General features: G+C 47.6%; 1 long non-coding RNA gene across 2 annotated transcripts; it reads right to left on the bottom strand.

Annotated features, from left to right (window-relative positions):
• Positions 1-25634: 25634 nt before the first annotated feature.
• Positions 25635-71798, bottom strand: LOC146798926 (uncharacterized). Of its 2 annotated transcripts, XR_014968804.1 has the most exons (4): positions 71673-71798; positions 57554-57617; positions 38747-38870; positions 25635-25646 (listed from the first exon to the last, which is right to left on the bottom strand). It is a non-coding gene; the product is annotated as an uncharacterized LOC146798926 (long non-coding RNA). The 2 variants fall into 2 exon arrangements; XR_014968803.1 differs by lacking the exon at positions 25635-25646 and having other exon boundaries at positions 38743-38870.
• Between the last annotated feature and the right edge of the window lie 291 nt (positions 71799-72089).

Genomic DNA, 72089 nt, shown 5'->3' with positions numbered 1-72089 from the left:
GTTAAAAACACTTTGACAAATTTTCCTAGAAAGACAAGTCAGAGAATGACCTTGCAAACCAGTATGTTTTCTCACTCTGCAAGGGTCTAGTCCTTGCAACAGCTTAATCTTTTGTTTTACACTTTTTTTAGTATAGGCTCGTAAAAAACTACACAATTTTTCAATATATTCCTGTTGTACACTGCAAAACCTACTGCAATCCCAAGTGTACACAGGGTTTTTAGCACGTCTCCCTAATCAGCTATCACTTCTTTCGCATTTCTTTCAACCATTTTCTCTTTCTCAATTGGACAACCGTCGCTAACCACATAACCTCTACCACTGGTGTCAACTGCATACAATAATTTTTCGCTCAGTGAATAACTCTCTTCGTTAAAAAAAGGCTCTGAACTGGAACTGTGTTTCCATTCTCCCAAAAAAAATCACACATTTGTTTTTTTATTAATAACTCTTTTCCTCCTACTTTTGGCCTTCATTACATGGATTGGTTTATCTAGTGATAGAATTCTGTTCAATACTAAAATAAACAGTTTCTTTTTTACTTCAAAAGCCTTCGACAATGTTTTCAATATGCTTCTTCTTTTTATATAATAAAGCTCTCTTTTTATATTTCTGCACATCTTTCAGCAAATTATGCACTACTCTCTTGTAAAATATTTTTGGGCGCAATTCCTTATACTGATTTTGCTTTCTTTTACCATACTTTATCTCCTTTGACTGACCATTTGCTTTTTTACTTTTCCTCTTATTTTGAATGTTTTTCTTACTTGAAGAATTCTCAGTAGTTCCAGCATTATCTACATTCTGGTTGCTCCTACAAACATTTTTAATAAATTGCTTTGTGATCTTACCAGAAGATTTTTTCCTTTTAGCCACATTATCTTGTACATTCAATACTTGTAGTTGATGTTTCTTCAAATAATCCTCCTGTCTCTGTTCTTTTCTTTTTCTTTTTTTTCTGGCATGATTTCTCTATTTTAACGTTGAAAAACAGTATCTGTAAAAAAGAATCACAAATAAATGTATATTAATAACTTTCAAATTTATACTATTCCATTACTGTGCTGGCACCAGTCGCTGCTTTTCTCAGAAAGCAATCCCTAGAAGTGTTCCCATACTTGGACGACTAGCTCGTCAAGGCTCCATCGCTCAAGGCAACTTCTCAAGCCGTTTCAACTTGCATTCAATTGTTCGCCCACTTGGGTCTTCAGCTCAACAAGTCCAAGTCGGTGCTGATACCCTCCAGGTCGCAAAGGTTCCTTGGAGCTATTCTGTACACAACACTATGCACCGCTCGTCCGTCGGAGGAGCGTCAACGCAAGCTGATCGCCTCCGCTCGTCAAGTGCTGCAGAGGAAATAGGTGTCGGTTCGCCGGTACAAGTCCTTACTCGGATCGATATCATCCTGCATACCATTAATACCGCATTGCAGGCTTCATATGCGTCCTCTGCAGGAGGAGTTAGACAAACAATGGCGCCAGGCAGAAGGGTCGTTCAACGACAAGGTGTGGATAACACCAGGTATGCGCAAGGCCTGCGAGTGGTGGCTGGTAAAGGAGAACATCGCAGTAGGATTAACATTCCGGACTCCACCTTCTCCTATGGTGGTGACCACAGACGCCTCCTTAGAAGGCTGGGGAGCGGTACTCCAGGAGCTTCAAATCAGCGGTCACTGGAGTCCAGCACACAGCCTAAACCACATCAACCTCTTGGAGCTGATGGCCATTCGCTTAGCCTTGCTGGCGTTCCTTCCCAGACTTCAGAATCGTGCAGTGCTGGTCCGGACGGACAACACGACGGCCATGCACTATAACAACAAGCAAGGGGGAACAAGATCGCGAACTCTGTCCAAGGAAGCTCAGACGATCTGGGATTTTGCGATTTTCTCACAGGATCACCCTACAAGCCGAGCACCTAGCAGGTTGCCTCAACATCACGGCGTATGCTCTGAGTCGTCAGACGGAAGTGACTCACGAGTGGGAATTAGACCAAGCCACGCTGGAGGGAGTGTTCGAGATATGGGGTACTCCGACCATAGACCTCTTTGCGTCCCCGGTGAACGCCAAATGTCGGTTTTACGCAAGCAAGGTTCCCCATCGAGGATCTCTGGGGAATGCCCTTTCGATTGCTTGGTTCGGCGCATTTTGCTACGCTTTTCCTCCCATTCCCCTCATTCCTCGAGTTCTCAGGAAGGTCAAGGCGGAACCGTGCAAGATGATTCTCATTGCTCCAGCGTGGGCCCGGCAGTTCTGGTTCACGGAACTCCTGCTTCTCTCCCAGGATCGCCCAATTCGCTTGCCGCTGATTCCATCTCTGTTGTCGCTGGATCAGGGACAGGTGCTCCATCCAGATCCGAAGTCACTACACTTGACAGCGTGGCTACAGAGAATTCCATCATCTGAATCTCTCCAGGGAGTGCAGGGATGTTTTGTCTCAGGCGCGGGCGCCAAGCACTAATAAGACCTACAGGGCAAAATGGAAGAGGTTTTGTCTGTGGTGCCAGAGGAATAAACTCCATCCTTATAAATCCCTGCCACATCAGGTTTTACCTTACATCCTGTCGCTGGCTAAATCAGGTTTGGCGCACTCTTCTGTCAAGGTACACCTGGCTGCCATATCCAGTTTTCGACGAAAGACATCGGGCCATCTCTATGGTCCGCGAGGATTGTAAAACAGTTCCTTAAAGGGTTGTTTCGGATGTATCCTCCGGTCCGAGCACCTCCACCGATCTGGCAGCTCAACCTAGTACTGGCTCAGCTCATGAAAGCTCCCTTTGAGCCGATTCACAGGGCGGACTTGAAGTTCCTCTCTTGGAAGCTAGCCCTCCTCTTAGCGTTGACATCGGCTAGAAGGGTTAGTGAACTCCAGGCTCTGTCCATAGTGGAGCCATTTCTGCAGTTCAAAAAGGATGTGCTAATATTGAGAACCAACCCAAAATTCATCCCGAAGGTGCCTTCGGATTTTCATTTGAATGAACCCTTGATTTTGAATTCCTTTTTTCCACGTCCTTCGACCGAGGCGGAACGAACATTGCATTCTTTGGATGTCCAGAGATGTCTGAAATTCTATCTCGAGCGCACACGCTCTTTCAGGAAGTCTACACAGTTATTTATTTCCTACAGTGCACCACGGAAGGGGTTGCCTCTCGCTAAGAGTGGCATTTCCCGCTGGATCTCCAGTGCAATTCAATTCTGTCATCAGGCTGCGGGCAAACCTTTGGACAGAAGGGCCGTGCTCATTCTACACGAGCGATGGCATCTTCAGTGGCTCTTTTTGCTGGAGTTGCTATCAAAGACATTTGCAGGGCAGCAACGTGGAGCAGTGTACACACCTTCACGAAACACTACTGCCTGGAGTCGGTGGGACGAGATGACGCTGCTGTTGGTCAAGCAGTCCTCAGGAATCTTTTTCATTGAGAGGTGAGCTTTCCCTACAATCCCTCCATCCTGGTAAGCACATTTGGTTCGGTAATGATTGTTTTTCTTGATTACCATGTACTAGTTTTTACTGTAAACTGAGATGGTTATGTGAGGCCAAGTGTCTACCAAAATGTGCTTTTGTGATTTACTGCTAACTATTCTGATACAAAGCATGAGAATCTATGAAAGTTCCAATATTGGGGTAAGAAAACAAGTTACTTACCTGTAACTTTGGTTCCCCAGTATTGGTAACTTTCATAGATTCTCATGCGGCCACCCACCTCCCCTAGGAAAGCTCTGCCGGTTTACTGAGGTAGTGGCTGTTTGCACAACGGCTACGAAAATCTGAGGCTCTGAGCTCTCTCAGGAAGGTTACAAAGGGTGAGGCTGTGCTGATTGGTCCTGGCAAAAGTTTGGGCTCTTTTACACAAAGAGGGTGATATACTACAAAATGAGATGAGACCTAAGCCTATTTTCTCTTTTGTTTCTATGGTTATGATATATTTTTTATTTACCGAGGCTCCCATTCCGACGACGGGGAATGATACAAAGCATGAGAATCTATGAAAGTTCCAATACTGGGGTAAATCATCATTACATCTTACATTTATTTAACTCTGCTGCACTTAATGTTGGGCCTTTGCATCCCCTGCAGAGGAATTTGATGTGAAGATACAGTCAGGGGTATTAAGGGTCAAGCACTACCTTAGTTGTTAGGGGATAATGCCTCAGGGTTAGTAGTGCGCATAGTTTAGCCCCACAATATCCTATATGTGTAAAAAAAAAAAAAAAACCTCAGAAAAAAAAAACTCATGTTATTTTCAAGTTAACCACTCCGAAATATATATGTAGTGTACAGCACACATAAGAGGTAACATGTTTAATATGGGCCTATCTTGCCATCATGGGGTTCTGGTGAAATCTACAAACCACTCTGATTCAGACTTCATGGTTTACCATGTCACCAAAACCCCCGCAATGGCGGGACATATTACATGGTTACCCATTCTGTATCCTAAATATATATTACATAGGCAGCGATAAAGCCTATGCAGTTGTTTTGAGGTCAAAGTTTCCATTGAAAAATGACATTTCGTTTTGATAATAACATTTGCACTGTTTAACAAATCTGCATGAACCTTCCAAAAAAACAAAAGTTCGTTCACTTTGGATTCTTTAAGGCACCTTTTGTAGAGACTCAATAAAAGAGCATAAACAAAATTGGGGGGTTAGGGCAAACGTGAGATTTAACTCCCATGGGATTTCTTGTTCTCAAAACAGAAGAAATAGTTTAACAGAATTACATCACACTCAAGAAGTGCCTTTGCGGGCTTTGCTGCAACCCATCAAGTAGTTTGAGAAATTAGCCTATTAAAAGTGTTACAGTCCGTGCATGAATTTTAGAGATTACTGGACAGTTAATACACAAATCCGGACTAGACGATAGATGCATTTTTCCCCCACTATCCATTGCATAACTGGGAAATAATTATATACAATTGTCTGGCCTTCACAGAAAATTTCTGATGTGACCGTCATTGCCTATAACAGTGCACTGAGCACCGTATTGGAGGAAAAACAAAAATGGGATAAGAAGACAGGGTGAGCTTGATCTGAGCATTGGAAATATTTGTGGGTGGGACAAGAGGGGGCACAAATGGATTCCGTCTTGCCTTAAAAATATTTTTTTAAATGATTATCATAAGATTGCCATTTCCTATGCTGGTTTCATGAATTAACACGATAGTAAATTAAAACCAAAAAACAACTGAAATGTGCAAATTAGCGTTAGTACCAAATACGATGCTCATGACCTTACTAAATATATACCAACAAATAAAAGCAAAATGTAGACATACTCAAACCAATAAAAAAAAAATACTACATTCAAAGTGGTCTCTGGCATAGTGTTAAGGATAATGTGATACATAATCTCATCTGTAAAATCTACAACATTGTAATTGTACCTGATGTAATAACGGCGGGGTCCTGTCTATTGCATTTGGTGCGAGTGTTATGGGTTGCAGGACTATCATGTGAGTTATAGATTGTGGTCCTAACCATAACTTGTGAATCTCAGTGTTTTTCGTTTTAATTGATCAACACATCTGCACTTTAATTGTGTTTTTACATGAACATAAAGATATTAGCCAATCTGTTTTGGTTTCACTTAAAAGGCAATTTAAGTAGCTTGTCTCGTCAATTTCACCAGTGAATGCTTGCAGTAAATGTAAATGAACATAAAAAAAAAATGGAAACAACATTAAGACGTTTTAGCCATAGAACAGGTGGTCATCAAGGTTTTGGCCATCAACACTGCGCCCTTGCACCAGAAACTGATACCGCTTACAAACCTTAAAAGAATCATTTGGGACACCAATTTGTCAGATTACCACAGATCCGAAGACCTGCTTTTATCAAATTTTCATTAAAGAGGCAGTCTTTCCACTTCAGACCACAGTAGTGGATACATGTATGTGGTCCAGACCAGAGTATTGCAAGAGATTAGAATTAGGCCTCACTAAGGATTGCAGACGGTACAAAATGCAGCTGCCCCTTCGCTGATAAATTTGCAATTTTGGCCCCGTCCACATTATTCTTCACTGGCTTCCTTCTATCCCAAGCTCAAATACTTTAACAGATTCTCATTTGCTCATAAAGACTTCTGGAATTAATGAAGCAAAGTATTTCTTCAAATCAAATTGATATATCAAATTGATATATCAAATCCCACATATAGGAGGTAGCACTTTTTATTTCCGATAACGAAACCTTCTTGCTCTAGATATTTCCTCCATCAAATACAGGTGTGTTCCATCAAAGATCTTAATTTCAGAAAGTCCATGAAGACGTAGAGCTTTCTATTTACCAACTCAGAAGCAGATCCCTTTCACAAAAATCAAGATGCCCCGTGGTGACCTTCTCCTTGATAAGTATGTTAATATTTCATATGATTCTCTTGTTTGAAATGTTTATTCTTCAGTTCTTAAGAAACTCATACCTGCACATCTTAGTACTATGATGTATTGAAACAAAACAGGGCTACTTAATGCTTTGTAGATAGTTACATGGAATATAGTCTACTTACCTGAAATGGTAGGTCCCAGTAATTGTATCTTTCCATAGATACACATGGTTGAATTATCCCTTACTAAACAGTGACTGTCATAACTTTAGCTCGGGTCTATGTTTAACAAGGAACTGCTACTGTTACTCTGGGACTCCAAACTCGACAACAGGGACCATTCATGCTTTTGAATCCATAAACGGTCTAATGATAACAAAAACGTGGGAAAATATGGTTCTTGGATAGAGTATCTGTACACCAGTGCTGCCGAAACAGTATTCCTCATCTAATACATGCTTCCTTCAGTAACTCGCAGTCGAAGATTTCTCAAGGACATCCATGAGCCACTCTCACAAATCCTGCTGCTTAGGCCCTATTCCTGTACCTTACTGGAATCTGTGTTGAAACTGTCTGAAGCCTTTTTCTTCAAATATTCCTTGACTGGTGTTAGACTCACTGTTGATAACAGAGTACTGTAGTGGAGGAAGCAATTGGGTAGACTTTGACTATGTCAGGCTAATAACAGATTCCTGTATTAAGCGCATGATGAAAAGAGAAACAGTGTCAAAGCAGCATGGGAGACAAGAGGATTAAGGCCAAAAGGTAACATGGGAGTAGGGTCAGGCTTTTAGGTCCACAGTTCTTTCATAGAGCCGAGCTCATAGAGAGATTATAATAAGGTGCCTGCCATTTTTAGGTCTCGCCTGAGCCAGCGCATGCGCTGCTCTGCGAGACATTTAGTTAGGGCTTTTAAAAGTGCTGCCACACGGCCTAACGCTTGGGTTCACGCGCGCAGCCGGCAGCTATCAGCACCCGAGGCGCCATCTGGAGCTTTCACTTTTTCTGCTGCTGCGCGCGTACCACTCGCGTGTTTGCCGCCGCCGCACGCGCACCCCTGCTTTCACTTTTGCAGTCTTGTTTCTACTTTCACACCTGACCGATGTCTATTTTACCCACACCTTTCAAGGGCCCTAAAGTTCCAACCATGCAGACAGCTTTTATTAAACATGGCTACATTTCTATTGTTGACTTGCTGGTCCTTCTCGGACTGCTTCTTTGACAAGTCTCTGGTCGCTGTACTGTAGGTCATACATTGTTCCGTCTGTATTCTACATACATATCCCTAATGAGAGAACAGATTCACCTCTGCGATCATTCGTTCTCTGATAATTCATTAAAAAAAGAACCGGCCGCGCGGCCAATGCTTGTTTTTATTTGCAGCTATTACAACCCTCCGGCTTACTAAACCCACCCTACCACGCGCTTTCGTTATGTTTAATTCGCCGACGTTGCAACCCTCCCACTTACCAACACGCCCCATTTTCCAGACTTAAGCCTGGTGCCAATAATAGACACCGTGCTTTTCTTTTAAAAACATTCTCTCCCCGCTTTACGACCAGCCGCCGAGTTACATGCAGATTCGTTGCTTTATCTTAAAGCAATCGTACTGCCCTCCGTCCCACGAGAAGCCAGCATTGTTACGTGGTGGGTGGGTCAAGGATTCATTTAAAACAAGCATTGGTATAGCCAATAGGTCTTACCTTTGGAACCTTATAAGTGTTTATCTATGCAACAGTTGCACAAAGGATATTGTGCTGCATAACTAAATACTTATAAGGTCCCAAAAGCAAGACCTATTGGCTATGCCAATGCTTGTTTTCTAGGTTGACCAGTTTCCCAGGGGAAAAAAACAATTAGTGGGATCACCAACTCGAATTAAACATTATATCAGACATGTTAAGGGCACCCGGAGTCAGAAACCACTATTGGACTACATAAAAAGCAGCCATGTGGGATTCTAATCCTGGACCTTTGTACACTATGTTTATTAACATTTATGAATTGAACAAGACATCAAGCAAAGGACAGTCTATGAATATCATGCCTAAAGAAATGGTAGAACTAGTGTTGCAGCCTGAAGAGTCTTTGTTAACTATGCAGTAGCCATATCTAATAATAATTAATAGCCATCTGTCAGAGGTGATCTTTCTCCATTCGTATAGGAATCCTCAGATTCTAGTGATAATGGGTTTCAGGACTGGTGTTGAGCCATTCTTTTCCTTATCCCTCCCAGATCTTTGATCCTCGAGGTTGAAGCTGGAATTGAAAGTTTGCCTCCAGTGATGTCTCCTGTCTTGAACCGGTGTGGTTCCTTGGCCCTGCTCTTGCCTTCTGTCAGTGAGGTTTCGAAGTTACAGCCGGTCTAAGTTATTTCTCAGCATCTTCTTATGCCCTTCTCCTAAGGACATCTCAACCACTTCCTTGAGCTCAGATTGCTCTCCTTGGGCCGTCTCTGTCTCTTCAAGGATGTCGTCAAACATTCAACAGCTTTAGGTCCTGTAAGGACTCTTGCTTTCTTTGTGATGACAAGGCGTAGGCTTCACTCTGCACAAACTGCACATCATTTATATGTGCACAAATATTTAAATGCCTTTTAAGACAAAAGTGTTAAAGAGCTTGTGTTTGCGTGACACTGCCAGACTCAATACTATGCTTTCCTCCTTAGTGATCTAGGTTTCCTGTTAATGTGATAAAAAAAGGAAATATTGTGAAAATAAAAATGTAACAAAATTGTTGCTTCCTGCTTCATATAGTCAATGCACAAACAGATATGATATTGATGCACTGCGGGCGCCAAAAAAGCCAAACCAAATTAAAACCCAGTGGGTGTAAGGATGCATAGTAAAGTAAAAGTGATAACAAATGTGAAGGACCAAGTAGCAAAAAATGTGGAAAAACAAACCTCTAGCACAAAAGTCACTGAGAACGGGAAGTGTTAATGTTCATACGTAGTTGGTAGCAAAGACTCAAGCTTACAACCGGATGTTTAAGATCTAGTTTTCATGAGGCAGTGCCTACAATCAGCTTGAGGTACAATTCTATTGAACTGGTATCAAGCGTTTGTATCTTTCCATGCTCATTTCCAGCTCAGACTGTAGTCCACTCGTATAATGCAGCAACAAAAATGTGTGCATAAATATTAGCTGCTGCACTTAACCTGACAATCTACACAGCAAACATCCAACCCTGGTTTTCTGCAGCCCTAGGCAGAGCACACATACAATATCCTCTCTTATCTAAGTAACACATTAAGTGGAGGAATAATTCATGCTTTAACTAATCTTGCCAATATTGAAATATCCAGCTCAGCATTTCACAAAAGAGGTTTATTTTCACGGACATGGACCAAGAACTCATGGCAAAATGTACAACAGTATGATGGGTAAGGTTTCTTCGCCTTTATCTCTCTCTATCTTTACGGCGCTTCATCATTTTTAACCGCCAACGATTCATTGTTCAATGATGACCAGAGGATTCTGAAAAAAAAGCAAACGTATGTTTGAGCATTTTGTTCTTTTACAGATGAACGATTCTTCAGGAAGAGAGAGCTATTTAGGCTCACAGACTTAACACTGGATTATGAAACCTTACATTACCGTACACAAATTTCAAGGAACTAAAGGATCAAATGTGACCTCAAGCTATTCTAACAGTTGATGGTAGTCTTTTGTTCAAACAATTCAAAGTGAAATATACATTCATATTTTTTTTAAAGAGAAAAGTTGGGTATTCACAGTGTGGGTGAGGAGTGACGGTGTAAACTTTATGGAAGGTTTAGATTCTGAACATTTCAAAAATAATTTCCAGACCAAGAATTGGATGAGTAAAACCACTAGAATCTCAGATCCATCCAACCTCACCCAATCAAGTACATTATCTTCACTATGAGGTAATGCCATTCTTTGTACAAAATGAATAGGGGGAGCAGGCAAATTAAATAATTCAAAGTGCACACTAATTAAGGACATAACAAATTATGATGGAAAAAATCTTCATGTACAGGTCAAATCATGGGCAGAATGTGATCAGACAACAAAAAATAATTGAGTTCAGATCAGTTTTTTCAAATTGTTTTATTTAATCATTTTACAATAATTCACAACTGAGTACACATTGACAAAAAGACCAAGAGCAGTACAGTTTCACCATGCAGTTATTATCATGATCAGAGGAATGATGCATTCTAGACATGATGCGGAGCACCTCAGCTATACTGACATTAGTGGTGGTGCCTCTCAGCATCAACTACATACATCTGACCTAACCCCCATTTTTCGACCAACAATAAACTAAATCGTCACACGGCTAGCAATTAAGTAGGCTTACACATTAGCATTGCCTTCTGGCTCACCCGTTTCTTTTCCAATTAGGTATTGTTGATATAGACCTCAAAAACTTTATGGGCAACTCTGGAGGAAGAAGTTTGTCATAAATTTCAGACTGCGTGTTACAATATAACATGTCTTTGTACCAATCTGCTATTTTCGGGACCGGGCCTCTAGACCAGCGCATTGCAATTCGGCGTTTAGCAAGCAATAAGCCCATTGCTATCAGGCACCTCACTCCTATCTTCAAATTTTTAGTATATCCCAACAGCATCAGTAACGGGTCGAGTGGCAATGAGGCCCTGTGACCTCTTTTGAAGTCTGAATTCCAAAATGTCGCTATTTTCGGACAGAGCTAAGCAACATGCAAGAAACCAGCCGACCCCTCATTGCAGCGTTCACAAGCTGGTGTATCCCGAAAGCCGTATCGAAATAGGTGTACAGTAAACCCTATTGAGAAATTTAAAATGAATGAGGCGATGCCTCCCATTTAATGAAATGCTCTTAGTGACTTTGCAACAATACCGCCAAGTGTTGTCATCTATAACTACCCCAGATCGTTCTGCCACTCTAGCCTTGCTTTGGAGGGATGTGCCCGCCTAGATTCTTGCGTCAAACAAATAGTGGTAATGATCTTCGTAGGAGAGGAAGTACGTAAAAGAAAAGTAAGTGATATTTTGGGTGGCTCCTGTATATCGTCTCCATGTAATTTAAGTAAGGCATGTTTAACTCTGTAAAAGTGGTATTGCGTGAGCGAAGAGTGGTCATGGCCTTCACTAGCGATTGCATCCCATCTACGGGCTTCTCCCCTACAAATAAATCTCCCATCGTTTTGATGTTAAGAAGCGCTAGTGCTTTTGTTACTTCTTTTTCTTCACTCAATGACAAACCAGTGACACCATTCCATCGGGATCAAAGGAGAATACAAGAGAACCCCAGCCTGTCTATTTAACAAGGCCTGCCAAGCATGGATGGTGAAATTAATTGAGTCCAGATCACTGGTACGTCTGGTGGGCGCCTGAAAACAGCTTACTAAAGGGTCAACGGACACCTTTACAATCTGTAAATGCGGTAGATTTTGGGGACCATGGATCCAATAACGTGCGTGCAAGCACTGCGCTGATCAGGTCGGGCGCATTAAGGCCTCCCATGGAGTAAGCCAATGTGAGTAACTCTCACTTCACTCTAGGTTGCTTCCCTGCCTATGCAAGTTTTATCAGTAGTGTACGGAGAGCTTTGAATATATGTTTAGAGAGTGTAATAGGAACATTTTGAAACAGGAAGAGAAATCTTGGGAGGACAATCATTTTCATAAGGGAAATTCGACCAAATAGAGTGGAAGATGAATCCAGCAGTTATCATCCTCCTCCAATCTGGAGATGGCCTTCCGGTAACTTTCCTGGAGAACCAATTCAGAGTCGGTGTGAACTAGAATACCCAAGTATTGTACACTTCAATGGGTAGTCCAGCTCTATTGGGGTCATGGCCGGGGTTAATGGGAAAATTATAGATTTAGTCCAGTTGACTCGGGAGTCCCAATATGGCGCCAATTCGCATCACCTCGTTTAATACAGGGGTTAATTTGTCACCTGGATCTCGGACATACAGAAGCATATCATCTGTATATGCCGATAAAATGAGATGGTAATTCAGGAAACAAAGTCCTTTATGATACTTCAAATAACAGTCAGATGAGGGTGGAGGAGTTCCTGAAACTCTTTATAGAAAGTAACTGTAAGCCCATCTTGTCCCGGCGCACTACCATCACGCATCGCATTAGGTGTTGTGCGAATTTCGTTAGGATCCAGGGGGCCCATTAAGTGTTTGTGGTGCTCATTGGAAAGCAACGGAAGTTGAATATGTTCTAGGTCTTCTACAATGGCAGAGTCACCAGTAACTACTTTGAGGCTGTATAAATCCATATAGTATCTACGAAATCTATTGTTATCTCTAAAGGATTACACAGTAGATCACGTTTTTCGTCCCACAGCTCCTCAGTCTTGTCAGATTCTCTTTTACGCCGTTGAAGTGAAGCCAAAACTGAGCCGGGGCGTCGCCCCTTACCATATGTTTTTGTAGTGGCGTATTTACCCAAATGCTTTACCTCGCTATTCGACACTTCATTGTATTCCTCAAGCGTGTTTCCAATTTTCGCCAGAATGCCATCTTCTCCCCATTGCAGCAAGGAATGCTCCATACTAGCTAACTGGCCCTCAAGCGTAGATAACCTGTTTTTCAATGATCGCAGCACTCCCGCATGTATGGAGATAGCTACCCCTCCAATTAATACTTTAAACACCTCCCAGACCGTGATAAACCAATCAACAGATCCAAGATTAATGCTGAAAAATTCTGATTGAGGATGCCATCTCTGCCTTAAAGACTGTATCTAACAGCGACTATGGCGAGAATCTCCGTGTGAAAGGAGCGCTCTTTTTTGGAAGGAAATCCATGTCCAGCAGTACAGGGGAGTGATCCGAAAAGGAGTGAGGGAGCAGAGTGCGATTTGTCACACCGGTGAGCAGTGGTCTGGAGATTAACCAGTAATCAATTCTGGTGTGGGTGTCGTCTGAAGGAGAGTAGTGGGTAAAGCCCCCTTTGCCCAGGGATCTCACCCGCCATACTTCTAGCAGTCTCCAACTGTAATGCTATATCTTTTATCGCTCTGGCTACAGCTGAAGGGCCTCTGAAGGAACCCTTGGAGCGATCTAGGGAAGGGTCCAGTACGCAGTTGAGAGCGCCCCCTTAAAGAAGAGAAATGTCTGATTTTTTTCAGCATTCAAGCAGATATTGAGTGATAAAAGAGCAGGTCATCATAATTTACAACATATAACATCAATGCCCTGATCATCAAGACCCCTAAGAGGAGCTGAATTTTGTAATGCGAGTCACAAATAATCCCTGAGATGCCATTTAGTACTCCATGTCCAGCCATCCCTCTAGTTGCCGCCATATCTGCATCGGTCTCCTGTTTACATGGCAAGTGTGCACTGCAGTATCAAAAAAAGAAACAATAACCTCCCCCTACGCCGAAAGGCAGCATACACCCCTCCCACGCTATGACAACCCCAACTAGGCAGAGGCAAAGCATCACCCTCCCGTCCACTACAGCACATTACCCAGATTAAATTCAACACAACAAGCAACAAAAAGAAACAAGCATTGGCATAGCCAATAGGTCTCGCCTTTGGGGCCTTATAAGTGTTTAGCCAGAGCTATTGACTGACTCTATAGTGCTGTAGAGAAGCGTGGCTGCTGTGCAGCTTACTGAAAAGTTTTAATAAAAAAAAGTGTCAGAAGCATTTTTGTTACCTTCTATATGACCAAGAAGGCATTATGTACAACTGAACGACCATATTAAAAAAAGTATTTACAATACAAAATGTCCTCAGTTTTCTTTTGTTCTTGCAATGCTGGCAACTTGTTTCTGCCTATTCCAATGGTTGTTTGTTAAAGCTTTTTTTTGAGGGGGCATAAACAATCAGAGAGTGAAGGTTGGGAACTAGTACCTGTATTTTAACACTAGCAGCGGCCAGACGCTAGGGGAGAATCAACAGATGCCAGATTCCGAGAGCAGGCTGAGGTGGTGCTGAGGTGGTGGTGGTGGTGGTGACTGGTGCGGAGACGATGCTGAAGTGATGCTGAATGATACACAGGTCTTGCTGAGTGAGGCTGTGGTGGCGCCGAGTGAGGCTGTGGTGGCGCCGAGTGAGGCTGTGGTGGCGCCGAGTGAGGCTGTGGTGGCGCCGAGTGAGGCTGTGGTGGCGCCGAGTGAGGCTGTGGTGGCGCCGAGTGAGGCTGTGGTGGCGCCGAGTGAGGCTGTGGTGGCGCCGAGTGAGGCTGTGGTGGCGCCGAGTGAGGCTGTGGTGGCGCCGAGTGAGGCTGTGGTGGCGCCGAGTGAGGCTGTGGTGGCGCCGAGTGAGGCTGTGGTGGCGCCGAGTGAGGCTGTGGTGGCGCCGAGTGAGGCTGTGGTGGCGCCGAGTGAGGCTGTGGTGGCGCCGAGTGAGGCTGTGGTGGCGCCGAGTGAGGCTGTGGTGGCGCCGAGTGAGGCTGTGGTGGCGCCGAGTGAGGCTGTGGTGGCGCCGAGTGAGGCTGTGGTGGCGCCGAGTGAGGCTGTGGTGGCGCCGAGTGAGGCTGTGGTGGCGCCGAGTGAGGCTGTGGTGGCGCCGAGTGAGGCTGTGGTGGCGCCGAGTGAGGCTGTGGTGGCGCCGAGTGAGGCTGTGGTGGCGCCGAGTGAGGCTGTGGTGGCGCCGAGTGAGGCTGTGGTGGCGCCGAGTGAGGCTGTGGTGGCGCCGAGTGAGGCTGTGGTGGCGCCGAGTGAGGCTGTGGTGGCGCCGAGTGAGGCTGTGGTGGCGCCGAGTGAGGCTGTGGTGGCGCCGAGTGAGGCTGTGGTGGCGCCGAGTGAGGCTGTGGTGGCGCCGAGTGAGGCTGTGGTGGCGCCGAGTGAGGCTGTGGTGGCGCCGAGTGAGGCTGTGGTGGCGCCGAGTGAGGCTGTGGTGGCGCCGAGTGAGGCTGTGGTGGCGCCGAGTGAGGCTGTGGTGGCGCCGAGTGAGGCTGTGGTGGCGCCGAGTGAGGCTGTGGTGGCGCCGAGTGAGGCTGTGGTGGCGCCGAGTGAGGCTGTGGTGGCGCCGAGTGAGGCTGTGGTGGCGCCGAGTGAGGCTGTGGTGGCGCCGAGTGAGGCTGTGGTGGCGCCGAGTGAGGCTGTGGTGGCGCCGAGTGAGGCTGTGGTGGCGCCGAGTGAGGCTGTGGTGGCGCCGAGTGAGGCTGTGGTGGCGCCGAGTGAGGCTGTGGTGGCGCCGAGTGAGGCTGTGGTGGCGCCGAGTGAGGCTGTGGTGGCGCCGAGTGAGGCTGTGGTGGCGCCGAGTGAGGCTGTGGTGGCGCCGAGTGAGGCTGTGGTGGCGCCGAGTGAGGCTGTGGTGGCGCCGAGTGAGGCTGTGGTGGCGCCGAGTGAGGCTGTGGTGGCGCCGAGTGAGGCTGTGGTGGCGCCGAGTGAGGCTGTGGTGGCGCCGAGTGAGGCTGTGGTGGCGCCGAGTGAGGCTGTGGTGGCGCCGAGTGAGGCTGTGGTGGCGCCGAGTGAGGCTGTGGTGGCGCCGAGTGAGGCTGTGGTGGCGCCGAGTGAGGCTGTGGTGGCGCCGAGTGAGGCTGTGGTGGCGCCGAGTGAGGCTGTGGTGGCGCCGAGTGAGGCTGTGGTGGCGCCGAGTGAGGCTGTGGTGGCGCCGAGTGAGGCTGTGGTGGCGCCGAGTGAGGCTGTGGTGGCGCCGAGTGAGGCTGTGGTGGCGCCGAGTGAGGCTGTGGTGGCGCCGAGTGAGGCTGTGGTGGCGCCGAGTGAGGCTGTGGTGGCGCCGAGTGAGGCTGTGGTGGCGCCGAGTGAGGCTGTGGTGGCGCCGAGTGAGGCTGTGGTGGCGCCGAGTGAGGCTGTGGTGGCGCCGAGTGAGGCTGTGGTGGCGCCGAGTGAGGCTGTGGTGGCGCCGAGTGAGGCTGTGGTGGCGCCGAGTGAGGCTGTGGTGGCGCCGAGTGAGGCTGTGGTGGCGCCGAGTGAGGCTGTGGTGGCGCCGAGTGAGGCTGTGGTGGCGCCGAGTGAGGCTGTGGTGGCGCCGAGTGAGGCTGTGGTGGCGCCGAGTGAGGCTGTGGTGGCGCCGAGTGAGGCTGTGGTGGCGCCGAGTGAGGCTGTGGTGGCGCCGAGTGAGGCTGTGGTGGCGCCGAGTGAGGCTGTGGTGGCGCCGAGTGAGGCTGTGGTGGCGCCGAGTGAGGCTGTGGTGGCGCCGAGTGAGGCTGTGGTGGCGCCGAGTGAGGCTGTGGTGGCGCCGAGTGAGGCTGTGGTGGCGCCGAGTGAGGCTGTGGTGGCGCCGAGTGAGGCTGTGGTGGCGCCGAGTGAGGCTGTGGTGGCGCCGAGTGAGGCTGTGGTGGCGCCGAGTGAGGCTGTGGTGGCGCCGAGTGAGGCTGTGGTGGCGCCGAGTGAGGCTGTGGTGGCGCCGAGTGAGGCTGTGGTGGCGCCGAGTGAGGCTGTGGTGGCGCCGAGTGAGGCTGTGGTGGCGCCGAGTGAGGCTGTGGTGGCGCCGAGTGAGGCTGTGGTGGCGCCGAGTGAGGCTGTGGTGGCGCCGAGTGAGGCTGTGGTGGCGCCGAGTGAGGCTGTGGTGGCGCCGAGTGAGGCTGTGGTGGCGCCGAGTGAGGCTGTGGTGGCGCCGAGTGAGGCTGTGGTGGCGCCGAGTGAGGCTGTGGTGGCGCCGAGTGAGGCTGTGGTGGCGCCGAGTGAGGCTGTGGTGGCGCCGAGTGAGGCTGTGGTGGCGCCGAGTGAGGCTGTGGTGGCGCCGAGTGAGGCTGTGGTGGCGCCGAGTGAGGCTGTGGTGGCGCCGAGTGAGGCTGTGGTGGCGCCGAGTGAGGCTGTGGTGGCGCCGAGTGAGGCTGTGGTGGCGCCGAGTGAGGCTGTGGTGGCGCCGAGTGAGGCTGTGGTGGCGCCGAGTGAGGCTGTGGTGGCGCCGAGTGAGGCTGTGGTGGCGCCGAGTGAGGCTGTGGCGGCGCCGAGTGAGGCTGTGGCGGCGCCGAGTGAGGCTGTGGCGGCGCCGAGTGAGGCTGTGGCGGCGCCGAGTGAGGCTGTGGCGGCGCAGAGTGAGGCTGTGGCGGCGCAGAGTGAGGCTGTGGCGGCGCAGAGTGAGGCTGTGGCGGCGCAGAGTGAGGCTGTGGCGGCGCAGAGTGAGGCTGTGGCGGCGCAGAGTGAGGCTGTGGCGGCGCAGAGTTCATTACACTGTGCTTAAAAACTGTTGTGTAAGGGGAGCTGATTTCCGTGTGAAGCGCTATAATGCCCTTGATGCAATAATTATGCGGGACAAGCAAGCGGGTGTGGCCTAATGTAATGTAATCGGACAATATCAGGTGAAAGCACTAAGCCCGGGAGTGTTGTACGCGCGCTAAAAAGCACGCTGCAGCAGGGAGAGGGGAGGGGGCCTGTGCCGGTTTTCCTTGTGGGAGCGAGCAGCAAGGCGCGATAATTGCTAACATATGGCGCCGCTGCTCGGTCCCACAAGGGAATTGCCAAACGTGCACGCGTTGCCATTGAAAGCAATGCAACCTGTGCACGTTTTTGCCTGCAAAAGTGAAGCAATAGCTAAAGGTCTTTTTCCTATGCAGCGCATGCGAGACCTAAAAAGGGACTGGTCACAAAGTGAGTAACACACAGGGGCGGATGTTACCAGACAGAACAATGTTTACAGTTTTTGCTGTCATGCCATCTTATACGGCTCATCCGCTGCTTGTAATTCCCACTATAAAGTTGCACATCTATCAATCAATCAAGCATTTATATATAGCGCACTACTCACCCAGAGGGTCTCAAGGCGCTGGGGGAGGGGGGGTCCGCTACTGATCGAACAGCCAGGTCTTGAGCTGCTTCCTGAAGGCGAGGTGGTCCTGGGTCAGGCGGAGGTGGGTCGGGAGGGAGTTCCATGTCTTGGCGGCGAGGTAGGAGAAGGACCGTCCCCCTGTGGTGGCTCTTCGGATGCGGGGGACGGCGGCAAGGGCGTGGCCGGTCGATCGAAGCTGGCGATTGGGTGCGTAGAAGTTGAGGCGGCTGTTGAGGTATCCTGGGCCTTGGTTGTGTAGGGCTTTGTGTGCGTGGGTGAGGAGTCGGAAGGTGATCCTCTTGTTGACCGGGAGCCAGTGCAGGTCTCTCAGGTGTCCGGAGATGTGGCCGCGACGGGGGATGTCCAGGATGAGTCGTGCTGAGGCGTTCTGGATCCGCTGGAGTCTCTTCTGGAGTTTGGCGGTGGTTCCGGCGTAGAGGGCGTTGCCGTAGTCCAGACGGCTGGTGACGAGGGCCTGGGTGACCGTCTTCCTGGTCTCGGTGGGGATCCACCGGAAGATCTTACGTAGCATGCGCAGGATGTTGAAGCACGACGAGGAGACGGCGTTGACTTGTCTGGTCATGGAGAGGGAGGAGTCCAGGATGAAGCCCAGGTTGCGTGCGTGGTCTGTTGGTTTGGGTGCGCTGCCTAGGGCGGGGGGCCACCACGAGTCGTCCCAGGCGGAGGGTGAGGATCCCAGGATGAGGACTTCAGTCTTGTCCGAGTTCAGTTTCAGGCGGCTGTTCCTCATCCATTCGGCTACCTCTTTCATCCCTTCGTGAAGGTTGGCTCTGGCGGTGGCGGGGTCGTTGGTGAGGGAGAGAATCAGCTGGGTGTCGTCGGCGTAGGAGATGATGTTGAGGTTGTGCTGGCGTGCGATGTCTGCGAGAGGGCTCATGTAGATGTTGAAGAGGGTAGGACTGAGCGAGGAGCCTTGAGGAACACCACAGATGACTTCGGTGGCTTCAGATCTGAACGGGGGGAGGCGTACTCTCTGTGTCCTTCCTGCGAGGAAGGAGGTGATCCACTCCAATGCCTTTCCCTGTATTCCGACGTTGCTGAGACACTGCACTAGTGTACGGTGGCAGACAGTGTCGAAGGCCGCGGAGAGGTCTAGGAGGATGAGGGCTGCGGTTTCTCCGTTGTCAAGCAGTGCTCGGATGTCATCGGTGACTGCGATCAGGGCGGTCTCGGTGCTGTGGTTGGCCTGGAAGCCAGAATGCGAGAGGTCGAGGGAACCGTTGGTCTCGAGGAAGGTGGCCAGCTGTTTGTTGACGGTCTTCTCGATGACCTTTGCAGGAAAAGGGAGCAGAGAGATGGGGCGGTAGTTCTTGAGGTCGGAGGGGTCGGCTGATGGCTTCTTTAGTAGAGCTGTGAGTTCGGCGTGCTTCCAGCTCTCCGGGAAGGTGGCGGTGTCGAAGGAGGAGTTGATGATGTCCCGCAGGTGGGGTGCGATGACCGCGTCGGCCTTGTTGAAGACGTGGTGAGGGCAGGGGTCGGTAGGGGATCCGGAGTGGATGGAGTTCATCGTGCGGGCGGTGTCTTCGGTGCTGATCGGGGTCCAGGCACGGAGGGTGGTGGTGGGGGGCGGTGTTTCAGTCGTGGCGTGCATCTGTTGAGTGCTGAAGCTGTTGTGTATATCAGCGATCTTGTTGTGGAAGTAGGAGGCGAGGGAGTTGCAGAGGTCTTGCGAAGGGGTGATGTCGTTTCCGGCGTTGGGGTTGGAGAGCTCTTTGACGATGGTGAAGAGTTCCTTGCTGTTGTGTGCGTTGTTGTCCAGTCGTTCCTTGAATGCGGTTTTCTTGGTGGTGTGGATGAGTTGGTGGTGTTTTCGGGTGGCGAGCTTGAGGGCAGTCATGTTGTCCGGTGTTAGGTCTCTGCGCCATGTTCTCTCGAGGGCTCGGCAGTTCTTCTTGGAGCTCTTGAGTTCGTTGGTGAACCATGGGGCTTTCTTGCTAGCGGGTCTGCTAGGCGGGGTCTTCAGAGGGGCGAGGTCGTCTGCGCAGTTGCTGATCCACTTCGCGAGGTTGATGGCCGCCTGGCTTGGGTTTGTTGCGCTGGTGGGAGGGTTCATGCTCAGGGAGGTCGCGAGCTGTTCGGCTGTGATCTTGTTCCAGCTTCTGCGTGCAGCCTGTTGCTGGTGGTGGTGGACCGTGGTCCTTCTGAAGCTGAAGTGGACGCAGCTGTGGTCCGTCCAGTGGAGTCCGGTGGCATGGCTGAAGGCGACGTCCTTGCTAGATGAGAAGACTGGGTCGAGTTTGTGACCGGCGTAGTGGGTGGGGGTGGTGACCAGCTGCTTGAGTCCCAGGTTTGCGAGGTTGTCCAGCAGGGTGGTGGTGTTGCGGTCGTTGTTGTTCTCTAGGTGGAAGTTGAGGTCCCCGAGGAGGATGTAGTCAGCGGAGGGGAGGGCGTGCGGGCTGATGAAGTCGGCGATGTCTTCGCTGAATTGTGTACGTGGTCCCGGGGGTCTGTAGATGAGGGTGCCTCTGAGGGTGGTCTTGGGGTTGATGTGGACCTGGAAGTGCAGGTGCTCGGCGGGTGCGAGGGTGTCATCGGTGTTGGTCGTGATGCGGATGGTGTTCCTGTGGACGATGGCGATGCCTCCTCCAGTCTGGTTGACGCGGTCCCTCCGGATGATCTTGTAGCCGTCTGGGATGGCGATGTCGGGCGCTGAAGAGGCGTTCATCCAGGTTTCCGTGAGGAAGGCGACGTCTGGTGAGGTTGTGTCGAGCAGGTTCCAGAGCTCGATGGCGTGTCTGTGGATGGAGCGGGTGTTGAGCAGGATGCATTTCAGGTGGCTGCTGCTGTTGCTCGTCTTGGTCGGTGCTGGTCCGGATGCAGGTGAACTTGCAGGCGTTGCAGCAGAAGGGTCCGTGGGTGTGTTTCGGGGTGGCTTGGAAGCATCCCGGGAATCGGCCGGCATTGAGTGCGTTGAGGGTGGCGGTGTCGTACGTCCGGCGGGTGGGTTGGGGTCTGCGGGGGCCAGGGGTCCTGGCGCTAGGCGCGGTCCGGCCGCGGACGGGCGCAGACGGGCTTACCTTCGGCGCTCAATCGGCGCGCCCGCTGCGCGTCAACGCTGTGCGTGCGCACGGTCGCCATTTATGGCGAAGTGCAGGGAGGGAGGAGCAGCTGGGAGGCGGGAGCGGGGAGGAAGGGGGCGTGTCCACACTCCCGGCGGCGGGGAGCGGGGTGGGTGGGTGCAGGGGACAGCAGCACAGGGGGGGGGGCAACAGTACTGGCACAGCAAAAGAGGTACAATACAATTAAAATACAGCACAAGGACCGAACGAAGCAACAGGAAGACGGGGTTGCGGGAGCTGCGAGCGGCGGCTGGGGGGCGTGGCCCGAGGGCGGGAGGGCTCCGGAAGGCTCAGGAAGGCTGAGGGCAGCGGCAGGCAGGCGGGGGGCACACGCGACAGCTGGTGGCCGTGCGGCGCGGGGGTGTCCTAAGAGTAGGTCACACTCACCTGCGCTGCACGGTCGCCATTTATGGCCAAGTGCAGGGAGGGAGGAGCAGCTGGGAGGCGGGAGCGGGGAGGAAGGGGGCGTGTCCACACTCCCGGCGGCAGGAAGCGGGGAGCGGGGTGGGTGGGTGCAGGGGACAGCAGCACAGGGGGGGGGCAACAGTACTGGCACTGCAAAAGAGGTACAATACAATTAAAATACAGCACAAGGACCGAACGAAGCAACAGGAAGACGGGGATGCGGGAGCTGCGAGCGGCGGCGGGGGGGCGTGGCCCGAGGGCGGGAGGGCTCCGGAAGGCTCAGGAAGGCTGAGGGCAGCGGCAGGCAGGCGGGGGGCACACGCGACAGCTGGTGGCCGTGCGGCGCGGGGGTGTCCTAAGAGTAGGTCACACTCACCTGCGCTGCGCGGTCGCCATTTATGGCCAAGTGCAGGGAGGGAGGAGCAGCTGGGAGCGGGGAGGAAGGGGGCGTGTCCACACTCCCGGCGGCGGGAAGCAGGGGGTGGGTGGGTGCAGGGGACAGCAGCACGGGGGGGGGCAACAGTACTGGCACAGCAAAAGAGGTACAATACAATTAAAATACAGCACAAGGACCGAACGAAGCAACAGGAAGACGGGGATGCGGGAGCTGCGAGCGGCGGCGGGGGGGCGTGGCCCGAGGGCGGGAGGGCTCCGGAAGGCTCAGGAAGGCTGAGGGCAGCGGCAGGCAGGCGGGGGGCACACGCGACAGCTGGTGGCCGTGCGGCACGGGGGTGTCCTAAGAGTAGGTCACACTCACCTGCGCTGCACGGTCGCCATTTATGGCCAAATGCAGGGAGGGAGGAGCAGCTGGGAGGCGGGAGCGGGGAGGAAGGGGGCGTGTCCACACTCCCGGCGGCGGGAAGCGGGGAGCGGGGTGGGTGGGTGGGTGCAGGGGACAGCAGCACAGGGGGTGGCAACAGTACTGGCACAGCAAAAGAAGTACAATACAATTAAAATACAGCACAAGGACCGAACGAAGCAACAGGAAGACGGGGATGCAGGAGCTGCGAGCGGCGGCGGGGGGGGCGTGGCCCGAGGGCGGGAGGGCTCCGGAAGGCTCAGGAAGGCTGAGGGCAGCGGCAGGCAGGGGGCACACGCGACAGCTGGTGGCCGTGCGGCGCGGGGGTGTCCTAAGAGTACATCTACATTCCGTACTCTTCTTGCGCTGTTGGCAGACAATAATAGGGGAGTGGCCGAGTTGTACTATTTGGCCACCTTTAAGGCTGGATGGCTCAGGGTAAAGCTCTCCACCGAACACCACTTAGTTTTCCTCTCTGCAGCTGCTCACTTTATGGCTCCCAGCCCTTATCGCTCGGGTGTGGTGCACTTTGCCTTCTCAAGCCCCGGGGCACGGTCGCAGTACTGTTTTTTTTCCTTCAGTCACTCCCGGTGCCGGGTGAGCCTGATCTGCGGCTGATAATGCGGGCTGGGGGGTGGGTGGCCACTCACCAATGTGCTTCTTCTGTGACGGCCACCAACTTTCACACCAGTGCAGGGAAGGCCTCAGGACGCTCACGCCTTTAGTCGGGCAGACTGAGCCCACGCCCCAAGCTCCGCGTCTGTATCCGGCCCCGAGCTCACTCCGCAGTCCGGCTGATGCGGGCACCCATCGGCTGCCAATTATTTTATTCCGGCAGGGGCCAGGCTAGTCCAAAACCGTCCCCGCCACGTCAGGAACTCCAACACCCGGGGATCGGATGCACCCTCAGCCTCCAGGCCGGTAAGCCTTGCCACCACCAGACCAGCGTCGGCAGCAGCCGCGGCACCATTTCAGTCCGCAGAGGCACAATTGGTGAGCACTTCCCTCGCAGATTGGGTTTTTACTGTAATGCCAAGCAGCAGATTTGGCAGGCTCCTGCAGGATAGCGTAGACAGTCACGGGAGCTTGTTAACTATACAGCCATCATGCGAACAGGAAAGATTTTAATTAGCCCAGAAGGACTAAATTATAATAAAATACCAGTCCTTTTAACGGATTCTGAAGGTTCAATTGAGGTCGCTTATTGTTATACCTTATAAATCAACAAATTGCTCAAGCAGATCTGTTGGACTTTATACACTTCTATGTTCTACTGTGCATAATTCAGAAGCAGCAGTGGTTAATACCTGCCCATCTTTCTTTTCTCTACAGGGACAAAAACTACCTTTGTAAACAAATGAAGACTATCAAGGAGCCCACTCCCGAAACATGTTTCACTAAACACAGAAGACTTTGTCAAGCTAGACTGAGCCTGTACAATGCCACAAAAAAGACTTGCTGAGGATGTTGTGGGTGTGTGTATATATATATATATATATATATATATACATACATATATACACACACACACACTATATATATATATATATATATATATATATATATATATATATATATATATATATATATATATATATATATATATATACATACATACATACATACATACATACATACATACATACACACACACACATATGGAAAACGTGTGAGCCGGTGGCGGGATCTCCAACAAAAGAAAAAAGCTTTGGGTCTATCAAGATCCATCTTCAATCACCCTAGCAAAGTGTAAAACTTTAAAACCAACAACTAACATCCTGCATGGGAAAACAGATAAGTTTCCCCGATCAGCATTACCTTCAGATGGCAAGAAAAGCTATCCTACACCGACTCCTTGAACAGGCCTTCAACATTTTTGCTATTCCTAAGGAAAAGAACAATCGTCCTAGATAAAAAAACAACAACTTTCCAATGCTTCCAGAGAGAGTGCTAGAATGGGAAAGAGCCTCCAAACGAAGAAGCAAGAGAGCAGCAGACTCGAATAAAATCCAAGAAATCAAGGCAGAAGTGATAAGACCTCTATAATTGGACAGTGGAGTGAAAGACAAAGAACTAGCAGGAAGAGAGTATCTGAATGTACACAATAGTGATGCATGGAATCACTAGGATTCTAAAAAGCACATGGTTAATATCAATCAAGGTGGGAAGCAGAGATTAAGACTTGTGTGACCAAGGTGGACCAATCCTTTAGTTACTGGAAAAAGGTTGAAACGTGCAGATATAATAATTTGTCCCCGGAACAGTGGTGTTATGAATTTTACCACAGTAATAGATTTTTATTCTGTCATCAGGAGGGAGGTGGGCTACAAGAAAGAAGAGGTGATCCTGCCAAGGAAACGGTCATATTTCAAGTAAACTTAAGCAGGAGCCAGGGCATGAGATGTTACGACCTGCTCAGAAAGACAGCAGAAGCTTTCTATAAAACAAGACTTGTCCTATGCATGAAACCACATAAAATGTTTAACGGCCATGCTTAGGTGTGATATATACTTCTTACAGGAAATGCCTCTGCCAAGGGCTGATCCAAATGAGCCATTACATGATAGATGGTGTTATTTGCCAACCTTTTTGATGTGTTTAACAGGTCTGCAGGAGAACAGGCTGGAAGGAATGTGGGAAGCCATCGAACATCCGACAGGAAAGAGCATAAATAACCAAACGTATCAATCAATCAACATATCAGATAATATACAGCTGGCCAGAGAGATTGCTCTGGCAATATGCTCCAAAATAGTCCCACTGGAAAGCCTTACAGAAACAAAGTATCAGCAAAACAAGTTTTAATAGCACTTCTGCGAACTGTTAAGGTGCAGTCACCGGCATTGTGACTGAAGAAGATCTAGTCCTCTTTCAGGGTAAAACGTTTACTTACAGCACACAGAATACTGGCAAACTCTTACAGAAAACATGCAGACAATTGGTAGCATATTTAGCCAGTGACTGTAAAGATCGCACATGACCAAAACGACTATGGATGCTCAATATTCTGGAACAAGATCTCGTGTGAGATCCTATAGAGGACATGGGGATTCTAATCGAGAGAAGGGCGGGCAGGCAGGTTCGGCTGGGTTTGACCAAACATATGTAGTTTATTGGGGGGTATGAGGGGGCATGGTCTGGGTTTAGAGATGGTGAGGATATTTTAATTTTGGTAGGGAACGGGGTAAGTGGAAGATTACATCAGGGGCTGCAAATTTTACAAGGCTGCAATGCGAGTCTTATTTGCTCTTTAAAACGTCAATAAACTTTTATATTGAAACATGAAATATTTTTAAACAACATCATGCACCACGCATTTTGTGAGACAAATAAATAAAAATATACTTACTGTCTTTCACTGCTGCTTTTTTACCTAGAAAATAAACAGTAAGACCATTACTGTAGCTCAACGCAGTGTAAAACTCACCATGATGCTCTTCCTTTCCATATTACAATGTGTTACCACATGTACAATATTTAAGAAACTTCAAACTAAAAGATGCAACGAGGAGGTGGATGACCCTAATTTAATGAAGTTGATCAAATATTAACATGCATTAAACAATAACCTTTTCTGTGTTGCATACATTTGCGTCATCATACAGACATCCCTCCCACCACCTGTAGCACAAACTGGATGACACCTCGCAAGAAAATTAAAAATATTTAGACTGGCTTTCTCCTCCCGTGCTCTCAACCTATAGATCAGTTCAACCTTTATTTAAGACCAACCCTTTCTTCCGGATATTCAGGAAATGGCGCACAACCACAATCCTTCTACATCAGACTCTTTTTTAATCCACCCACAACCCACTCCACCGTCAGAACTTATATGTGTGCATTGCTTCCTTTGATCATGGTAGCTCTATAGCCAACACACGCTTGAAGGTGTTGCTTGTTCTGTGTTATGCAGTCCTGGGGCCTTGAAGTGCAGTATATTAATACCCTCCAAAAATATTAATTAAAACAAGCAATACAATCTGCAGTGACATTTAAACAGTACTATGTATGTTCAAGTCCTCTGCATCTGGCCGTTAGTATTTTTAGGTAATAAGTAAGTAACACACAACTTTGGTAGCCATTGTTGGAAAGTGGCAATGTTTAGTAACACCATGGTGGTTAATATAAAACAAAACTGCAAACACCCTGAAAATAAAAGGCAAATGAAGCACAACATTCTGGCTGCTCTTTGAGTACCTCAAACAGTAAGGATAAGTTACTTACCTGTAATCCTAGTTCTCTTACAGGGATATCCTCATCAAAGTCATAAGCACTGAAGATTCCCGCCCATGTGCAGGGACCTCGGAAATAAGGAGGCCACCCACCCCCGGGCCGCAGGGAGCCCCTGAACCCAGCCGAGCAAGGGGAGGCTCCCCGGGTAGGATGGAACCCTGTCCTGGGCCTTTGGCGGGGCAGCAGGCTGGGGGATGGGGTCCATGGCTGGAGCACACGAGCAGGAGCCCGGTGGGCCCCTGGACCCAGCCTGGGCTCCCGGGCCTGGAGGCGAAGGGGAAGCCTCCCCGGACATGCGGGACCTCATTCGAGCACCCTGCCACGCGGCAGGACTGAGGACGTAGCCTGGGTTGGGGAGGCCGCCCTCCACATGCCCCTGGACCCAGCCAAGCAGGGGGAGGCCCGCCGGACCCCATCTGGGGCAGCATCCTGGCCCGTCCAGCTGCGGACCGCTAGGCCGAGAGGGGTCAGAGAGTACCCTGTCCCTATTAACCCGGAGGCAGGCTACCCCGCTTTCTGGTAACCTGTGCGCACCGCAAGACGGGAAGGTCCGCAGGCGCTCTCAGGGCCCGGACGCCTGGCGGTGAGTACTGCCAAGGGACCGATGGAGCCTGTCCCGGGCACTTTGCCACACAGCGGGCCGGGGCAGGGAGCCCCAGACACCTAGGAGGTGTTGTCCGGTCCTAGCCCATCTGGTCCCCGGTAGAGAACTGCCAGCCCGGGAGGGGTGTTCCCAGCACACCCTGCCCCTACTAACCCAGAGGAAGGCTACCCCCCTTTCTGGTAACCTGCGCACTCAGTGACGGAGGGGACCCCAGGCGCGAACGCGCCTGACCTCCTGGAGCCCTGGCTGGGATCCGGGAGGCAAATAAGCCTTCCAGGCCAGCCCGGCCATCTGGTCGCCCCATTGGAAATCATTGCGCGTGACCAGATGGCCGAGGGGAGAGGTGCGACCATATGGCCGGGACCGAAAAAAGCTCACATCTGCCCACCCAGAGTCTTTGCGGTAGGGTTCCCGCCTGCCCACACAGGGCTCGGGGTTCCGCTACCCGGGGGCTCGGGGACCCCGGCTGGGACTCAAGCCCGGGGAAGGACCACCGGAGCTCTCTGGTCCGGACGAGGACTGCCCGGGAACCATGGAGCCCGCCCCGGGCACTTTGCCACGCTGTGGGCCGGAGGAAGGAGCCCCGGATGCCTAGGGAGGTGTTGACCGGACATATCCCATCTGGTCCTCGGCAGAGAACCGCCAGCCCGGGAGGGGTGTCCAGGCATACCTTGCCCCTAGTAATCCGGAGGAAGGCTACCCCTCTTGCTGGGAACCCGTGCGCACTGTGAGGCTCAGGGTACCCTAGGCGTGAACATGCCCGACCTCCTGGAGCCCTGGCTGGGATCCGGGAGGTAAATGAGCCCTCATTGGAACTTCCAGGCCGGCCCGGCCATCTGGTCGCCCCATTGGAAAGCATTGCGCACGACCAGATGGCCGGGACTGAAATAACACCAATCTGCCTGCCCTGAGCCTTCGCGGGAGGGCTCCCGCCTGCCCTTGCAGGGCTCGGGGCTGCAGGGCTCGGAGACCCCATTCTTGGCCTCAGGCATGGGGAGGCCCGCAGGCGCTCCTGGGGCCGAGCCGCCGGGGGGAGGACTGCTCGGGACCCATGGATCCTTGCAGGTCTCCGGGGCTCCGCACCAGGGACCCTTGTTCCTGGCAGATGGACAATTGGCAGGCCGCAGGCTCCCAAACACCAGGCCCTGACCAAAACCCAGGCCGGTCCCTGCTTCTCAACCTAGCCAGGCCGGGGAGATCAGGGAGCTTGCCCAGACACCAGGAACCCCTGTCCCAGGCACACGGACCCTCAGGATGTGCGCTCGTTTTCCACACATTTTTTTCCAAAATTCTGCGTAGTGGCGCTACGCCAACTACGCCCAGCCCCAGTTCTGAGGACTGCCCTATTGAGATGAAAGACCAAGTAGGGCTCTTTAGAACAGAGTGCCTGTATCTCATTCACCCTACGAGCTGAGGTGATAGCTACCAAGAAAGCTACCTTCCACTTAAGGTGTTGTAAGGTTGCTTTGTGGATAGGCTCAAAGGGTGGACCCATCAATTTTGACAGTACCAAGTTCAGCTCCCAAGGAGGTGGAGGAGGTCGGACCGGAGGGTAGACCTTCTTGAGACCCTGCAGAAAATCCTTCACCACCTGTAGCTGAAAGAACGAGGGTTGAGAAGGAGAACGCCTGTACGCCGTAATGGCAGCCAGGTGTACCTTAATCAATGAGAATTTCAAACCTGCTCTGGCTAGGTGAAGCAGATAGGGCAAAACTACCTCCTTCTGCCCCTTGGTGGGATTACAATTATTTTGCATACACCAAATGAAAACGTTTCCATTTCCAGGCATAAGAATGTCTTGTAGAAGGTCTCCTTGCCTCCTTCAATATGGTCATGCAGTCCTGGGGAAGACCTAAATGCCCATACTGGAGGACCTCAGGAGCCATGCTGCCAAGCTCAGTGACACAAGGTTGGGGTGATGAATCCTCCCGTTCATCTTGGATAGCAGGTCCGGTCTACACGGCAGCCTCTTGTGTGGGCAGACTGACAGATGTAGAAGGTCCGGGTACCACCAATACCTCAGCCAGTCCGGAGCAAATCAGTATCATTGTGGTGCCCGACAGATAGCTTAGTCACCACCTTCGGGATAAGAGGCAGGGGTATAAAGGCGTACACAAATGTCCCTGACCAGCTGATCAAAAGGGCATTCCCCTTCGATCCTGGTTGGTAGAACCTTGAGGCGAAGTCTCGGCATTTTGTGTTTTCATCGTCCGCAAACAGGTCTATGGTTGGATGGCCCCAAGCTTGGAAGATGCCGTCGACCACCTTGTCGTTGAGGACCCAGTCCTGCTGTTAATCGAAGTGATGGCTGAGGGCATCCGCCTGAGAATTCTGATCTCCCGGCAGGGGAACTGCTGTGATGGATAGCTTACTCGCCAGAAGACAGTCTCAAAGGGTCTGTGCCTCCAAAGATAGAGTCCTCGAACAAGTTCCTCCCGGTTAGTTCAGGTAGTACATGGTGGTGGTATTGTCCGTCTGTACTAGGATGGAACTCGCCTGAATCGAAGGGAGGAAAGCCTTGAGAGCCAGATGAACAGCCCTTAGCTCCAGCATGTTTAAGTGGTACAATTGCTCCCTTGAGGACCATAGGCCTTGTGTCTGGAGAGACCCCATGTGGGCTCTCCATCCTTGCAGGGATGAGTCTGTGATCAGAGTCTGAGAGGGAGGAGTTTGATGGAACTGTACTCCTACCCTCAGGTTGTGCTTCTTCATCCACCACGGAATGGATGCTTTGACTGCGCGTGATAGACACATTTTGTCTTCCCAGCTAGAAGATAGTTGATCCCAATTGTCCTCTAGATCCTGCTGTAGAGGACGCATTTTCAATCTGGCATTGGGCACCAGAACCATGCAGGATGCCATCGATCCTAGCAGGGAGGCGATCTGATGCACAGAAGACAGACCGCTCTTCAAAATCTGTCTGCCTTTCTGAATGATAGATAATTGACTCTCCTCCAGAGGTAACACTTTTCCTCGCTCTGAGTCTATCAGCGCCCCCAGGTAGTGGATTGTTTGAGTGGGTTGCTGCGTCGACTTCTCGAAGTTCACGTGTAGGCCCAGTTTTTGACAAAACCCTTTGGCACTGCTGGAAATGGTTCATCACACTCTGGGGAGAGGGGCCTTTCAGCAATCAATCGTCCAGATAAGGGTAGACGAAGATGTCTCTGCGTTGCAGAGCAGCTGCCACTACTGCCATACGCTTCGTTAACACCAGGGGAGCTGATTTCAGCCCGAAGGGCAGCTCTTTGAACTGATAGTGGGATGTTACGACTATGAATCGTAGATATTGCCGGTGATGCAGATTTATCGCTATATGAAAATAGGCATCTTGCAGATCCAGCAAACACATCCAATCCCCTTTGCGGAGGTGAGGATATATTTGATAGAGAGCCAACATGCAAACATTTTCTCATTTGAAGGACTTGAGTGCTTGCAGATCCAGAATGGGTCTGTATTCCAACTTTTGATCTTTTTTCTTTACCAGGAAGTATCTGGAATAAACTCCTCAACCTCTTTGGGATCGTGGAACCTTCTCTATGGCTGATTTTTGGAGAAGGATACCCACTTCCCTCTGCAGCATGTTGACCAGGTAGCATGATGACGGTACCGGAGGGATCGAGGGAGGACGATGTCGGAAACAGAGAGAGTACCCATTCTGCAGCGTAGCCAACACCCACTGGTCCTTCGGGATGGCTCACCACTCTTGCAAATGGTTCGCAACACTTCCTCCTACTGGAGTGGTTAACGGTAAAGGAGGGAGCAGGCACTCCTTGCTTGGCTGGAGCTTTCGTCGAGGTAGAGGACTTACGGTTCCCTCCTCTTCCCCTCTTGGATCACCGGCTTGGATACTGTGCTTTCTGCTGACCTTGTTGGTTGTGGTTCTTTTGCCAATGAGGGGTTTGAACCCTCTGTTGGAAGGAGCGGCGATCAGTATTGCGGTAACGGCAACAAAACTTTTTTTTTCCTCCAGCCCCACCGCCTTCAGGGTATCGAGCTCGGTCTACATCCATGCCATCTCTTCATCGGTGTGCGAGCCAAACAACGAACCAGAAAATGGTAGGTTGCGAATCCGGGACAGCGCCTCTGGCTTCAATGCAGTCAGGCGAAGCCATGAAGATCTTCTGGCACAGATTCCGTGGGCGTGGGAGTGTGCTGAAAGTGTAGCTCCATCCGCCGCAGCACTAATTACTAGATTCGCCACCAAAGCTGCCCTCTTGTAAAACTTCCTTGAAGTCCTTACGGTCTTCCTTGGGTAGTTTTTCTGTAAAGTGCTGTAGAGAGTCCCACAAAGCTCTATCGTAGAGCCCCAATAGAGCTGACGCACTGGAGACTTTAAGCATGGATGCAGAAGTGCCACATACTTTTCTCCCCATGAGTCTTGCGTCTTGCTCTCCTGGTCTCATGGTACTGTGGTCTTGCTCTCCTGGTCTCATGGTACTGTGGACGAGGAGGCCACTGAGTGGGTTTTTCTGGCAGCAGCCACAATTACAAAGTCCAGTTTTGGATCCGACTTCAAGAAGGAGGGATTCCCCCTCTGGCGGACGATACTTCTTTAGAATTCTCGCCGGTGCAGTCTTGAGAGTGGCCGGCGTAAGAAAGATGTCCTTAACAGGTTTAAGAAGCCCCGGTACCAATGGAAGTAATGGGCGAGAGGACGTCTTCTGGTTCAAAGTTTCGAAAATAACCGAAGTATTCTGCTGAACAGGCATAGGAATATTCAGTTTGGTAGCCCCCCTGGAAAGCACGGCCTGGAATGTGCTTACATCGTCCACCGGAGAGATCCTCGACGGTGGACTGTCAGTAAGGATAGTCTCTTTTTGAGGAGTATGTAGAGGAGGTAGAAAGCGTTGGAGACCTGTCTCGTCTTCTGCTGTGTGATCTCCTTCTGGATGGCGGTGCAGGAGAGCGAGTACGAGCTCTTCCTCTTGGTGGAGAAAGATCCACATCTTGTGCTAGGCAAGCCAGAGGCTACTTGTGAGCAGGACTGGGATCCCGTCTAACCCCTGCCGGCTGTGTATGATCAGCCCAGAGGTGTAATGGTCGCATCTATCTGGGAGAAAAGTGAACGACGTGGAGATTTCCGTCCTTCTTGATGAGCCTTTTCTACTGAACGTGGATGACCAGAGGGAGAATCCTGGCTACTTGAGGACGAAATAACCACCTCTGGAGAACCAGACCTGGCAATGGAACGGTGGGAGCCTGCTCTCGACGTCGAAGGAGACATCTGCTTAGACGCCATCCGCGACTGAGTTCTTTGTCTCGATGTCGATCTTCTTGATCTCGGCGAAGACCTGTATCTCGACGCCGATCTTCTTCGTTTCGACGGAGGATTGGGCTTCGACGCAGGGCGTCGCATCGACGGAGACTCCTGCCTCGATGTAGATCTTCGTTTCGACGGTGGACTGTGCCTCGACGCAGAGCGCCGCATCGACGGAGATTCCTGTCTCGACAGCGATCGTCCTTGCTTAGACAGAGGGTCCATCCTTGATGTCGAGTGCCTTTCCTTCGACGGAGGACCGTGTCTCGACGCCAGCTGTGAAAACGACAGACTGCTGCCTCGATGTCGAGTGTCTTGCTGACATCGACGGAGGCCTATGCCTCGACGATTGAACATCCGATGACCTCTGCTTCGTCGTTGATCTGCGCTGGGACGCCGATGAGGGCTTCGGTCTCGACGTCGAAGATGTTGACTTATGTCTTGGCGTCGATCATCGCTGAAGAGTCGACGGCGGAGGATCTTGTCTCGACGCCGGACCCTGCTCTAACACCAATGGAGACTTGGCTTTTGAAGTTGAAGAACGGCGCTCCTGTGCCAAGGCCCTCGTTGACGACTCCGCCAGTACCTTCGACGCAGAGCCCGACGCCAAAGGGGAACATATTGGGACATTGCTCCTCGACGAACGCGTCCTCTTTGTTCTTACAGGAGACCGACCTCTTTCTGAGAGGCCATAAAGACAGATTCTCTCCCTCTCTTTGACTGTTCTTTTAGATAACTTCCAGCAGTGTTGACAGGAGGCAGGAGAGTGAGACTCAAGAAGGCAGAGAATGCACACATCATGTGTGTCTGACTTGGCCTTTTTGCCACAGGCAGGGCAAGGATCATACAAAGAAGGCATTTTTGACAGAAAAGATCTTTCCGCCACAAAAAAATGGTTTAACTCTCACTCTATTATCAAAGTATGTTGAGTGAAGTCAAGAAAACCACACAAAAATAAGGAATTTTTGACAGAAAAGAAAAAAATGTAGAGAGCTGTGAATCCAGGGTCCTGAAAGCAGGAGCCGGAAAGAACTGACCTGTCACCCCTGAGGCATGATGGGAAGCTAGGGGTCATGGCTGCCTTAACCCCTTGTATGCCCATGACGAGTCCAGCTCGTCATGAGGGATTCCCTTTCGTGCAAAATAGCCTCGGGAGCTGGGGAAGAGCTTCCCCAGCACTCGAGGCCCCCCCCCCTTTCACTGCAATGACGATCGGCGCGCACGTCGCGCCGACGTCATTATAGTGAAAGTGAAACTGAAATGAGCCAAGAGGCTCATTTCAGGTTTCACTTTGTACGTGCTCAGGGGGCTATCTCAGCTCCCTGAGCACGTACAAAGATGGGAGAGGTATCGTTGGAAAGGGGAGAATCTCCCCTTTCCAATGGTACCCTTGCCCAGTGGATCCCTGCTTGGGGATCGCCACAGGAGGGCGATCCCCAAGCAGGGATCCACCCACTAGACACCAGGGAGGGGGGAGCAGCCCCTTGGGCAAGGGCCTTTGCTCCCCCCAAATATTTTGGGCATTATTTAGTCTTTTTGCCCCCCCTGCCTGCAGTAGCCCCCAATCTGCCCCCCCGGAGGGTAAAAAGCCCACTAGACACCAGGGAAGTTACATAAATAAATAAATAGGGGTGGGGGCTGCCCAAAACGGGCAGGCCCATGCCCCCCACCCCCCCATTACTACAGTCTTTCTGCCCCCCCGGGGGGCAGATGGGGCATCGGCCCCCAATCTGCCCCCCTGGGGGGGGCAAAAAGCCCACTAGACACCAGGGAATTGTAAAAAAATATAGGGGTGGGGCTGCCCAAAACGGGCAGGCCCATACCCCCACCCCACCCCCCAATTATTACAGTCTTTCTGCCCTCCCCTAGATGGCCGCTGAGCACCGGGCCAAAAACCCAGGTGACCCCCCCCCCCTTGCAAAACCAGGTCGTTTTGAGGTAGGCAATTTTCATGTCGCCTCAATACGTTTTGGGCCCTAGCCTGTCGCGGGTACTTGGGCCTCCCACACGAGTGAGGCACCGTTTTTATCGGGAGACCCGGGGGAACGCTGGGTGGTAGGAAATTTGTGTCAGCCCGGTGATGCCTCAACTTTCCCACACAAAAGTGTGAAAAAGGTGATTTTTTCAGCAAAATTTGAGGTTTGCAGGGCATTCTGGGTAAGGAAACGTGGGGGGATCCACGCAAGCCATACCTCCCTGGAGTCCCCTGGGTGTCTAGTTTTCAGAAATGTGTGGGTTTGGTAGGTTCCCCTAGGTGGCCGCCGAGCACCGGGCCAAAAACCCAGGTGACCCCCCTTGCAAAACCAGGTCGTTTTGAGGTAGGCAATTTTCATGTTGCCTCAATACGTTTTGAGGCCTTGCCTGTCGCGGGTACTTGGGCCTCCCACACGAGTGAGGCACCGTTTTTATCGGGAGACCCGGGGGAACGCTGGGTGGTAGGAAATTTGTGTCAGCCCGGTGATGCCTCAACTTTCCCACACAAAAATGTGTGAAAAAGGTGATGTTTTCAGCTAAATGAGGTTTGCAGGGCATTCTGGGTAATGAAACGTTGGGGGATCCACGCAAGCCATGCCTCCCTGGAAGCACACGGGTGTCTAGTTTTCAAAAATGTATAGGTTTGCTAGGTTTCCCAAGGTGCCCGCAGAGCTAGGGTTCAAAAACTACAGCTAGATATTTTGCCAAAAAAGGGTCATTTTTCACTGCGAAATTGAGGTGTGACCACGTTGCGTTTTGCGCCGTTTCCTGTTGCGGGCACTAGGCCGACCCACACAAGTGAGGTACCGTTTTTCTCGTAAGACTTTGGGGAACGCGGGGTGGGTGGAAATTTGTGGATCCACGCAGATTCCGGAACTTTCCACCACAGAAATGTGGGGAAAATGTGTTTTTTTGTCAATTTTTTAGGTTTGCAAGGGATTCTGGGTAACAGACCCTGGTGGGAGGCCGTCAAGTCACCCCATCCTGGATTCCCCTAGGTGTCTAGTTTTCAAAAATGTATAGGTTTGCTAGGTTTCCCAAGGTGCCCGTAGAGCTAGGGTTCAAAAACTAGAGCTAGGCACTTTGCCAAAAAAGGGTACATTTTCACTGCGATATTGAGTTGTGAACACGTTGCGTTTTGCGCCGTTTCCTGTCGCGGGCACTATGCCTACCCACACAAGTGAGGTACCATTTTTATCGGGAGACTTAGTGTAATTCAGTTTTGTAAAGGAACTGTTATTATCTATTGACTTTCGATGCATTTCTGCCATCCAAATGAAAGATAGTGTAAAAAAGAAGTCATTCTAAAAAATGACTGATAATTCTCATGCTAGTATGAGTATCCCCAATTTCAGAAATGTGCTAATATCTACTGTTTCTAAACTCTATATTTTGTTCCCATTTCAGAAATACATAGGTGTCTTTCATACCGATTTTTCCATGTACACATTTTTACAGAATAATTACTATATACCCGGTACATAATAAAAAACCATTGCAAGTTGCTGCTCAGTTTTTGGCTCTGGGTTCGTCGGGTTCTTGGTGAACCTACAAGTCCTATATATCCCCACAACCAGTAATGTCCAGCGGATGTAATGGTATATTGCTTTCAAAGAGCTGTCATAATTAGAAGAAGTTACAGGTGAAAACGTTGACACAAAAGGCTTTTTTTTTCAACTAATTTTTAATTTATCCTATATTTAACTGTTAGTTTCTATAAAAAAAACCTTGATGGATCTACACAAATGACCCCTTGCTGAATTCAGAATTTTGTCTTCTTCTCGGAAATGTATAGCTTTCCAGGATCCATTATTGCTTTTGTACCCATTTCTGCCATTAACTGGAAGGAGGTCAAAAGCACAAAAAATAGCAAAATTAGGCTATGTCCCAGAAAAATGCCAAAACTGTGTAAAAAATGTTGGGTTTCTGACAAAAGTCTGGTATCCCCGAAAAGCTGGGAAAATGGCGATTCCAACCCCACAAACCCTATTTTGATAACATTTGCAGGGAAAAACCCAGATGCTTTCATTTGCAACCCGTTTTTCCAATTTTTCCGAAAAAAACCCAACATTTTGCTGTATTTTGGCTAATTTCTGTGACCCCTCTGGGAGAATCCACAAACCCTGAGTACCTTTAGAATCCCCATGATGTTGGAATAAAAGGACGCAAATTTGGCGTGGATACCTTATGTGGTCAAAAAGTTACAGGGGTCTAAGCACGCACTACCCCAAATAGCCAAAAAAGGGCGTGGCACAGGAGGGGAAAACGCCTGGCAGCGAAGGGGTTAAAAGCACGTGCCAGTTTTTATGGAAGATTGCTTTCATTTTCTATGTTGGTTTATAATGCAGCCTGTAGGCTAACAATGCCTGCTTTTCTTTTGCAGTTTGCTCATGAGATTTACTCATTAAAAACAGAGTTCAAGTGCATCTTGCTCTCATGTGTTTTTATACATATATTATGTATATTTGCAAAAGCAGCTTATGTGTTTTATTACATTGTTTAGCCTCCTATACGAGAGCTGCATTGGTATTAGAAAAAATGATTTATGTTTCTATATATATAGAGCTGTGTATATATATGTTTTTCATATATCATTTTTATTATTTCCGGGGTCCCCGCACATGGGCGGAAATATTCAGTGCTTTTGACTATTGATGAGGATCCCCTGGAAGAGAATTCATGATTAACACTTACAACTTACGATCCAAAGAAGAACTTCATTGGCAAGTGTTAAGAAGCAGCCAAATTGCAAAACTTGACTTACTGTTGAGCTAAATGCCACAAGTCTTCCATAGCTAGACAATCCATACTCCACAACAATATGTAGCATGGTTACAATTTATTTTCATGCCAGTGAATTGTGTGCATTAAACACACAAACTGTATGGTGAAAAAAGACTGAAGTCTTGCTACCAAGCACATATAGTTAACACAAAGAGATGGACAGAGTGCTGAAACTTTTCAGACACTCACCCAGTCACAGACCTGGGTTGAATCTATCATCATTCTTTAGCTCACTTCGCCATCTCAGTTAAGATCCAGCCAAATGCAAATCAGTCTTGACACTGTGCCTCATGGGAGCAGTCCAGACCGAACTGCCAAACCAGTTCTTCTCTGGAACGGAAACAAGCATCCTGGGACCGGTTTCGAGGTAACACCCCTCATCAGCCAGGCTAGCTTGAATCCAGTGGTAAAGTGAGCAAGGGACCCACGTCTGGGCATACCCATCCAACTTAGGGCAAACAAAGCAAACACAAAGAGATGATGGATGGAGTGCTGAAACGTTTCAGATACTCACCCCCAGTCACAGACCTGGGTTGAATCCATCACCGTTCTTTAGCTCACTTCGTCAGCCCAGTTCAGACCCAAACATATGCAAATCAGTCTTGACCCTGTGCCTCATGGGAACAGTCCAGACCATACTGCCAAGCACATATAGGTGGCACCAGCATCTCAAGAACAAAGTAAAGATAGGCTAGACAGAATCCAGAGATACTCTACTAAAATAATGTGAGGTTTACAATACTGGATACTAAAGCTTTTAAACAGTAAAAAAACTAAGCACTTTTAGCTGAACACTTAGTCCCAAAGGGGTGCCAAAAAGCAACATTATAAACAATAAACAGTTTTTCGTAGAAGCGTAAAAGCATTCATATCTTGGGGCTGAAGACGCAGAGAAATTATTTTTAAAAAATTCAAAAAGGATTTGGAACAGACTAGGGGACTAAATAGACTTAACTACCCAAGAGGAACGTACACAGATTGGTACCTAGTCAACGCACGTAGATGTGTATGCAACACTTTTTTAATGTACTACTGTCACTTTGCAATCTGTGCTCTGTATCATACAAGACGCATCTTTGTGCTCTTTAAAATTCAATAAAACAGATCTTGCAAACAAAAAACCCCAATTTGAATGGAGGAGACTATATAGCAATGAAATGGCCAGAAAATTAACTCGTTGATCCTCTTATCTTTTATTCAAGTCCATGTATTTTGCACTCTGATTTTAGTGTTCAAGCTGTAAATCAGGGTCAACAATTTGTGACTTCTGCAGTACTGATGCTTGAACTTCATGCGCTATCAATGTTATCAACATATTTATAAAACGCACAACAGCAAATCCTCACGCTCAGTCTCTGTGACACACTATTAAGGAAACAGGCTTGGCAGCTATGGTATTTTTAAGTAGCCTGCGTGCAATGCAAATTGTAATGCAGAGTCAGAGTTAACAAGCCATCCCTGTTGTTAAATAGAGCAGAATTAATTAATCAGAGCACATTGAAGACTCTGCATCCCATTAAGGAAAGCTTAAGATCCAAATATGCCAAATGAATACAGATGCAGAACACCACATGTATTATAGAGAAATAACAGTGCAAAGAAGAAAATACATGAAACTTACCACCATATGATAGCTTGTAGTAGAAGTAGCCCATAATGGCAATACCAACCCACATCTCTTGATGTACCTTGGTGTAGTACGGCCTCATTCTGGACCACCATGCTGTCAGTGCTTGTCCTGCCATCTGAAATAGATATTTACAAAAAAAAAAAAAAATTACAAAGGTTGCTTAATGCACTATTTTTTCTCAAAACAAAAGTAATTAATTGTTCTCTGTTTAGGTGATTCATATACAAACTAAATATCCACATTCAAGTAGTAAGACATTATTACTGGAAAAAGAAGAGAAAAAAACTGACCGTTACAGGATGCCTTCAAACTATACCTTGCATTCACAGTGAACTAAGACTGTAAGCAAAACTGAATACCTATTAATATGGTTGTGCGGGATATCACTCAGTATACATTTTACAAATGGGTTCCTCCATAGAAAATTGTGGACAGACATCTTATCTTCTAGTAGTAAATATCCAGTTTAGGAACGTTGGCAGAAAAATGTATTCCACTGTTTTTCCTTAGAAATCTGTAAAAGTAGCAATAGCCAGGAGACAATCTTTGAAGAGGTCAGAGAGTACAAACAACAAAATCTAACTGGATAACAAGCCTTTTTTTATCCAATATTTACGGACACAAGGATAATTCAACCTTGCATACTTCCTAGACCATTCTGTGAAGCAATTTGGTTAAAGGCAGTTAGGTGACCATCAAGACTTCTACAAGTAGACTCAAGCTATGACTGACATTGCTGGTGGATGTTCTGTAGTGTGAAAAGTTCCTGCAAGTAGGCACACTGAGGAGTTTGTATGCTCAAGTAAAATATTGTTGGATACTTACTTATACTATTAAGGCATCTCAAATCTGATTATTCATGTACTTGTTGAATAGTGCATCTAGCTTTCCAACATCAAGACTCTATTCTAAATTCTTAAATACGGATTGTTATTTCCTAGGGGTTGCTAAATGTACGGGGATCCTGGAGTGTTGCATCGATTGAAAATTTGGTATATTTAATCAGGGAGAAGAGTATGCTTCTATGTGTAGCTTGCAAATATACAAATGTGTCACATTATATGCCCTTTTTGACTTAATATTGCAACAAAGACTTCATAGTCTACAGAAAGTAACGACTTGCTTGGCTTTTCTATGCTAGCAAAGAAGTCAGCCAGAAGACGATAAGAACTTAAAGGTTAGAGTGCTCATTTTCAACTTAAGCTAGCAGGCAGCTTGTAGGTAATAGAATTTCTGGCACCACGTCTTTAACTAGAGTAGTTTGGTTGGGCACCACAGGTGCCAGAGGGGATTGTCATAATTGTAAGGGCACATTATGCCACTAGGGGCGTCTGGAGCAAATGTCTACCAACACAGAGGACATCCTGCTTCTCTTCCTGGCAGAGACACAAATCAATATTTGGATGCAGTAGGGCCATTGATATCGACAATCACTCCTGGAGTTGTCCTCTAGAGAGGAGAACCAATTCTGAGAAGAAGCTGATTCAGCCATGAGAAGCTGAAGGGGACTGAAACTTTACATCAACAGAGTTGCAACCTTTAAAGCTTCTGCTGAGTCGTATTGTTTCGGTATGGTTCAAGCAGGGATTAAAGAAAAAACTGTCATTTAGATCCTTTTTCATTTACAACTTTTCCACTTAGGATAAGATATTTGGAAGTGGTAAAGAGCTCATCCTACAAGTTCTTTCAAATATTTTTTGCATTAAGAATTATAAAATGAGAACCTGTGGCAGAGCAAACTGTAATGGAATAAGCCACATAAGGAAGTGTTTAATAATGTTTGGCTCCCAACGACAACCCTTGTGAGAGGAAACATGAAAAGGGCCGAGCCCGAAACTGGTAGGAACCGCCGGAGAGGGAGTGGTGTTTTTTTTTTTTATTGGTGGTGGCTTTTACATTGATAGTGGTGTTACTGTAATTGGTGGTGGCGTGGTGTTTTACATATGCGATAAAGAACTGAATGTGACAAAGTTTGACTGTTGAGTGCACTTTTTAGATGCAACAATGCATAAGAGGCTATTTTGCAAGTACTCTGTAGAAGGTGGCTTGATACACTCTGCTTGAAGTGGGAGAGAAATACTCCTATGAGTGCAACAAAAGCACACTATGTGTATTTTAAAGAATTGGTACCTAAATGTTTTCCTAATAGCACAGGTGTCTGTAGCCGGAGTGCATAAAAAAATGACAAGAAGACTTCTTTAAACCGAGATATACAGCAAGAGACCCTAACAAGACTGATATGGAAGAACCGTAGCAAAGTGGAGAGCAGGTGAAGTTAGAGTCAAATAATACCATATACATTGGAATGAGGACAAAACTTACAATTATGAGAAGTTTGTTAGAAAGATGAATGCTAAGATGATGCTCTGGGAGGGTGGTGTGTGTAAATGTACATAAGTAGCCTTGAAATAAAGAACGACCAACTGCAGAACTGAGGCAGAATCTATTCAAATAAAGGGATACTGTAAGCATTCAGCAGCAAGCAACCTATTTAAATGAAAGAAGGTAGAAAGCTTAGACAACTGCAAGAGGTTGGCACAGACAAGTAGTTAGTTTCATTTGCATCAGGCATAGACAGAGGGCGTGGATGATGAGATGAGACCATGCATTACCCACAAACGGGGCTAAACACTAGTGAGGATGGATGGGAAACAGTTTAGCAACTTCAAGATATCCTGCATACAGGGACTGCATCAATAACATTAGCATAGAATTAGATTTCACACACTGGGAGATTCTTATGTGTGCACCAGGAAAGAAGCAGCCAGCTGCTTCATGGAGAAAATGTAAAATATCTTGTGACCGTCATCATGAGTATAATGATTTCTTTTGAAGGAGATAGGGGGTGGCACCAAAGCGTAGTCCTGATACAGTCAAGCATTTTGTTTGTCCTGTGGAGTGATTGTCTTACGAGGAGCTGATACACAGAGTTAGTTAACAGGTTGCATGTTCTTTTCATTTGTTTCACTCCGCTCTACAGTCTACACTAAGTCACTCTTGACTCCATAAGGAACAAGCAGAGTTTAAAGTGTTCAGGTTCACTTTAGATACAAATTAAAATAACTGTATTTTACTGCAGTATTTCAGTAGAACTTGCTACCCCTTTGTGGGAGTTGAAGCTAAAGCCAATTAGTCTAGTAATTAGCCTATTATCGCTCAGACTATTCTTGGGAATAAACCACTGGTTCCTAACTTGTGGTCTGGGCTGGGGACCCATGGGGCCAGCGACACCTGATCCCGGGGAGAAAGTGGGGGGGGGGGGGGGGTCCACGTCGACTTAGATAATTAAATAATATTAACAGATTAATAACTATATAAATAAAGAAGCAAAATTGAAAACTAAAAATATGAAACATTCTGTACATCTGAAGGAATTTTAAAATGTAGGCTAAAATCTCAGTTGGGTTCCTCAGATTGATTAATCAGAGGAGTGCACGTGCATCAAACTTTTTTAGAGTAGTTTTATCATAGTGTAACATGTATACATATCTTTAGAAACATGGGCATATTTCTCAAAGGAAGTACAAAGGTGAAGTATATAAATGTACACTTAGGTTAACACACATGGCCGTGTGGGCATGGGATCATTATATGAGTATAACTCAGTGAGGTTATAGCATATAGTAATGAACCATAAAAATAACGTAAACACATGCTGCACTCCCTCCCAGCCACCTTTACTATATTTACTATACATGACTTTCTCCTGCCTCCCTTGTGCTCTCGTCATCATGCTACAGGACATATTAACTTACTAGACCACGTGACCAATTCCAGACCCCCCCCCCCCGCGCGCTGTCCGTCGGCCTTCCACTTCCCATATATAACCCCAGTGTAGCTCAGTGACCACACATGCCCCGGGTCAGTCCTTTCTCGCAGGCCCCCAAGTCACAGTGGTTGTGTGTCCGATTTCTGTTCCAATTTCTCAAGATAAATTTCACATTGATCGATATGAAAACAAGTTACTTACCTGTAACTACAGTTATCCACTATTGGTATCTTTCATAGATTCACATGCCTGAATCATTCCCCGTCGCCGAGGCGGGAGTCCCACGGTAAACTACAAAAGCAGTAGTAGGCTGAAAGGAAGCCAAAAGGCCTAAACCTAAGTAGCCTATCTACCTCATTAAATTAACTAAAACATTTGTTACAACCATTCAGCTGCCAGCACCCTCTAGAACCTTCCCAGCAGAGGCAGTTCTCCTCAGACTTTCTAAGCACAAGTGGGAAGTAGTAAACCCAAATCATAAAGAACTGTCTCGCCGGGGAGGAGGGTGGGTGCATGTGAATCTATGAAAGATACCAATACTGGATAACTGTAGTTACAGGTAAGTAACTTGTTTTCTTATCCAGTATTGGGGTATCTTTCATAGATTCACATGCCCGATTCAGAATAGCAAGCAGTAAGCCAACAAAAGGTCATTTGCAGATGGTGGGAGACAAGGTTCATAAACTCCCCCAATACATCCATAAAGGCCAGAACATAATAGCCTAAATAAACCTTTAAGAAATGGAATGCATATTAAGAAACATTATCAAATAATGCGAAAATATTAACACAAAGAAATATGCATATATAGAGCGAAGAAACATAAATCAATTACATGCAGCATTGCAATATATAAAGAGAAAATACCCGAATCTGATCTTAATTAAAAAGATGTCGAAGAACCGCTTGCCCTACGGCTGCATACTCCTGTTGTGCAGAGTGCAGACAGTAGTGCTTTGTGAAAGTATGGACACTTTTCCATGTCGCAGCACGACAGATATTCTCCATAGTCACTCCGGCAAACAATGCTGTAGAAGCTGCTACAGTCCTGGTAGAATGCGCTTTGGCCTTGTCGTGGCAGAAATGAATTGTAGAAGCCAACCATCTGGCTATTGTTGCCTTTGTTACTGCAGTCCCAAGTGTGGCTTGGCCATAGGCCACAAACAACTGGTTGGATCGCCTGATATCCTTGGTCTTTTGTAAGTAGAATTTCAAACAACGCTTCACATCAAGAGAATGTAAAGCTCTCTCAGCTGGTGTGGATGGATCCGGAAAGAAAACCTTTAACTTCACTGGTTCAACGAACTTTAAGAATAAATCTAGGATTTGTTCGAAGAGTTACGTAATCCTTAGTGAAATGCAAAAAGGGTTCTGTGATAGTGAAGGCTTGGATTTCACTAAACCTTCGTCCAGAAGTCATGGCTAGCAGAATGGCAACTTTCCAAGTGAGAAACTTGAGATCAGCCTTGTGGATAGGTTCAAATGGTCGTCTCATCAATTGCACCAACACAGTATTTAACTCCCACTCTGGAGGAGGTGCGCGAATTGGAGAGAAAGCTCGGAAAAGTCCTTTCATAAATTCTTTGACCAGCGAAGATGAACAGGGAGAAGGCTGTTTGGAACTTTTTCTGTATCTGGATGAACCTTTATCGATGAAAAGACAAGCCCAGATTTAGCCAGGGACAATAAGTAAGGAAGAATTTGTTCAGCAGGCGCTTGAACAGGGTGGACGTTATTCACCTCGCACCAATAACAGAATCGCTTCCACTTTAAACGATAAGTCTTGACTGTACTTTGAGCACGAGACTTAGCCAAAATCTCACGACAGTCTTGAGAGATGTCAAGATCTTTGAATTCTAAGAAATCAGGAGCCATGCGTGCAAGCGCAGAGACTGTGGATCCGGATGGAGTATTTGACCCCCTTCTCTTGACAACATTGTGAGTGTCGGAATCAGGCAAATAGGTTTGTCCTGGGACAGTAGAATCAGTTCCTGAAACCAGAACTGCCTTGGCCAACGGGGTGCAATCAGAATGAGATGGCAACCCTCCATCTTCATTTTGCAGAGCACTTTCGGAATCAAAGGGATTGGGGGAAAGGCGTATGCACAAATCCCTGACCAGCGCATGGACAGGGCATTCCCCCTGGATCCCTGTTGAGGAAATCTGCTGGCGTAATATTGGCATTTCCTGTTTTCCCTCGTTGCAAATAAATCCAGTGTTGGTTTCCCCCAAACTTGGAAGATTTTGTCCACCTGCGACTGCTCCAGTTCCCATTCATGACAGCCCGCTAGAGACCTGCTCAGCGCGTCGGCCAGAGCATTGTGGAGCCCATTGACGTGTACTGCTCTCAAGGTTATCTCGTGGAATGTGACCCACTCCCACAATTCCTGAGCCTCCTGCGATAGAGACAGCGATTTTGTTCCTCCTTGTTTGTTGATGTAATACATGCTGGTCGTATTGTCGGTACGGACCTGCACCGAGGAACCGGCAATCATCGGGAGAAAAGCCTGCAGCGAGAGGAAGATGGCGCGAAGCTCCAATCTGTTGATATGCTGTTGTCGGTATTCCAGGGACCATTTTCCTTGAATCTGTAAATCTTGCAGATGGCCTCCCAATCCCTCCATGGAAGCGTCGGTTGTTAAAACGAAATCTGGAGTAGCTGGTAGGAAAGTGAGGCATTGAGCCAAATTCACTATCTGAGTCCACCAAAGCAGAGAATCTATCATGCGCGGTGTGACCCTGATGGAGTCGTTAAACGATCCTCCAGCTTGCGGCCATTGCAGGTGCAATCCCTCTTGAAGAGGTCTCATTTTGAGCCGTGCCAAAGGTATGAGGTTTATGGCAGATGAACACATCCCCAGAAGGGAAGCGAACGTCCGGACCGAACGGACTTTCTTTTTGAAATTGCAAATTTTTGAAGACGTAACTGGCGATCTTTTGACAAGAATGCTTTGCACTGTTTCGTGTCCAGCACCGCCCCCAGAATAGGAATCACTTGAAGGGGATGCAGCTGTGACTTGTTCACGTTGAGAGAGAGAGCCAGAGTCGAAAAGAGATGTAGGCATGTTGTGATAGCGTGATTGGCTGCCTGTTCCGAAGGACCTTTGAGCAACCAATCGTCTAGATACGGGAAAACCTGTATTCCTTGAGATCTCAATGTCGCTGCCACTGGTGCCAGACATTTTGTGAAGATTCTTGGTGCTGATTTCAGTCCGAATGGGAGCACCTTGAACTGATAGTGGACGCCAGCCACTGTGAATCGTAGATATTTGCGATGCTTGGGGTGTATAGGGATGTGAAAGTACGCATCCTCCAGATCTTGAGAAGTTAAAAAATCCCCTTTGTTTAGACAGCTTAACACCTCGGAAAGTGTGACCATCCGGAAGCGTTGCTTTTTGAGGAATTTGTTGAGCTTGCGGAGATCTAGGATCGGACACCACTCCCCTGACTACTTCTTGATGAGGAAGAAACGAGTAGAATCCAGTTCTTATTTGGGACGCTGGGACTTTTTCTATTGCATTCTTCCGAAGCATCTTTAAAGCTTCTTTGAACAAAAAGTGAAGACGAGGGGGAGGGAGACCCCTGGGCGGAGTAGTAGGTGGCTGTTTGATGAATTCCAAGGTGTGACCTTTGCTCACTAAGTCGAGAACCCATTGGCCCGAAGTGAACTGATGCCACTCGTGAGCAAAAGATGAAATGTTTGCGCCCACGGGGAGGGAGGGAACGATAACTGGCGTCCTGTGTAGATCATTGCTTCCTGTTGGTCTCGCGACCTTGATTATTCGATCGCTTTCGACCACCTTGACGTCAGAAACCAGCCGAAGAGAATTGTCGGTAGGATGATTGCCCATAATGCTATCTATACTGTGTCTGATACGGTCTATTTTGCTGATTTTGATACCCTCCTCTAGAAGCAAAACCGCGTTCCCCTGCACCTCTGAATGATCCGCGCCTGTATTGTAGAGCGCCGAGCGATTTAGCAGTATCAGTGTCCGTTTTTATAGCAAGGAGGACCTCATCAATGTGCTTTCTGAATAAGGATTCCCCATCATAGGCTATGTCTAAGATCTTAGTCTGTACTTCTGGCCTAAAAAACTTGGCTTTAAGCCATCCTTGGCGTCCGAGTACTGCAGCTCCAGCAAGTTGTCTAAAGCTGGTTGCAATGTCCTGAGCGCAATCTATGATCTCAGATGCAGCTCGTTCTCCCTCTAAAAGTATCTTTCTTGCATCCTGCTTACGGTCCTCAGGGATAAGGTCAAGAAATTCCATAAACTCCGACAACATCTGGTGGTCATAACGGCCGAGAATAGCCAGAGAATTTGCATCTTTGATAGATGCTGCCGCCATGCTGGAATTTTTTTTACCTATAAGGTCTAGCCTCCAACCTTCTTAGTCAGGCAGTGTTATTATGGGCGTAGCCGGATTTTTGTTGGGCGGCTTGTGATATCACCGAATCCAGTCGGGGATGACCAATCAAGCAAGATGGAGTATCAGGAGGAGCACAGTACTTTTTATCAATGCGAGGGAATACAGCCGGGATTGAAGCAGGCGTTTTCATAATCTTAATTCTTTCATTCAGATATAATCAATGATAGGAATTGCTCGTGACCTTTCTATATTCTTTAAAATCATGTAAAAAGCAATCTGTGTGCTCTACAGTAACTGGCAATTGAAATCTAGATGCCGCTCGTTGCATCAAGTTATGAAAACCCCCAATGTACTCAGGGGGAGAATCCGAAGGCTGAGGAATGGGAGGAGAAGGCATTGGTATGACGTAATCATCCCAAGGATCCGTGTTAGTATCTTTATCCGGTAATTCACCCTCTTCAACCTCTTTCTCCCGAAGAAGTAGTGTCATGATGCCCTTGCGGCGATGAACCAGGAGGGTGGGCGACGAAGCAGGAACCCCTGTCTGAGGTAACGGATCAGGAAGCTCTGTTGGCGGAGGTGGAAATTTTGGAGTAGGCTGTTGTGGTGGAAACCTCTGACGGTAATCCGCCAACATGGCTTGGAGATCTTGAATGAGCATAGGGGGGAGATGACTCTTCTCTGGGATACGACTCCCTTCTGGGAGGTCTATGATATGGGACAGCAAGATCTTCCTGATAATAATGCTCATGATATTCATCATCATCATCCGCCTCTTGGCACTTGATGTTAAGTTCAGAGGGGTGGTGAGCTATGCCGAACGGTCCCTCATAATCTTCGTCATCATCCTCATCTTCAACATAAGTTTCCAAGATATGAGATGGCAATAGAGGAGACATCTTACTGTAATCCTGCCTTTGGTATGTTTTCAACTGAAAAGGAGTATGATATGGGCGTTGAATGTAATGGCTGCGAGACTGATAAACTCATCGATGGGCTCTTCGTCGACGACGACGGGACTGTCGATGAGAGATTTCAAAGAGGAAAGTATCTTCGTCGATGAGCTAGACGACGACACGGTCATCGACTATGTTTTAGACAATTAACTCTTCATTGACGAGTCTTTAAGAGGAGGTTTCTGGTAGATCTTAGACACAATAGGTGAAGAAATAGCCATTGTCGAGACGGTAGCAGTCGACAAGGGGGCAGCAGAAGTGACAGAAACCGCCGATGATGGAACCAGTGTGGGCGTTTTAAGCTGGATCTTACTCACAGTTTTAGAAGTTGAAGGCCTCTTGGATTCCTCAGAGGGCAAAGACAGCGTTGACCCAGAGGAAGGTTTAGTAGGGGACCTCTGTGAATGGTCAGAAACAGCATGGGAGGACTTATGATGTTTTCTCCCCTCACTGGAAGAGCTGTCTCGAGATCTAGCCCTTTTGCTTGAAGTGGAGGCCTCATCTTCCTCAGCCGAGGAAGATTTGAGCCATAAGAGAAGCCTTGCCTCCCTATCCCTCAGAGTTTTAGGAGGGAAAGTACGGCAAATTCTACAATCCTTAGCAACATGCTCTGGATGAAGGCAGTAGATGCAGTCCTTGTGTTGGTCGCCCACATGGACCCTCTTCTTCTCACAAGTGCTGCAAGGTCTAAAAAGGGCCTTTTTATCAGACATCCTGAAGAAAAGAAGTGAAAAACTGAGTAAGCACTCAAGGAGACTCCCTTCTACACGACGTGCGGTGAAAATCTGAGGAGAACTGCCTCTGCTGGAAAGGTTCTAGAGGGTGCAGGCAGGTGGTTGGTTGGAACTAATTTTTTTTTAGTTCATTTCATATAATGAGGTAGATAGGCAGGTTTCGGCCTTTTGGCTTCCCTTCAGCCTACTACTGCTTTTGTATTTTACCGTGGGACTCCCGCCTCGCCGACGGGGAATGATTCAGGCATGTGAATCTATGAAAGATACCCCAATACTGGATAATAGGCATCTCCAATCCCTGGCTAGTGTCTGCCGGCACTGCCAACTCCTCCCGTGCCCCTTCCACCATAGCTCCCTTGCTGGAGTCGTGCTGGATTTCCATGCCATAGCTATACAGTGCTTAGCTAGAACCAGAGCTAGGATCTGGAAGCAGACAGCTGCTTTATTCGTTGAGTAACTGTGCGCATGTCTAGCAAGCATCTAATTGGATTTTACAGCAGAATAGAGGCGGTGAGCTCCAAAATGCAATGCGTTACCTCTCGTTTGAATGTGGTTATTACCGGACAGGTCCATATCATGTGCTCACAGTGGACTGGGCACTAGCGTGCATCTTCCCTATCCTGTCCGGGGTGATATAAGCATGATGTACATATTTAAATTGGGTGAAGCAGAACCTAGCATTCCTAGACACAGTATTTATCAAGCCCAAACAGCGAACCAATGAATTAAACTGTATTCTGGCCACCAACTTGTCTTCCACCAGTCCTTGAGTGCCTATGACACCACCCCCCGTACTCTGCAGCAGGGTCCGATAACAGTCCTATGATGACTTGTTTTGTCCAACTCAAATCCAAAACCATGTCTAGCTCTACTGCAATATTGGGTAAATGTTACTGAGCCCCATATCCTACCCATGACCCCCTTGTAGGGCAGAATATAAGTGGAATTGTCCGGGTCAGAGCGCATATGTGGCCATCAGGTTCTCAAACAAGTGCAATTTCTTGTCTTCTACTAGTTCCCTCAGATCACGATTCCAGCAGCTCTTCAGCTATCTATGTGGTGTGACTCCATCAGGCGGCTTAGTGGTAGAGCCCAAAGTGGAAGATTTGGGGCATTGGGTATTGCCTACTTACCACTATGAATATATTTCCTCCAGCACAATGAGTTGACTTTCAACAGTACATTGTTACAGCCTCTTGAGGACGGGGTGCTCAGGAACCACTACAATACCGGGGAATCACCTAGCTCAATGTGGACTATGGGGGGCTTCAGAATTCGGTAGCTCCCCCAGCCAGCGCATAGGCCACTGGAGTTGTGATGCTGCATAATAAAGCTCATAATTGAGCTCCTTCCTCCTGCAGCAAGGCATAAAGCATAACAGCCACCCTGTGCCTGCCCTTAGGTGCAGTGAGTAATAGCAGCAGGTATGCGAAGAATGGTTTCTTCAGGATTACTGGAGGTGCAGCACAGAAATAGAGGAGCCTGGGAAGAACCAGCATTTTTGATATCGAGACCCTACCCATTGGGAATAGAACCAAAAGGGCATGGATTGTCTGATCAAGGCCAGTGCCATCCCAAAATTACCATAAATAAGATCACACTCATTGTGATATTTGTACACGCAAATATTTAACGGTGAACGACTTCCTCTGTGATCGGCCCATCCGCCGTTGTGGCGGAGAACTATGCAGTTTGAAGAGACAACTTAATCCAGTTAACCCTTAGTCCAAATGCCCTAACAAATTCATCTAACAGACCCATGACTTAAGTGCATCAAACATAATATAGTATGGATGATGGGCGGCCTCAATTGAGTTTAGAAAAGCTCCAACATTCACATAATTAAAACTTTATTTTGTATATTTGTTTGAGAAATAAATGTCATCATTCTTGTATTTGTTTGATGAATGCTTATTTCAATATTTGTTTATTTTTTTGCGGCTCAGATGATTGAAATTGCTTAGGTGTGAATCCCAGGATTCCAATGGGGTTCCCTGGAATCCAGTAATAATTACGTGGATGACCACAAGGTTAAAAACAACTGGACTAGATGATTAACCATGTTTGTGTACTGAAGCATTTATCTGCTTTAAATTAATGAACAAAGACACGAAATGAGATCGTTTTTAAAGAACTTCTATGATCTGCAAACAAGAATAATCTTTCCCTTACAACGAAAGGTAGATCACCACCTCTACTAACTTGAAACTTCATGGGTTCTACATATTTCAAATAAACACGCCATAAAAATATGCAAAGGAAGAAGCGCAATGCCCAATAAGAACAAAAACAGTCAAGTAGGCCAACACAATATACAGCTCACTAGGCCAAGATGATTCATGGTGACATGGTGTCACCTACAATTTGTAGTAGTGGCACATTTTCTGTGCTGATGGTATATGTAGTTGGATTTAATTGAGCCCAGATATGCTCCGTTGGACTTCTTTATAACTAGGTTTACAACCAAATGCTCATAATTAGGTCTGGATTAAAAGTGGAACGAAGTCAGTGGCAATTTTTCACTTTTAATCGCACTGTGGTATCAAACAAAATCATAAAAGCGCTTGTATCCTTGGCCAGACTTCGAAACGTTCCTTAAAAAGAATAGGCACCACCTGCAAAGGAACCTAAGCTAAAAGATAGTCTGGCATTGCGTAGCTGCGATGCACAAGTTGTTTCTCAATGGAGCAAACACTATTTTAGAAAATGCCACTCTAAAAATATTCTTAAAGCTGACTCATGTCATGACAGGACATGCTTGAACAGTGAAAACCAAAAAGAAAGGGGTGCAATCAACCTTCCATAGGTAACAGAATTAGCAGCTAATTAATTGCAACCAAACTCAATCTTTTAATTTGAAATCGCAATAGTTTACCGTGCACATATAGCATAAATGCCATAAACAAAAATGCATGGCAGTACGTGCTTTGCCCCCGATTTTCTATTCTTGATTATCTCAAACTGCCAAAAATAAAAAAAGCATTTTTTTTAGTGCACATGTACAAATAAAAGTATTGAAAACATGTCTGAGGAAATGGGGTGTGGTTGTGAGACCTCACTGTGTAATACACTTACCAACCCCTTTAGGTCCAGTAGGTTTCGTCTGTAAAGCCCTCAGCTCAGCTATCGGTAGCTGGGGCACTGAGCAGAAAGACTTAGACATAGAAACAAGTTTAAAGCATTTAAGCAGCACCGAATCGACTGAGGAAAAGAATAAACAATCGCTCAAGAAATGGGACACCAGACTCTAGAAAGAAAAAGATCTCCTGGAGGGCTCCAGAGGAATTGATTTTACAAGCAAGAATAAATTCAAGCAATTTAACGCAACCACTTACAAGCCTTGGAAAAGTCAACTAATTTGGCTCTTAAATCCTTTTTCAAAGAAAACATAGGTATGTGTCAATAAGGTTGGATAGAAGTACTTTGAGACTAACTCCAGCAGGGTACTAGTCAGGGGGACCAGCAAGGTCATCAAGAACAGTTACCTTCACAGAAGAAGCAGTCCTTTAGCAGTTCCAGGTATGTTATTTGTGTTGTAATGGAATCCTACAGAGTGGTCTTGATGCAAGGGATGAAGGATGCTGAAGATGCTGTGGATGTGACACAGCCGACTGGTGTCTTCGGTCACGAAGCTGGTGAGGGGGTCTTGGTTGCAGGGCCGACATTCCTCTCGTCTGGCCGATGCCTAGTCGCCAGTGGACTACCTTTCACCTATTGTCACGGTCACAGGCTAATCCTTCCCTGGTAGATACCTTGCCTTCTTAGGTTCCAAGTAACTCTCAGACAGCACTTCCAAACTCAAACAACTCTGGTGCAACTCTGTGCGTTGGGTCTTGGTCCCTGGTGCTGCACGCCGGAGGTTTTAGCGACTTGAAGACTTTGGGCTACCCACTTGCCTCAGACTTCTTCAGCTGTTGTGTCCCTGTGTTGCCCAAAAAGGCCAGTCAGTTAGCTCTTGGAGGCCTTGTGGCTTGACTGGGCTCTGGAGACCGATTCACCCTGAGCAGGACAAGGCAGGCACTGTCCTCTCTTAGCTAGCCACCAGGGGCTGTTTTTGTTAGTGCAGTCTCGCTTTGCTGGACCCTCACCGCAGCAAGGCCAACATCCCTCGGTCCTTCTTCCAAGTCGGTCAAGATCTGAGGTCAGAGTGCCAGGGGTGCCCTAATCACCTTTATAAAATGCCATCAGGGTACGATGTGATTGGTAGCTAATAGGCTACCAGGGTCCCTCCTTCCTCATGACAACTTCCTGCAAAGCGTGGCATTTGGCTATCCCAGGATGCACCGTTCTGCTCACTCCCAACATTGCAAAACCCTTCTGTCGACACTCAGATCTCCGTAACCCACCCCATAGGTGGGGCTACACGCACCTCGAAAAACTGGTTGGACAACTGACTTCATCTCTCCTGTCCCCAGTGCCAGCCTGTCGGACTAAACAATACAGCAGCCCATCTCCCAAAGGTTACCCATTTGCCCTTTAAAGTCGGCCTCTCCTTTACAGCTCAGCTTCTTGGCTAAAACCAGTAGGACTTCATGCAGGAGGGAGATAACACCTCTCTCCCATGCAGCCCAGAAAGTTGGGCAAATCATGACTGGTTAGGGAAATTGGTTACTCGGTAGGCCTCATCGATCAAGAGGCACCTTGGAGTCCACATTAACACTCAGAATGAGAGTGGCGGGATGTGGGAGAATCACACTGACTTCTCATGTGCCTTTTTTTTGTTTTATAAACTTCGACTTAACCGAAGATCTGGAGTGGGAACATGACCTGTCGCAGGAAAGATCACAAAAGCACACTCCTGAATTTGGTTGAGAATGCTTTTCTATGTTTTCTGGTGATGTTCTGCAACGTAGATTATGTTCCTGTATCACCTTCCGATTCATCCTGGAGATTTTTTGCAGGATTTGGAGTTGTCAGAGGATCCGAGACTTCAGAGACATACCTGATAAGGATCAGTCACATACAGTCGTTTGTAAGGTTTAAACCCTGTCATTTTAGGAGTGGCATGTCCCTTGCACAGTTTGAAAAGAATATGTTCAGAAAAGTAAAAAAGGAAGGGGACGTGCTCCGGATGTGTTGGAAGGCGCGGAAAGAAAATCGACATCGCACACATACTGCCGTACAAGGGAATTGCTGGAAAAATTCTCCAGACCCAGTTTGGCGCCTGAGGATATTCACATGGTGAGGAATCTGGACTTAGAAGTATCCATCAGAAAAGGTGCAAAGATGTGGCCAAGTCATTTTGTAATTGTGCTCATGCATGATGATGAATGCGTGTGCAACGGTCACCACACATGCACTTATCTAACAAGCATTTACAATGCAACGGTCTCGGCATTGGTAAAGTTAGAGCTATTGGCATTGCTCATGACAATGCCGTTTCTTTAAATGTTTTAAAAACAAAAACAAACAAAAATAATGTCATGAGTAATGCCAATAGCTCTAACTTTACCAATGCCGAGACCATTGCATTGTAAATGCTTGTTTTATTTCCTATTAGTTTGCCTTTCCTTGGCGGTCCACCCTTCTCATTAGCCTGTTGCGGTTTCTCCCTATGACATTCTCCTCCTTCATGCTCATAGAGACTGTTGTGTGTAGTCCTGTGGTGGAAATGCAAAACCAATTCAGAGTTCGGCAGCGCCACAGTTCCTGTGATTCCTGTGTCTCCCAGTGCCATCCAATAACCGCACAAACCATGCAGTGTGTTGCCAACTGTTTAAACAAATAATTTGATTTCAATTAGCCTGCACGCTATCATATGTAACATATTAATATGCACACACTTAGCATCTCCCATCATCCCTAAACACAACTGCCGTGCAGTTCGTTTTCGTTTGACCTGCTAAGTCTGGCCATCTGTAGATGTGCACCTGCCACACGACCACGGGTAACCAGATGTAAAAGGATAATAAATGGGGAAATTGCTAACGAGAGTATTAGCATGTGTCAGTCCCCCCAAAAGTAAATTTCACTGTGCTGCATTATTTAATTCCCCAAATATAAGGCTGGTGTTAATAAGCTTTTTACTATCTGCTTTCAACTGTTTTGGGTTTCTCTGAGGCACTATGTCGGTATTAAAACATCATTGAGTATTCATTCAGGTCAATGTTTTATTTAACTTAAGAATTGTGAAAAATGGGAGCATCGAACCACATAATGTAGGTTGCAACATATGGCGAGCCACTGAGTCCGGAAGAACAAGGTCTGCTTAAGAGAAGAATCACTTGAATCTCTATATGAGCGACAACACTTTATCATGACCATGATGTGATGTTATGACACAGGAACGATAACAAACAGTACAGGGATAGCGACGATAGTGGACAACATGCGCAACATTTAGGAAGGCTGCGATCATACAGACAATCGTGCACCTTTTTGCATACAAGAAATTCAAACCACGCATACATACGTGCGATCACAGGACAAGAAACACACTATAACACGTGAAAGCAACAACGAAAGTGACAATCCTTTCAGTTGCAGACCCCAAACCATGCAACCCTGTATCACTAACTTCGGAAGCAGACTTATTTGGGATTTAGAAAAAATAAAAAAAGGTCTTACCCATTCACACAACCAGTCAAACCAAAACACTTTAAACAATTGCTTCCTTTGCTTTTAAGTATGATCAATGATGTATGTACCCCTTAACCAGACCAGGCGAATGTTATCTTCGCATTTAGAGATTACTTTTTCACCCACCTGGAATTTTTTTTAATCTCAGCATAAAGGAGTTTTCCCCAGTCCAATAACGCGTTCTTCTACCTCCCGGGGCGTTGATGCGCCATTCTGTTCTCTTCTTGTGCCACTAAATACCCATCTGTTCCTCTTAACGGACTATTAAAGCTGCTGCAGATACGCCTGTCTCTTTCTCGAGCTATTGAACCGGTTTACAATCATACCTGCCGTGACTCACACTGTTACGACCGGTTACAGTCTTGCATGCCCTTTTCTTGGGATATTACGGTTGCCTCCTACCCAAGAATTGTTTCTTCTCAGGCTGTTGCTTGCCACTGTCCTGTCTGCTACATTCTCGTGCACTCAGTGCTGCTGGAGCAATGCAAGCCTCTTCCCTGGACAACCAATGCAGATCTGGACTGTCTGTCCAAATGGCATGCAATTAACGGAGGTTAAAGGCCGCACTATCCCCATCTCACCCATGCCCCCAACTTACCTCAGTCGCCTCGGTCGGTGTGAGCCCCTGTCAGGTTCAGGGAAAGCTTGACTCTTAGCAGTGGGACAGGAATCCCCACTCACCGGCCATCTTGAACATCCGGCTCGACGACGTGTACATCTATACGTCACTCACCCGGCGATATTGCGTCACACGAAGCACCCCGGCCTTGAAAGGATGCTTCTGCCCTTCGATTGGGATCGCATCTATTTAGCGACAGTTTTAAGTATTCCTCAGCAGTGACCCTAAGTGCATGAAGGAAATAAGACTGCGAACTGTCCGGGTCGCTCTGTCTGTAGACATAAAAGAAGGGCTACGATGGACTGGTTCTTGCAGAGGAACTGTGTGGCTCACTGGGAATGAAGCTATTAGATTGTCTTATTTGTTTTTTTTTAAAAAAAGGATTGTAAGAATTTCCAAATTACGCCAAGTACACGTCGGTTCCAAACATTTTATGAGAGTTTTTAAAATCCAGTACGCCATAGAAAGTTATGTAATTATTATATCTTATTTACAATACTATCATTATAAAAAGTCCGATTAATTTATTTTTGAAATTGTGTTGCTCCGGCTATAATATTACAAAAAACAGTATTTCTGGCGTTTGTTTGGTTGCTCGCGCCCTTATTATTACGAAACTAGTCCATACTAAGATGGCCGTTGCTTTCGCTGAAGTTTGTTAAAGGGAATTCAACCTCTCACCTCTTTCCATCTAGGCTGTCCCTACAAGGCCTTAAGTTTCCTGTTCGAAAATGTCCGCTCGTTTTTACGTGTCTTCTAGAAACAGTGTCTCCATGTTTAAAGTCCTCTGTCTATGCCCATACATGTACTCAGGGACAGCTGGAAGAGGACGTACCTAATTAAGTTCTACGGACGCGTAATTCAGTTTTTCTGTAATCGGAACCGACTGCTATGAGCGAGAGCATCTTAATGTTTTTTTTGTTTAGTGAGTTTAGTCTTGTGTTCTCAGAAGAATGCTTTAAGTGTATTACGCCAGTTTGTGGGGGAATCGGAGAATGTTGATGTAAAAGCTCACGGCTGAATCAATATTTAGCATACAGAGTAAGAGCAGGGGGAGAGGACGCCAGGAACACCACCGCCTTTCTACGAGGCAGAGCAGAAATGCCTCGGAGAAACGCAGCGTCCTTTTCGGATTCGGGGGCGTGTTTGTCTTTGGCTGGAGGAGAGAATGAGACTTCTTGCAAAAAACACGACCCCCGATCCGAAAAGGACGGGGCATGATCGGAGTGACGGGACCTCTTCTCCAGTGGCTGGCCAGCATTCAAGAGGCCAGCCAATGGAGAACAGGGGAGAAGAGGGGCGGGTTCAAGCTCCTCTTCTCCAAAACATTAAATCTCTCGACTTCCGGTTCTGCCTTCGGCAGACCGGATGGTCCCGAGACCTAAAAAACTATAAGTGAAAAATAGTGTAAAAGATTTGCAGCGTGGCCCTCCCCAAAACAAAGAAATACATTAACACACATACATATATACACATACATATATAAAAAATAAAACTGCATTGATTGGGGCAACAGGGGAAAGGAATGGGTGGAGTGTTAAAGAAAAATTAAAGGTGGGTGGAAGAGAATAGCAGTGCATGAGAAAACGAAACAAAGGGCAGGAAGAAGCACACAAGGAAGAGAAAAACAAGGGAGTCATGGAAGAAGCACCCAGGCGCCAAAGTAACATTAAGCGCGGTGGGGGGATGAGGTAATGGTGGAGGCACAAGGGAGACTGCTTGAAAACGCATGCATTCTCATGAAGTGCATAATCGAAATGTAAAAATATTTACCATAATAGTGAGCTGTGGGAGGACAGAAGTCCAACAATGAGAGAGATGGTAAAGAGGCTTTGTTCTGGAGGGGGGACACAAACAAGATAGGCAAGAAAATCCATCAAATAAGCACCTGAGAGTGACAAAAAAAAATAGAACCAATGGACAGGCTGTAAGCTCCTTTAAGCTCTTGGTAAACCCACATTGTTTTCGCAACCAGACAGTTTACGCTGTCTGAGAGTCGAGACCTAAAAACTAAATACTTGAATTAATGTTGTTTTACATCATTGTAGCTGTATGTTGCTTAGAGTTTGAAAAGAAGCATTTATTTAACATTGTGATTAGATACTGCTGCAAATTTGTCTGCTTTAAAGTTTGAAATGAAACATCTTGATTCTGATTGTGACAGCGTTCTACAGTACATTAACGTGCCCTTTTTGGAAGGAGCTTTAAGCATGTACGAGCCCAATATAACATTCACTATTATTTTGCATAACAACAATCTTAAAACAGACATTTTAAAAGCCTGCCAGTTTAACAGTCACCACTGTAACACTGTTGCTAATTTCAGTCCACATCCTGGCAGTGAAGAGCAAGGCTCACTCATCTGCAGAGGTTGGATAAGTCACCATTCCAAAAGGATACTGCTGCAGATTGTAGTCATGTCTCAAGAATCAGAAACACTTTTGGGGATACTTGTCTACTGTGGACAAGGCAATATCATCAGGGATTATACTCAAATATTAGGGGAAAATATTAACATTGTACTGTATAATTTATATATTGCTTAGTACCCCTAGGTTAGGTAAGGTGTTGAAGCACCTGCCCGCACCAAGTAGGATGTATGGTTAGGAAAATGCTGTATTAGTATTGTATCTACGTGGGAAGTGTTACCATGTCGTGCCTGTTGACCACCGAGGAGGAGTTACGGGGCAAGGGACTTGGTGGTGTGATGGATGATAAAGCACTAAAAGACTTTTTTTATAGCAAGTAATATGCCAGCATCACCGATTTGCATTGCAGGTCTCTCAATTCTGTTGGTAATGTTTCGTTTATGTTTTTAATCTAATTTCCTACACTGACTACAACACAAGGTCATCCACTCTGATATTCAGCATCGAGGTGAGAAACCAATTTTGAAGAGCGAGTGGGAATCAGAGAACTTAGTGTACAATACGTAAACACATTCTCCTTTATAGGATTACAATTATGTGGAGTCAGCTATTGAGTAGATTTACAAAGATAAAATGTGTTATAGACATACTTTTGTCATAACAGGATGTTGGTACTCTGGGTTTGAGATCAGCTACATGTACTATGTTAAAGTCCTCTGATGATTAGCAACGTGTTGCAGATCATTCAGAATGTGGCAGACTTGGCTGTTTAGTAACACTATAGTAGTTAGTTGGGTGAACTGGTATAGTTTGTATCTACGCCATCGGTGGCACAATGAAAATAAAGTTAGTTTCAGTGCACCAGTTTTCTCAGAATATATGTAGTGACGAGCTGGAATATGCACACTTCAACATTCCAATGATATGATGTAGGCACAGATTACAATATATACGTAAGTAAATAAATCAGTACACTACAACAGGGCGGGTTAAAATTATTAGATTCGTTCCCTGCAGTACAACCACCTTGGGGTGCAATGTCTTATGAGTATGCTAGGGATTAAACCCAGATCTGTGACTGGTGGTGAATGTTTTGCCAATGTGCAACATTCCGTCCATCATCTTGTGTGTTTTGCTATGCTAGGGATGTGCCATCATTTTGTGACGCAACTAGCAGTCCTGGTATTTTTCAATATTAACCACCTTTGTAGGGGCGTTTAAGAAATGCTTATTGCATTCTTTTTTATTGCCTAAATTGTTTTCGGGGGTTTGTCCTTCGTAACTTTTTATGTCTCGTCTAGCGTTGCAGCCGTGCACTGCTCGCTCGGCGAGACATAGTGAGAGAGGAGATTTCAGAAGGGGACTTGAAGCCCTGCCCATCATTTTAATTGGGTCGCGTCAGCGTTTATGCTAAATGCTGGCTTCCCATTGAAAAGGATGCTTTTTGGTCACTGCCCTTTCTCCCTTTTGGACGGCCCATCCGGACCGGGTCGTCTGCTTCACGGCTGTCGTGAAGCACTTTCTTATCTTTAGAGGGGGGGCATCTGTTTCTAATTAGCATGGCCTTAGCGCGGCCATGCTAATTAGAAACAGATGCCCCCCCCCTAAAGATAAAGTCTGCAGGCACACTGAGGTCTCCTCGCTTCAGCATCCTAACCCCACCCCCCAAAGCACACGTAACTTGTTTTTATTTGTATTTACGCTGCACTAGTATGGACTGGCTGTGCTGAAGTTAATTTTTCAAATTTTCACAAACTGGGCAACTATTGCTGATTGGCCGCCGATAAGAGATTGTCCAACCTTCCGCATGTAAAGGCCCTTTCTCCCTTCTGCATTTTTTTGCACAGGATTAGCTGTGGGGCGTTTACGTTGACTCTTTACGCTGCACTTGTCGAAGTTTATTCTTAACTTGGAGTGGGGCGCAGTCTAACGCAACCAGCGTACGGCTCGGGGCTCTGAAATTGTTGTTAAATTGTACTTTATTTTCAAGCTATGCAAACCTTTCCCCCTTGATGTTGTGCGCTTTAAACTTATGTTTTTTCTGCCATATGGTTGACGAATTGACGAATACTTGACGTCCTTTTTTATTATTTCATACTGCAATAGTTTTAATTAACCGCCTAATGAAAATTTGAGCTTCAGGGCTCTGTGTGTAAAAAACTTAACTAAGTAAATAAATACATACACACATACTAATAAATATACATAAATATAAAGCGCGTAAGTCGGCACCAGCAGCATGAGCACCGTCTAAGCATGGTGCACGAGCAGTGTGAGCCCCAGGTGAGCTCAAAATAAAAATAAAAAACACCTGCTCACAATTCACCCGTGCTCGTGCACAAGTGCACACAGCCACGCCAATGCCCACCAGGCACATATAATATCATGAGCACACTTTGCTCAATGCCCACGTCCCAAGGGGTATTGTCCTTCAGCTCCCTGTCACACTGTTTACTCGGCCTTTTAAACATGAACACTAGGATGGCAAGGTGCTCAAATCGGCCCCCCCATCCCTCTCAACCCTCATCTGCAAGATCCTCCCACAGGCTCAGCGTTCCTCTGAATGTATTTCTTGTATTGGGTTTTCACAATATCTTTCCAAATTTTCTTATCACCGCCAGCCCCACGTTTGCGCTGCCCTTTACACTTTACCCAGCTTAAACTCAAATTAAACTTCTCTACTTTTTCCAGTTTCCCTTTATTATTCCTCCATCATTTTTGTGTATTTTCCCAGTGCCTCCCGTTTTCAGTTCCTCTGTCTCTTTTATTCTTTTCCACTCCACCCTCTCAGATTAGTTTGCAGTCCTATTACTCTTAATAACCCATTGTCGGTTTATTTCCTCTTTTTCATTTATTTATTTTTCTTGTTTCCACTGCCTCGTTTCTGTTTTATTTCCTCTTCTCTTTTGCTTATTTCTCCCTACCCTCTGCTTTACTTTTAATTATCTTCCTACTGCGTGTTTACGGTTTCCTCCTTTGTTTTTAGGTCTCGGCTGCGAAAGGCTGCGCTTGCGCAGTCTCGCTCCGAGATTTAATGAGTTTGAGTGACTTTGAGAAGAGGGGCTTGAACCCGCCCCTCTTCTTCCCTGTTCTCCATTGGCTGGCCTAGTAAATGCTGGCCAGCCATTGGAGAAGAGGTCCCGTCACTCTGATCCTGCCCCGTCCTTTTCGGATCGGGGGGCGTGTTTTTTGCGAGAAGTCTCAGGGAGGAGACAACAGCAAAACACGCCCCCCAATCCGAAAAGGACACTCCCTTTCTCCGAGGCATTTTCTTCTCTGCCTCGGAGAAAGGCGGTGGTGTGCCTTTTGCCTCCGTTCGAAATTAGCAGTCGCTCTCCTCAATCGCCGACAAAAAGCTTACCCATACAAGGAGCGGTTGTCTTTAATGCAATCTATAGATTACATCACAAAGCAGGCGGACCTCGGCTGTATTTGGAGCTTTTCTTTAGCCCGTGGAGCTAATTCCTATAACGGAGCCATGCCAGATAAAACGTAATTTCGATGACCAACCCTTCGCTCTGAAGTGCTGTTTGAGCCCTTATAAGGGCCGAGGAGCTTGCCTGATATCCCGCCTCCGCTGAAGTGTACAAATGGAAAAAGGACAAGCCTCGCTGTGATCTCGAAGCGGCCATCTTTAGCGTAGAGAGGAGGAGGAGGGGGGTTACCCTGACGTCTGCTTGTGGGATAAACATGTTTTAGCATTTTGATAATAATTATTCAGTATCTTTCCAATATAGTACCGCACATTACAAAGCGCTGAATTCTATCCCTCTAATCAGAACCGTGTCTCTCGGTCTACAATGCTATATTCCGTAGTAACTTCAGGCAGTTCACGCCGAATCGGTTATTGAAGCACCACACTTGCCCTTTTATTGAAAAAGAACCATATCACGACCATAAATCCCACCTTTGATATTTCAGTAACTACTCCTCCCACATGCCCTCGCTTCTTCTACACCGCCTTAACCCCTCCGGCCCACATTAGCCTGCGCTCCTAAGGCTACTTTCCTAGCCCCACCCCTCTTGCCCCACCCTCTACGCCACGCCGGGGATGTCGGGAGGGAGGTGGGTGCCGGAAGTGTTCGCAATCTGAAGTAACAGCGGCCGAGAAGGAGGTGAGGGGGAGAGCAGAAGAGGGAGTGGAACACCGTGGGTGCAGTCCAGGTAGAGGGGGGATACGTGGCACAGAGCTGCTTGTGGTCTGCACTGGCTGGAAGGGCATCAGGGTGGGTGAACAACATTGGGTTCATAACATTGGACAGCACTTGGTTAGAGGGCTGCAGTGGAGGCGTATATAATCAGGGTGAGGCGAAGGTGCATGGGCGAGGTGGCAGCATTCAGGAAAGGGACATGTAAAGGGTTAGCACCTAGTTGATGACATAAGTGCGCGCGCTGTGCCCGGATTAGCAGGGTCTCCGGTCGCGAGCAAACAGCCTATTATGTAACAGTCTGGCCGAGAGTACACAAACCCGAGCCGCCCCTCTGTTGCAAAGGCTGGGAAGGAGTCGGCCGCAGTACCAGGGCTAATTTTGGTAACCAGGCGGCTGTATTACGTGAACAGGTTATTTAAGTTTAACCTGCTGCTGTGTCAATACCCAAATAGATTGTTTTCTTGCCGTGCAGTGAACGCTTCGTTAAAGGGGCGTGTTCGCTTTTTTTACATGCAATGCATTTTGAGCGCCCAGTTACCACAAACAGGTGGCACTAGAAAAAATGTAGAAGTAGCAGCCGCCAAATCTCAAAGTGACACGATCAGACAAGCACAGTGGTGAAGGATGACCCACCAGGGCAGCTGAGGGCAGAGGAAGTGTATAGCCAGCCCCAGGGCATGACACCAGAGCTTCTGCCCTGGGACATAAACCAGTGAAATTCAGCAGTATAGTTACTTGAGTTAACTATACCACTGCCTCTTTTTGTGCCGGATCGCCACTTGATGGTCAGAAGAGTAATGCCCCTTCTTGCCATGATGGCCTCTCTTATTGCCATAGTCCCCCATGCATCCGCTACGAGAGTGCCTGGCGGCACAATGGTCACAAGTGGGGGGGGTTAATGGGATGCTGTACAGGAATAACTTTGCGATGGTTTATAACTTTGCAAGTTTGTGCATGGTTGGAGCGAAGGGTAGCGCGAGGACATCGCATCCACTCCCCCCACCCACTTCCCCCTGCTCTTTCCAAGTGTTGTTTGGCAAGGGGGTTCCTTTCTGCTGCCTGAAAGCATAGATTTCACAACCATATTAAAGGGGAAAACTGTACACACTCAAGAACACTGCCTGAACACAAAATGAAGGCTGCTTGTATTTTCCTCTGCGGAACATGTTTTATTTAGTCTTTAGGTCTCGGCTAGCGAACAAGCATTTACAATGCAACGGTCTCGGCATTGTTAAAGTTAGAGCTATTGCCATTGCTCAGGACATTTTTTTTGTTTATGTTTTTTTTTATAAACATGTAAAGAAACGGCATTGTTATTTACTATGTCAATAGCTTAATCAGTGTGTGTGTAGGTGGCTCTGTGTGTGGGTGCAAATGCAATAGGTCAAGCATTTGAGAGTGATTAAGCTATTGACATTGTAAATAACAATGCCGTTTCTTTAAATGTTTTAAAAACAAAAACAAACAAAAATAATGTCATGAGCAATGCCAATAGCTCTAACTTTACCAATGCCGAGACCATTGCATTGTAAATGCTTGTTCTTATATTTAGTGGCTTTTTGTAAGTGTTCTCTTGTCTCCTATTTATTTTAATTTCCCCTTTTTCTTCTCTTATATTTACCCTGCCCGCTTTTGCTTATTTTACATTCTACACTGTGCCTTTATTGTCACCCTTTCTCTTCTACTTTTTAGGTCTCGCCTGGCGAACGCAGCGCGAAGCGCTGCTATCGCCAGCGAGATCTATTGTTGCTGACTTGCCTCGGAAGGGGGACAGGAGATGGGCACGCGCAGGCTCTCGGCGGATTTGAGTTGGTGTACGCGCTTACAGCCACGCGGCGTGCACATCTCCTGTCCCCCTTCCCTCGCAAGCCAGCAAGCAGTTTCACTTTCGTCCTCACCAGCCTCATGTAATTTTTTTTTTTAAATGCGCTCCAAGCGCGTCGCGCTTTAAATGTACAACATGCAACACCAGCCTCATGTAAATTTTTTTTTTTAATGCGCTCCAAGCACGTCGCGCTTTAAAATGTACAACATGCAATTTTTTTTTTTTAAATGCACACGTGCGCTCCAAGCGCGGCGCGCTTTAAACGTACAGCATGCCCCACTTACCAGCTCTTGTTACATAAGCTAAGGCTGTATCGGGGTGTGCAGCTCCGGAAAGAGAAGTACCTGACTGAGGAGAACAGGTCAGTGCTGTCTCTCGAGGCTCCGAGTAGCAAACACTAATGGGATTCCTCGAGCACTTTGCCAGTGCCCTTAAGAGCTGTGGTGACGTCACGTGCACTACCTCCAGGGGAAGGATACCGGTGTCCCTGGATGTGTGCGGGCGCGCGCTCCGCGAAGGCCGGATCCGTTCAGTGCGTGCACAGAGGGCCGCACGCGCCCCCGGTGCTTGTTCTTTTCCCACGGAAGGGCTCTCCTTGGTGCAGGGCAGGCTCCGCCCCCACAGCCCATTCCTCCTCCCCCGATGAGGAGCAGCGACGACCAGAGAAACTTGCAATGATGAGCAGGGAATGTGCAGGCTGCTGCGGGTGCAGGAGCGGGCTGAACTTTCCTGGCTCCGGGAGGCACTTCACGGCTGGGGACGTCTAGGGGCAGCCGGAGCCTCGACCCGCAGACAGACCCTACCCGCGGGCACCGCAGCTGCTCTACTCCAAGATCTGGCACCACCCAGGCTGTTCTCCTACCCCTTGAGCCTCCCTCCCTTCCTGGGATCTCCCTCCTTGGGGTCACCCACCTGGAAGCCCCAGGGCTCTCCCCGGCGGCACTGAGGCTGCTCTGGAGAGAGCCGCGGTGTACTGCGAATTGCGCTGCTCGGGCTCCCCGCGTCTGCTGCCCGAGTTGTCTGCTGGGGGATGGCGGTGAAGGGAGCATGTTCGGGCACCGGGATGCTGCTGGTGACGGCCAACGTGGGCACGCTATTCGATGATGTGAGTACTCCGATTCTCACCTTGTTTTTACCCCGCACGAGACCTGGAGCTGAACGGTGCTGTGCCATGACAACTACCGCTCCATTGTGCTGTGCTTACCCCGACGAGTCTGGGGTCAGGTCAGCAGGGTGAGAGCGACAGCTGCACTCGGGCCCTCTCACGCTGGGGGTGGGGGCGGGGGTGACATAGGGTGTGCATGTGGAGGAAGAGAGACAGTAAAAAGAAACTGCAGTTCATATATAGAGGTGTCCGTGTACAGGGAATAAATACACTGCATGTTGAAAGTGTATACCTAGGCTGAGTGTGAATTCAAACAAGCATTTGCAATGCATTAGGTCTCGCATTTACGCGAGTTTGAGCTATTGACATTGCAAATAACAATGCCTATTGGCACTTCACGGCTGGGGACGTCTAGGGGCAGCCGGAGCCTCGACCCGCAGACAGACCCTACCCGCGGGCACCGCAGCTGCTCTACTCCAAGATCTGGCACCACCCAGGCTGTTCTCCTACCCCTTGAGCCTCCCTCCCTTCCTGGGATCTCCCTCCTTGGGGTCACCCACCTGGAAGCCCCAGGGCTCTCCCCGGCGGCACTGAGGCTGCTCTGGAGAGAGCCGCGGTGTACTGCGGATTGCGCTGCTCGGGCTCCCCGTGTCTGCTGCCCGAGTTGTCTGCTGGAGGATGGCGGTGAAGGGAGCATGTTCGGGCACCGGGATGCTGCTGGTGACGGCCAACGTGGGCACGCTATTCGATGATGTGAGTACTCCGATTCTCACCTTGTTTTTACCCCGCACGAGACCTGGAGCTGAACGGTGCTGTGCCATGACAACTACCGCTCCATTGTGCTGTGCTTACCCCGACGAGTCCGGGGTCAGGTCAGCAGGGTGAGAGCGACAGCTGCACTCGGGCCCTCTCACGCTGGGGGTGGGGGCGGGGGTGACATAGGGTGTGCATGTGGAGGAAGAGAGACAGTAAAAAGAAACTGCAGTTCATATATAGAGGTGTCCGTGTACAGGGAATAAATACACTGCATGTTGAAAGTGTATACCTAGGCTGAGTGTAAATTCAAACAAGCATTTGCAATGCATTAGGTCTCGCATTTACGCGAGTTTGAGCTATTGACATTGCAAATAACAATGCCTATTGGCATTGTCATTTACAATGCCAATAGCTTTAACTCGTGTAACTGCGAGACCTATTGCATTGCAAATGCTTGTTTCTTTTGTTTACGTTATTTTGCTTCCGCCTAGTTCATCTTCTTTGTATTCTTTTTATGTCCTGTCCTCTCCCTATGCTTTTCAATTCTCCCTAATTCCATTATTTCTCTTAGATTTCCGCTCCCCTCTGTTTATTATTTTTTTGTTTGATACACTCCCGTCGCGTTTATTTCATACTCTCTTCTGTGTATATACTCATCCTCTCGTTATTTCTCTTGTATTTCCTCTTCCTTCCTTGCCTTCCGTCGTCTTAATTTCTGTTTATCTCCTCCTTTCTTTGCCTCTTCTATTAATTTCCCTCCCCCTTTTTTTTATTTCCTTTCGATTCTTTTATTTGTTCATTTTCTAATTCCTCTTTCATTCTGTGCATTTTCCCGCCTCTTCTTTTATTAGTTTCTCTTTCCTTCTGTTTTAATGACCCCTTTCTTTTCTACTTCCTTCTTCGATTCTGCTCATTTTTCCTTCCATTACAATTTGGCCCTTCTCTTCGTCTCTGTTCGTTTGCTCCCGTCTTATTATCTCCTTTTTATTTGCGCTATTGTCCCCAAGAAGACGCTTCCGTTGTTTGACCTCGGGAGGAGTCTAACTCTTTGTAAATCTCTTGAAATGCTGCTATTAAAGCTGAACCCCTGTCTGTGCTGCAGTGTGCGCACCTGGCCCCGCCTACCCTCACCTGTGTGCGCTGTGAACAGACAGCACCGCGGACCCCACTTTGACATTCATTGCATATGGTTCAGTAGTAAAATAATCGTATTGGTGCTCAAGCGTTCACACTCATTCTACCTGAATTGTGTTTTCTTCAGCCGCGCCCCCATACTTTAAACTACTCTAATGTACAGTTATCGGATGTTATACCAAGTTGTGTTCAGGAATGAATCGCGATAAAGGGTGATTCAGCAGAAAAATGGTGACCTTTGTGAACCCCCTTCCATGCCATAAGTCAGCATTGATATAAATACTAACTTGCGCTTTACGCTTTTTTTAAAACCTTCAGCAGGTAATTTCAGATTTTAATGCCACGATCTACCATCCGATATGTGCCACGAAAACGAAAATTCGGCAAAGAAACTACTTGTGGGGTAATCTGTCCTTTTATGCAAATTCGGTGGGGTTTGGTTAATATGAGTGTAAGTTATCACTTTAAGCCGCCAAGAAGGGACACAGAAAAGTGCGAGTAAAGCCGATCACCAAGCGCCCTTTCATTTAATTGTTTTGTGAGCTACATTTGCGGTCATTGTATTTTCAATATTATCAAGCTTGGATGCACGCGCACAGAAAGGCATCAAAGGGCCAGCCACGTGCGATGTAACTGCGGCTTATTCGAAGGCTCGACAATTGGATAGCGTAAAATGTTTATAATACTATTCATATATGTATACATGGGCACGTTTGTCTTGATATTTGAGGCCTCCTTGCAAGATCGTAAACACGTTGACCCGTGTGATCTTGTGCCTGTCCGCTCCAGGCATCAGGCAGTGCTTTGAAAGTAAGACCCCTACGCTGCCTCCGGGCACACGTTTGTCCCTGTCAGCATTTTCTTTTCTTTTTCTGTCTATATATCTTGAGTTTATTCCGCTGTTTCCTCTCCCTGCAAGTAATTTGTGGAATTTTCCATAAATTGAATTTTTCGTTATTTGCCCTCTATTTTAAATATAATCCAAGGAGACAGCTCAGTGACCTGGGCAGTGGCTGCAGTGACTTGCATAGAAGCGGTCCGTCGAGCCTTTTCATCCCCTCTTGGCGGGGTCTGCAGTTTATCCTTCTAAGGTTGAGTGCCTGAGACCAGTTGGTTCTATCAGCCATAAAAGTCATAGTCAAAGCGTTTAGAAACTCATTTGAAAGCGCCGAGCGCTTTGCATTGGCAACGTTATTATGCGCTTTAAACTGGAGATTTTGGAAGAAAAGTAAAATATAAAATATTTGTTCTGTTGAAAATCACATGTTCACCTCAATGCCAAGTGGTTTCCACACAGTTATATTTAGTATAAACCCACGAAGCCTCATGTACAAAAAATTGGCGTAGGGCAGCACCGCAAGTCTTCTTGCTGCGCTGCCCCACGCCAATTTGAAAGGGCAGGAATGCACCGCATTTACCAGATCCTGTACAGATAAAGTTGGAGATATAAATCTGCAGTGAAGTGGATCGAGGCAGGTGCCTACTAATAAGTGATTAGTACTAAGACGAAAGGTTGCTTATGTTTGAGGAAGCAAGGGAATCATGACGTACCAGCAGGCCAATTCCTGCTCAGAAAGCCTGATGTTTCTACGGAAAGGGAAGTTGGTGGATGTCAAGGCTGTGCAAATCAATTAAAGCGGGTAAAAAAAGCAGGAACAATGATGGATTAGGCACAGATAGATTGGGGACCTGCCAAGACCTTTGTCTGACCCCCACGCCGGCCCAGATATTGGGTGTATCATTGTAAGCTCAAGTATTGCTCTTGTCAAGCTTGTACAATGGCAGTATTTACACAGAACATAAGTTACCCTAACTAGGATACAGAACATCTATCCATCCTGCCAAGATTCTTATCTCAGAAGCACCTCTGAATACTCAAACTTAATTCATATGGTTTGGAGCTGTGCGGCTGTTGCTAGCTAGTAAAATGTAGTGGTCTCCAGACTGAAGTCAGTGGTAGGTAGTCTGATTGGATGTACAATTGAACATTGTCAACAGGGGTAAAAGACATTGTCATTTACAACGCCATTACTTGATTAATGCTTCACGAAGGGAAGAAAACAAATACATTTTCAATGCCAATAGCTCAAAACAATGTCATTGCGAGACCTATTGCATTGTAAAGGCTTGTTTTATAAACCAATAATCAAAGGAAGACTCAATCTTATTATGCCTTGCACTTACAAATGGCTTATTTATAAACACTAGGCACGTTAAATGATATGCTGGAACCCACTGGCAAGATAGTGCTATGCACGATTATAGTTGGGGAACCTCGAAAAATACAGTGAGAACCGTTATGGTGGACATGCGCATAACCCCATTTTCAAGTGCAATAGACATGACTGCACTGCATAGGGTGACCAACTGGCATTGGTGCAAATTCAGGACGGTGAGTGTAAAAATTCAGGACAAAACTTCAGGACAATAGGTAAGTTTAACAGACACATCAGAGGAGGTCGCGCAATATAAGTAAGCCCATCCATATCCAAACATATTCAACCATTTGCAAACCTATCCATCATGTATCCTTCTATCTATCATTTCACTCATCCATCCCTTCAGCCATCCTTTCACTCATCTATCCATCCATCCTTTCACCCTATCCATCTGTACTTCCATCCATTCACTCATCCATCCAGCCATTTACCCTTTCACCAATCCTGCCATCCTTTCACTTACTCATCCATCCATCCACCCAGTCACTCATCCTTCCACCCATCCACCCTATCAGTCATCCATCCATCCGCCCTTTCTCTCTTCATTGACCCTTTCACTTAGCCATCCTTCCTTAGATCCACCCACCCATCCATCTACTCATCCACTCATGAATCCATCCACTGACCCTATCACTCATCCATCCTTTCTCATCCATTTATACTTTCACTCCTTCACTCATCTATTCATCCTTTTGTCCATCTACCCTCCCTTTCACTCACTCATCCATCCTTACATCCACCCTTTCACTCATCCGTCTATCCATTCACCCTTGCACTCATCAATTCATCAATCCATCCATCATTTCACTCATCCATCCACCCATCCATCCTTTCACTCATCCATCCACCCATCCATCCTTTCACTCATCCATTCACCCTTTTACCCATCCAGCTACCCTTCCACCCATACATCCAGATTTTACCTTTTCTCTCATCCATCCTTCCACTCACTCATCAATCCATCCATCCTCTCATTATCCATCTATTCAATCTTTCATTCACCAATTCACTAATTCATCCAGCCATCCACCCATCCCTTCACTTACTCACTCGCCCACCTTTTCATATTAATTTTGAGCTGAGCCTTTTTGAGAAGAGGCCCATCAAGAACTTCACCCTTGCTGCAGGAGCCATTCAGGACTGTGACAGAAGCCACCCAGGGCAGAGACAGAAGCCACCACAAGGGGGACAGGAGCCACCACAGGCAGGGGGGGGGGGGGGGACAGGAGGGGAAACAGGATCCACCAGGTTAGGCACAGGGGTGGGCATGCAGTATTCTAGTATCATCTTGATCTCTTCCAGGTCGGGGGGGGGGTAGGGCTTCTCGCCCCCTCCTGGACAAGACACCGAGAAGACAGGCTCTCTTTCCAAAGTGTTAGTTTTGCCATCCCCCACTGTGATATACAGTACTTAAAGGAGATACTCCAAGATAACTGATTGTCCTCCATACTTTGTTAATCAGTGTGGGTGCGATTGTGCCATTTCTTTATTTTATTACATTATTGATTGCATGTTTGAAGAACCGTGGTTTGCTTACAATTTAGTGACAGTAATCAACTCAGTTAAGAGAACCACGTGCTGCCTCGGGTTAATCAGGGCCGGTTCTAGGATGTTTGGGGCCCTGGGCAGAAAGGGAATGTGTGAGGCCCCTCTAAATTGCAGAGACATGACGCATTCAGGGCTGTTTGCATCTGAATAGATGCCCCTGCTCCTGAAGCTGCAGCCCCTCCCTCTCAGTCACCTTCAAGCACCTCTCAACAGCTCATCACGGGCGGAAGGTGTGAGGGTTGCCATCCCGCTGTGCCTCTCCAATGGTGCTGGGTATCTGAGCTTTGGTACTGCATCGCCGTCTGTCACACCCACCTCAACAACATCGGAGGCAAGCAGGGAGGTGGGTGGAAGCTGTGCCGGCTTTAGGGTGGTGCGATCGGTGCCCGGTTAAAATAACAGCCAAATGGCGTCCGTTAAAGAATCCTTCACGGACAGACGGCCGAAATTACGAACTGTCCGTGGAATTTACGGATGGTTGGTCACCCTGGCACTGCAGTCTAATGTTTGAATGGATTCATAGGGCGTTGGTGCCGATACAGCTCTTGCAAATCAGTGGACACATTTAACACTCCTGATCTATACAACACAGAGGCCGGGGGGTTGAAGTGTCATAGGGATTGCATTCTCAGCATGAATGACTGTAAATCCAAAGTGCAGAAACAGATCAACCATCCCTTTGCCACTGGTTAAACGACTCCTACAGGATGTCTCTCAAGCGCTCACATTGTGGAGACAGAAATCGCAAATCAGGACACAAAGAACAGAAAATAAACGCTGCTCACCTTGTGCTGACACACCGGCAACTTTACGCTGAACGCCGTAAACGAGGAAGGTCACAGAAACAGTGGGACTCGCAAGGATCTTCGGGTACGACGTACTTCCGTGGTCATAGAGACTCCCAGGGCTGGAGTGGCTCCCATTATGCTAGGTACAGCGCGACGTGGCAGCGCCCCTGGTGGCGAGTCACTTACCACTACGGTTTAACACATAGAAAGGAAGACTACGCAGACCCCCCACCCCTAGGAGTTTGCGGTAATTTTGCGGGCCCCACGATAAAACAAGCACTGGCATAGCCAACTGGTAGCATCTATAGGCATGCTATTGGCAGACATGCCACCATTTTAGAAGAGGGAAGGGAGAGATTCTTAAACAAGCATTTTCAATGCAATAGGTCTCGCATTTACTAGAGTTTGAGCTAT

The sequence above is a fragment of the Triturus cristatus genome, chromosome 9, assembly GCF_964204655.1.
Source record: "Triturus cristatus chromosome 9, aTriCri1.1, whole genome shotgun sequence".
NCBI classification, from domain to species: Eukaryota; Metazoa; Chordata; class Amphibia; order Caudata; family Salamandridae; genus Triturus; species Triturus cristatus.
This window is presented reverse-complemented; position numbering and strand designations above follow the sequence as displayed.